This window comes from Chenopodium album, chromosome 16 (assembly GCF_948465745.1).
Source record: "Chenopodium album chromosome 16, dcCheAlbu1.1, whole genome shotgun sequence".
Lineage (NCBI taxonomy): Eukaryota > Viridiplantae > Streptophyta > Magnoliopsida > Caryophyllales > Amaranthaceae > Chenopodium > Chenopodium album.
Window position 1 is genome coordinate 7,534,925 of NC_137849.1, and position 72,089 is coordinate 7,607,013.

The 72,089-nt window shown below is 36.2% G+C and overlaps 3 protein-coding genes across 3 annotated transcripts in view; 2 read left to right on the forward strand and 1 right to left on the reverse strand.

Annotated features, from left to right (window-relative positions):
* Positions 1–2,164: 2,164 nt before the first annotated feature.
* LOC145583845 (uncharacterized) lies at positions 2,165–17,511 on the forward strand. The gene is made up of 5 exons (XM_081640808.1): positions 2,165–2,382; positions 2,556–3,405; positions 3,454–3,531; positions 16,182–16,290; positions 17,144–17,511. The coding sequence occupies exons 1-5, from the start codon at positions 2,165–2,167 to the stop codon at positions 17,509–17,511; spliced, it is 1,623 nt and encodes a 540-aa protein (XP_081496934.1).
* A 3,868-nt stretch (positions 17,512–21,379) lies between these two features.
* Positions 21,380–46,061, reverse strand: LOC145584821 (translation factor GUF1 homolog, mitochondrial-like). The gene is made up of 11 exons (XM_081641610.1): positions 45,587–46,061; positions 43,531–44,281; positions 30,366–30,522; positions 30,198–30,252; positions 29,499–29,566; positions 29,311–29,415; positions 29,118–29,189; positions 25,995–26,108; positions 23,017–23,157; positions 22,847–22,906; positions 21,380–21,975 (listed from the first exon to the last, which is right to left on the reverse strand). The coding sequence occupies exons 1-11, from the start codon at positions 45,911–45,913 to the stop codon at positions 21,810–21,812; spliced, it is 2,016 nt and encodes a 671-aa protein (XP_081497736.1). The 5' UTR covers positions 45,914–46,061; the 3' UTR covers positions 21,380–21,809.
* A 20,878-nt stretch (positions 46,062–66,939) lies between these two features.
* The window catches only part of LOC145584822 (uncharacterized), a 15,120-nt gene continuing 9,970 nt past the window's right edge, over positions 66,940–72,089 (forward strand). The window contains exons 1-7 of the mRNA XM_081641611.1: positions 66,940–67,097; positions 67,187–67,426; positions 69,031–69,194; positions 69,683–69,781; positions 69,944–70,012; positions 70,095–70,235; positions 70,313–70,402. Of these exons, the coding sequence (XP_081497737.1) occupies positions 67,028–67,097; positions 67,187–67,426; positions 69,031–69,194; positions 69,683–69,781; positions 69,944–70,012; positions 70,095–70,235; positions 70,313–70,402 (873 nt within the window). The 5' untranslated portion in view covers positions 66,940–67,027. The remainder of the gene's footprint in view (positions 67,098–67,186; positions 67,427–69,030; positions 69,195–69,682; positions 69,782–69,943; positions 70,013–70,094; positions 70,236–70,312; positions 70,403–72,089) is intronic.

Sequence of the window (72,089 nt, forward strand, 5' to 3'; positions counted from 1 at the left end):
AGGAGGGAATTCGAATGGTCAAAATGGGAATGCAAAGAACGGAAATGTTGGCAACAACAACTCCGGGAATCAAGGAAAGAATGTCACTCCAGGTCGTTTGTCTGTGATGAGCAAGAAGGAAACTGAAAGGTCTTCTGATGTTGTCACTGGTAACTTTTCTATTCATTCTATTTCTGTTAAAGCTTTATTTGATTCTGGATCCACCTATTCTTTTATTTCTAGTTCTGTTGTGAAACAATTAGGACTAGTTGAACCGAATCTGATTGACTTGCCTATTAGTTTACCTACTGGAGAAGTCATGAGGTGCACCAAGATGCATAAGGGTTTACCTTTGAGGATTGGAGAGACTGATTTTCCATCAGATCTTATAGAATTTGAGTTGGGTGACCTTGATGTTATTTTGGGAATTGATTGGTTGACCACTTATAAAGCTAAGATTGATTGTGAGATACAGAAGATTCATTTAAGGAGTCCTTTGGGAAAGACTGTGTCTTATAGACGTTTTGGGAAACCAAAAGGTATTGGAATTATTTCTGCAATGAAGTTGTCAAAACTTGTGAGAAAAGGGTATCCTTTATTCTTTTGTTGTGTGCAAGACTTGGAAAAGAGTAATAAGGTGAATGTGGAAGATGTGCCAATTGTGAATGAGTTTTTGGATGTATTTCCTAAAAAGATTTCTGGAATGCCACCAAAGAGGGAATTGGAGTTTACAATAGATTTGGTTCCTAGAACGGAACCAATTTCTAAGGCACCATATAGAATGGCACCTGCTGAGATGGGAGAGTTGAAAGTGCAACTGCAAGAATTGTTGGATAAAGGGTATATTAGGCCAAGTGCATCTCCTTGGGGAGCACCTGTTTTATTTGTGAAGAAGAAAGATGGGAGCATGAGGTTGTGCATTGATTATAGGGAGTTGAATAATGTGACGATAAAGAATAAGTACCCACTGCCCAGGATCGATGATTTGTTTAATCAATTGAAGGGAGCTAATGTGTTTTCCAAGATTGATTTACGTTCGGGGTACCATCAACTAAGAGTTGCTGATAAGGATATTCCTAAGACTGCTTTTAGGACTAGATATGGGCACTATGAGTTTACAGTTATGCCTTTTGGGTTAACCAATGCACCTGCAATCTTTATGGATTTGATGAATCTAGTATTCCATGAGTATTTAGATAAGTTTGTGGTTGTTTTTATTGATGATATTTTGGTATACTCGAAAAGTGAGGAAGAACATAAGGAGCATTTGAGGACCGTACTGAGAACTCTTAGAGACAATAAGTTGTATGTTAAGTTTTCAAAGTGCGAGTTTTGGTTAGAGAAGGTTGCATTTTTGGGACATTTTGTGTCTAAAGAAGGTGTTTCTGTGGATCCAACAAAGGTTCAAGCAGTAAGTGAATGGCCTACGCCTAAGAATATGTCTGACATAAGGAGTTTCTTGGGACTAGCTGGCTACTATAGAAGGTTTGTGAAGGATTTCTCGAAGATTGCTAGACCCTTAACTACCTTGATGAAGAAGGAAAGTAAGTTTAAATGTGATGAAAAGTGTGAACAAGCATTTCAAACTCTTAAAGAGCGTTTAACCACTGCACCTGATTTAACCTTACCTGATGGAAGTGATGTATTTGAAGTATATAGTGATGCTTCAAAGAATGGATTAGGGTGTGTGTTGCAACAAAATGGGAAGGTGATAGCTTATGCTTCTCGCCAACTCAAATCTCATGAAATCAATTACCCTACACATGATCTTGAACTTGCGGCTGTAGTGTTTGCATTGAAGATTTAGAGACATTATTTATTTGGAATAAAGTGTAAGATCTTTACGGATCACAAAAGTCTCAAGTATATCTTCACTCAGACAAATCTCAATATGAGACAGAGGCGTTGGTTGGAATTATTCAATGACTATAACGTGAACATAGAATACCATGAAGGGAAAGCAAATGTTGTTGCAGATGCCTTGAGTAGGAAATCAAGTCATGGTGTGAATGCTTTAATCGTGCCTGACGAGTTATGTGAAGATATGAAGCGTTTGAATTTAGAGGTTGTGAGCTATGGTGAAGTAGAAGCAAGGTTAAGTGCTCTTTCACTTGGGAGTTCATTGTTGGATGAAATTAAAGAGAGTTAGAAAGGTGATGAAGGAATCCAATTGATTAAGGAGAAAATGAGCCAAGGGAAGAATGTAGATTTCAAGATCCATGATGATGGAAGTTTGAGTTACAAAGAAAGATGGTGCATACCAGAAAAGTGTGAGGATTTAAAGAGAAAAATCATGGAAGAAAGCCACAATACTCCATATTCTGTACACCCGGGAGGAGACAAGTTGTACAAGGACTTGAAAGAGTTGTATTGGTGGCCAAATATGAAAAGAGAAGTAGCTGAGTTTGTGAGTAAATGCTTGACTTGTCAAAGGGTCAAGGTTTATCACAAGAGACCTATGGGCAAGGTTCAACCTTTGGAGATTCCATGTTGGAAATAGGATTCGATATCCATGGATTTTGTCACAGGATTGTCTGGAACCAAAAGTGGCAATGACACTATTTGGGTGATTGTAGATCGACTTACAAAGTCTGCGATATTATTCCAATAAAGGAAACTTGGAAGAAGAAACAATTGGCAAAGGTCTATGTGAAGAATGTAGTTCGATTACACGGAGTGCCTAAGGACATCATCTCCGATCGAGATTCAAGGTTCTTGTCCAAATTTTGGCAAAAGGTTCAAGCCAACTTGGGAACAACACTGAAAATGAGTACTGCGTCCCACCCAGCAACGGATGGACAGACTGAAAGGACCAATCAAACCATGGAGGATACGCTAAGGGCGTGTGCCTTGGATTTTCAAGGTACTTGGGAGGATCAATTGGATTTAATTGAGTTTTCTTACAATAATAGCTACCATGCTAGCATTGGCATGGCACCTTTCGAAGCATTATATAGTCGAAAGTGTAGAAGTCCTGTATGTTGGAATGACTATAGCGAGAATCTTGTTTTAGGAACAGAGTATATTGAGGAAATGGTGAACAAAGTAAAGTTGATTCGTTCAAAAATCCAGGCTGCACAAGATAGGCAGAAAAGTTATGCCGATTTGAAAAGGCGAGATGATGAGTTCAATGTGGGTGATAAGGTCTTTTTGAAAGTCTCACCTACAAAAGGAGTGATGAGATTTGGAAAGAAGGGCAAATTGAGTGCCAAGTATGTAGGTCCTTATGAAATTTTGGAACGTGTAGGCAAAGTTGCTTACAAATTAGCATTACCTATGGAATTTGAGAAAATGCATGATGTGTTTCATATCTCTCAATTGAAAAAGTATGTTCCTAATTCTAAGCACGTGCTACAACCTGAATCGATTCAGTTGGATGAGACTTTAACTTACGAGGAAAAGCCTGTAAAAATTTTGGATCATAAGGTGCGTAGTATGCGCAATAAGGATGTGAAAATTGTTAAAGTTCTTTAGTCAAACCAAGAGTATGAGGAGGCTACTTGGGAGGCCGAGGATGATATGAGAAAGAGATATCTTGAGTTATTTAATGAGGTGAGTTACGAGGGCGTAACTCTTGTTCTTTAAGGGGGGTAGAATGCGTGTAATTTCGCGCTTTTTGCCTTATTTTATGCTATTTTGTGGCGTTTTTATGCTTTTCATAGCTATTTTATTGTTTACGTATCAAGTGAAGTGCGTAAATTGGGATGGTGATAAGATATTAGTGTCAATATTATGACACAACTGGAATTCCAGCAAGATAATTTTGAAAATTTTGAAATGGCTTTATGCAAAAGTTTCACAATTTAAGGGATTTTGTGCTAAGTTTCGGGACGAAACTTCTTTTAAGAGGGGTAGATTGTAATCCCCCGTATTTTTAAATATTTTATAAATGAAAATTTATTTTATTTATAATATTTATTTGTATTTTTCCGGATTTTATTTTAAAAAGTTTCAAATTTTTAATTTGGGTCGAAAATTATTTTAGTACAAATTATTTTATGAGCTTTCATTCTACAATCTATGCCATACAAACAAAGCCTAGTCCATTGCATTTACCTAATTGGCCCATTAATTTTATGAGGCCCAATACTCCTACTTACCCTACAACTCTCTCCCCTATAAATACCCCATACATCCCCAAAATTTTCCCCTCATAAAAGGTTAGTCTTATTTTCTCCTTTGTTTTATTAATTTGTGTAATTATAATTATTGATTTATGGGTTTTGATTTTATTGTTGAAATTAATTTAATTAGTATCAAATTGTATTTTGATGATTAAACTTTATAATTTCAGATTTTATAAATGTCATAGTTTTCAGATTTTGTAAATTTTATAACCTAGGGTTTTTAATTATTGAAAATCACGATTTTAGGGTTTTTATGAACAATTGATTTAGGGCTTTTATAGCAATGATGTTTGAAATTTTGGTGATTATAACTACTGATTAGTTTAACTTAATCCCAGAATATTTTGAACACGTAAATTCGTGTTTTAATTCTTAGATTTCCATTCGTTAATATTAATCCCGTTTTAATCCCGATTAGGTTCTAAACTCATCCGATTTTGATAAAAAAAAAAAAAAAAAAAAAAAGTAGTGTTTTCCATGTGGAGCACCACCCTCTCGTGGCCAAATTCAGCCTCTAAATATGATTTTCGGGTAGTTTTTGATTTTTAACGAAGTTTTTTTTTATGCTTTAAATTTTATCCTTGAGTTTTAAAGGGTTTCTGATTAGTTTAAAATTCTGGAATTTTATTTAAAGTAGTATAATTGTGATTTTAATGAAAGGGTGTGATTACCCATTAAAAAGGAGTTTAATTAGGGGTTTTTAAATAATTTTCAGATTTTTTTAACTAGTCTAAAGTAAATTTAAGTTGCTGGAAATTTGGTTGAGTATTAATTTATTGTTATTGGTTGTTTTCTAGGAAGTGATTATTCCCTAGGAGACTTTTAAGTGATTAAAAGTGGCACAAAGGATTGTTTATACGAGGTACGTACATGTCTACTTCGTTGTAAGTAGTATCATGTTTAGGTACCAAAAAGAAAGAACTTAGTTTCATGTTTAGAGAACACTTGGATGGAAATTGTTTGGTTATACATTTTATTAATTCATGTGCTTATGTTTATGAGACATGTTTTGGTGAATTGATTATGTTGGAATGGAATTATGGATGCAAGCATGTTGAATTATATTGGATTAATTGTTTGTATGGAATATTGATACTAGCATTTTTTTTTATTGGATTGGTTTATCCACCACATTTGGATTATTGAAGGATTGGAATTGAATGATTTAAGTGGAATAAATTTATTAATTATTTCACAAGGTTATTATTATTTTATTTATTACTCAAGCATGACTTGTTAGTATGTTGAGTAAAAGTGGATCAAACCGAAATGGCTAGGTGGGTTGACTATGTTCAACAATTTTGGAAAATTTGGAAGTTTAAAGGAATTAAAGGTCAATTTGTGATGTGATCACCATTGTCCTAAATAAGATTAAAAGTGAATTGATGTATGATTGTTATGTATGGTCTACTTGAATGAGTCGGCTATTAATTAAAATTGTAATCACGTAAAGTGAAACAAGGATGAGCAATAAAACTCTGGAAAGTGTGCACTTCTAGAGTATTGACAATTATGGGTTGGGGTACACGGTGGTAGCCCGTGGCTTTCCGAGGCTTGTTTGATCAACATGTCATCTTCTCTTTTGGTATTTACATTTTTATTTTATAATGAAAGTTAGATGGGATCCTAGACTAACTTTGTGAGAATGGAGTCGCGCCCATTCTTGCATTGCGCTAAGCTTTTATTTTAAATGGTCATTTGGGACCAAAATGATTTGGTGGGTTGGACAATCTAGTCTATTGCTTACTCCAAATTAAATTAATCAAACAAAATATAAAGAGTCAAGTGTTTGGAATTGGTTACTAAGTATGATGAGTCAATTGAATTGTTTAAGTGTGGAGTCTTGATTAATGAATTCGTTTTGTATGTTTATTTACTTTAATTAATTGAGCATGTTAGGTTTTGTACGTTGTAGCTTTTATGTACTCAGCTTTTCTGATTGTGTGCTTTTGTGTGTGTTTTCTTTTGGTCATCGCCTTCGCCTTTCAATGACCCTGTGATGATCCAATTATTACACTTGTATTATTGGGGAGCAGTATTGCACAGGTTAGCTTGATGATGTGAGGTTCGGGGATTTGACATACGCATTGTCAAGGGATTGGTGTGATTGAGAGTATTCGTTCTTTGTGTTGAACTTATCTATATTTTACTATTTCAATTATGTTTTGAGATTTTAAATATTAATTTGGTTTAATAAGGACCTATATGGTTCCAATTTGTAAGCTTTGACTTATTGGTTTTCTAAATTATATTATTTTAAGATTTAAGTTGGATTTCCGCTGCAATACTTTGATAAAGCCTTAACGTTTTAACACGTGGCGGTAACATGCCAATGGTTTTCCTCTATTTTTATTTAAAGTAATTGGTTTAGAAAAAGGAGAATTATTGGGGTGTTGCAAAGTGGTATCTGGGAGCTTTAACCTAAAAAAAGGGTTATTTTGATAAAGCCTTAATGTTTTAACCTAAAAAAAACGGGTTAGGATTGAGATTTTCGACCCGAAAACTTAAATGGGTCAACACGAACCTGAACCAGAAATTAAATGTGTTAGGTTAAGGTTGAAAATCTCAACCTGAAAACGACCCACTTAACCCGAAAAAAAATTCAGGTCAATATCAGGTCAAGTCAACCCGAACCAGACCTGATAACCCGAAATAATTTAAGTAAGTAAAAAAAAATAAAAATAAAAATAAAAGAAAGTGGAAAAAACGTTCTCAATGTCTAATAGCCTAGCCCAATTCACAAAAGAGGCTTCCATATCTATACTATATTTTAAAACAGGAACTTTTACAAGTCATACAATGTGCCAAGTGGCATTTCCCCCTAATTTCTCTACTATCCATTTGTAGTTACATATTTTTTTTAACTACTTTAAAGGAAACATTTTCATTCATGCCTTTTCATCATTTGTATGGAGTGTTTAAAATTTATGACTAAATGATGTTATTGTTTTATAAAAATTGAATATTTGTTGGTCTTCGATTTTTTTTGGTGTTTTATAATATTACTTGTAATACTCCGTATTTTGAGTATTTTATAAAGTATTTAAGTATTTATAAAATATATTTTTAAGGGTTCAAGTATTTTAATTAAATATTTTAAAGGGTTAAAGTATTTTAATTATAAGGTTTTATAAAAGTAAAATATATTTTGGGCCAAATATTTACTAATTATTGGGACTTGTTTTAAATATCGTATGTAAACTAGTCCTACATGCTCTTATTGGAATAACTCATTTCATTTAAATAAGTCCAACCCTTTATTTGAACCCTTGTGGGTCAAATATTTTATAACTCAAGCCCATTTATTTATTGAGCCCAAACTTAAACCCTACTCTCTACTCTATAATTACCTCTTAAAACCCCAAAATTTTCCCACACAAAAGGAGACTTAAAAATCAGATTTTGAGATGTAAGTAACTTTTCCCTTTTTTCTTATTTCTTTGATTTCTCTTTTATTTCTTTCTTCCTTTCTTTTTCTTATTCTTCTTTTTTTTTTTTCCTTCTATTTGGTTACCTGCTTGTGCGTGGGATTTCAATGGCCACGACTTGCACCCACCTCATGCCACACGAGGCCACGTCATCTCCGGCGACCACCCACCTTACGCCTGGCCGACGCCCAGCCCCGGCCACCACCCCTCGGTGATTCTCTCTCTCTCTCTCCTCTTTTATCTTGTTTTAATTATTATTCCTATACTTTATATTTTGGGTATTGAATTTATTTGTTTAAACATGATTAATATATTTTGTAATTGTGTTTTAATGATTAAATATTGTAAATTTTAGATTATAAAGTGTTTAATTTTCAGATTTTATAAAGTATTAAAAGTTAGGGTTTTAATTATTAAAGTGTTGATTTTTAGGGCTCTAACTTAAAATTTATTTGGGGGTTTTATATACCCATTGATTGGAAGTGTTAATAAAGCTTAAAGATTGTACCTTTATGGAGTTTTATCGAGTTTTCATTAAGAATAAATTGCTGGAATTTTATTATAAAGTGCTACTTTTGTGTTTTAATAAAAAGGGGTTGATTACCCATAAATAGAGAAGGTTTTATTTGGTTTTAATATAATTTTCAGATTTATTTGAAGTGTGCTGGAATTTTCATATAAACACTACAATTATGTTTTTACTTTGTGGTTTTAATTACCCACTTAAAGAAAGAGTTTTAAAGGTTTTTAACCAAAATTTCAGCTTGTTAGAGAGGTTTTAATATGTTTAAAAGTTGCTGGAAATTTGTGTAATCAAGGGATTAATTGAGTTTATCTATTTGGTATTGTAGGAGATTTGATTCGGGAAGTGTTATAGTGTAATTGGCTATTTTAAGAGCTTATTTGAGGTACGTACGCGTACTCGAAAATTTATTAAGCGTGTAGAATCATGTTAGGATTTATTTAAGTGATTCCAAGTTAGTGTCGTGTTAGGAATTGGTTGAAATGGTTGAATTGAAATGAGATTGGTGATATGAATTGGATTGATTGAATTGAGAACGGTTTTGATGTATTTGTGAAGCATGATTGGTTGAAATAAATTAGTTATTGGATTGGTGATTGGAAATAGTTAATTTGGCATGTTGTATATAAACCACACTTTTATTATTGACATGATAATGAGCTTGTTTAATTAAACTAAATGTTTAATTTGGTTTGAAAGATTGAAAAGGATTTTCGTTATGGTTCATATAATTTTATTGATGCTATAAGCATGAGGAATGAGCTATTTAAGTGTCTTTGTACACGAGGAATAAATTATATTTTGGTGCCTTAGTGCACTTAAGGTGTTTTTAACACCAAGGGATAGAAATTTTGGCGTATTATGCGTTTAAGGTGTCTTTGACACCGAGGTAAATTTAAAAAGGGTTCAACTTTAAATATTATGTGGTTACTAATTATTTAAGAATTAAATTGGTATGTTTAATTGTTTCAATAATTATTATTATTGATTGCGTTATGGTTTGAGAGTCATCACCAAGTCTAATAATATGTAAATAACGTAAAGTGGAAGAGATTACGCACCAAAACTCTTGGAACGTATATACCTTGAGTATGAACACATGGGGGGGAGTTATGGGGTTTTATATTTAACCATAACTTCTACTGGGAGTACAGGACGCTTTATATTCCTTTTTATTATTATGCGCAGCAATTCCGCCACTTACGAGTGGTTCGTTATACTGGCACGGTTAGCTCCCGTGTTAGTACCCCTTTATTGGGGCAGGTTGGGAGAGGGGAACCCGTTCGATGCGTAATCAAGCTCAATAAATAAATTAGTTATTTATTGAGGGTTATGTTTAATGTTGTATGCTTGTAAACAGGTGCAACAAGGTAAGTTGTGTGATGATAGGGTGAAAGCATGTTAGTGTGTTTTATTTACGCTTATGTACTTAGTATTGCTGATTGTGTGTTTGTGTGTTTGTTGGCCTTATCTTTACCTTGGCCCTATGATGACCCAGTTTTAATGGAGAGTGTGGAAACAAGTAGAGAAAAGCTTTTTAGGTGATGAAGCATATTCATGATGGGCATGAGTGAAGAGCGAATCATGCTAGTTTCCATAAGTTTATGATGTGTTTATTGCTTTAATTATTTCATCATATTATGCTTGTGAGACTAACGTAAAGGTTTCTAAGTCTTATTTGGTTTTAATAAGGGCCTACAATGGTTTCAAAGTGTAGGTTGTTTTCGTTTGACTTTACTTTTGTTTGGTTGACTTTTAAGTTGACTTATTTTGAATGGTTTTAAAGATAGTCTTCCGTTGTGTGTCTTTGATAATTGCCTTAGCCGTTTTCACGATGGCGGTAATATCTTAGATTTTCCTATTTTGAGTTTTAAAAAGAGCAAAACAAGTATTTTAAAGGAAAGGAATTTCTAGGGTATTATATTAATTTTGCTAGAATTTGAAATAAATCGGCGAAATAAAATTTTATTTATTTTCAGAGTTTTTTTTTTTTTTTTTTTTTTTTTTTTTTGCTTGATGTAATTTGTACGAGTATTATTTATGTTACATATGATATAATGTATTTTTTTCCTGTTAAGAATATATTGCATTACATTTACATAAATAGTATTACATTTTAATTTACTAAAACCGAGCAATTTGTATTCACAAATGTTATTTTTTTTTTTTAAAAAAAATTTTAATTTAAAAAAAAAAGTCTAAATACATATATCTAGATAAAAAGATGATTTCTTGCATCGCACGGGTTAAATACTAGTATATTTTCAAAACCATAAAACCCTCTTCTTTTCCCTTAGTTTAGCCGTTTTACACCCTTCTCTGATTCTCTCTCTTAAATTTTCTGTCTCCTCAAAAACTCTAATTTCCATTCGCCATTGTTGAATCCAAGTACTCCACCATTGTTGAATTCGAGTTTTTCAGCTATCTTCACACTCTCATATGGTATTTTACTATTTTTTCATGCTTCCTGTTGATAATTTATGAATTTTTGTGAATAATTTTTGTTATTTTACAAGTATACGAATTATTTTTGCTAACTTATGAATTTATGCGAATTGATCTTGCTAGTTTATGTAATTTTGTTGTTTATTTTTGCTAATTTATGAATTTATGCGAATTAATCTTACTAGTTTATGAAACTGTTAATTTCCCGATTTATGAATTATTTTACAAGTATACGAATTATTCTTGCTAATTTATGAATTAATGCGAATTGATCTTACTAGTTTATGTATTTTTGTTGTTTATTTATGTTAATTTATGAATTTATGCGAATTTTTGTTGTTGTCTTAATCCCTATTTTGAATCTGTATGATTATTTTGCTGATTTGAAGTTTCAAGGATCCTTTACTATTTTTGCTAAGTGTTCATTGATGGTAACTTGTTCTTTTTTTGTGTGTGTTTTGTAGACTCTATAGATCTTCAGTTGGAAATGCTTTGTGAATCAATTATGAATAGGGCTGTTCATCGGTCCAAGACCGGACCGGACTAGACCAACCCGGATTGGACCGAAGACCGAAAATTAGAATTTTAAGAACCGAAGACTAGACCGATTAAGCTAGGACCGAACCTGGACTGCTTTGGAACGATTTTAAAAAAAAATGTAAAAAGAATACTAAAATTTTAATAAAAGTTATAGAAAACACGAAAAAAGTAAAGGAAAAACTATATTTTAACGTCATTTTTACGTCTTTTTTTGTATGTTTAGTACAAAAAACTTATAAAGTCAAAGTTTTCTAAGTTTATTAAGGATAATTTTAACCATTATTCAAGGTTTTACGCATATTTTTAATAAAAAAAATCGATCCGGTCCAAGACCGGTTTTTATAGGGTTTTAGACCGGACCAGACCGAAGACCAGAAAAATGAATTTCAAGACCCGAAGATCGGACCGATTAATTCGATTCGGTCCGGGTTCGATCCGAGGTGATCCGGTCCATTTTTTCGGTCCGGACCGATTTATGAACACCCCTAATTATGAAGCTTGAGGTGGAGAACAAGAATGATACGCCCCATACATCACCCGATCTTGATCCAATTGATGAAATCCCTATTGCATCCTCCAATTGAATAGTTGAACTTGTGTTTTAAAACTTGGTTTGTAATTTGTTAGGTACACTCTTGGTTTGTAATTGATAATTAGGTACCATAGTTAAACTATGCGTTTTATTTTGGACTATTTGTTAGGATTGAAGCACTAAATTTCTGAACCTTTGCTCTTGTTTGTTTGAAAATTTGAGGGTCTGAAAAATGTAGGTGCTTTGAAACTTTGAAAAATTAGGTTGTTCATTTGTTCAGGTCATTTCAGGTCATTTTAAGGTTAATTTCAGGTTAACATAACCTTATTTAACCCAAATAAAAATTCAGGTCAAATAAGGTCATTTTCAGGTTGACCCAAACCTGAAAAAATCAGGTTTAGATTGAGGTTTTCAACCCAAAATGTTAAATGGATCAGGATCAACCCGACCCAATCCGATTACCAGCCCTAAATGGAAAGTTACACATGAAACCCGAAATCAAAATGATAAAGCTTAAATCTTTAGCAAACTTACTCTTAAGCACTTAGTGGTTTTCACGCTTAAAACTCTCACTTTACTTTGAAGGACTTCTCCTTATTTATAGTAGATGTCTTCTCAACAAATTAAAGTAGGTTTTTAGAAAATGATAAGTCAAAGATAAATCCAGAATTTCAACCTTATCATATTAAACCGAAATTAAGAAAACTTAATTTCATTTTCAAGAAAACCTTTTCTCAGTCAAATTCGTTTTTACAAATAAAACCAAGTAAAACAAATTTTAAAAAGATAAATCAATTAAATACTTTTTCATAAACTCAAGATAATCTTTCACAAATTAATTAGCTTGCCAAGCTTTATCTGATTTCTAATAAGTCTCATGCATATCAACTAATCATATATTTACATCAACCTAAATAACAAACTTATCTTTAATACAACCTAAGTTATGAAGTTCATTCTTTTCGGTTGATATCTCGAGCTCTGCACTAGTTCTTGATTGTTGAGGCCACGTTCTAGCATTACATTGGAACCCACAGAACAAGTCATTACAACCTGTTGATCTTCTCCAACATTACACTGCAACTTGCTTCTGTTAGGAAGCCCTTGACATGTTCCTGTTAGGGAACACCTTGTAGTTCCATCTAGCTCTGTTCACAGAACTTCTTTCTAGAACTCTTCCTCTGGTCTTACTTGTCATCCTTAGTTTTCTTTAATTCCTCTGTTCTAGACGTCACTTCAGCTTCCAGAGTTTACTTATCCTGCAAACATCAAAACACTAAAAAAATCTTGTTAGATAGAAGTTTGCTCAACCTTCAACATCATCATCAAAACCTCATAAGGGTCAACATACTCCCTCCGTCCCAAAATACATGGGACATTGGACTTTTTTCACTATTCATGTATTAGTTTTGACTATAATTTTTTTTACTAACATAATAAAAACATTATTTATCATAAAATATGTTTTTAGATAGGTATTAATATAAAGTTTCATAATATAATTTTAAAATAATTTTCATTAATATTTAATCATCATATAATCATATCATATCATATATAACTAATATATAAAGCTAAACTTTTAGCTCAGCTATGAGACAGCAACACTTATCGTTTTAACTTTTCGCCAAGTGTCGCGCCATGTAGGCAACAATTAATTATTACTATGACATGTATATGTATATGTATATGTAGGATAAAATTGTTGGCTAGATTTAAATAGATTTTGTAAGAAAACAAAATAGTTTAGAGTTTTATTTTCAATAAAATTTTGATAGTGGTGTAGGATAAATGGTTGGTTTAGAATTTATTATCAATATAATTCAATATTTCACATATATATATATATATATATATATATATATATATATATATATATATATATATATATATATATATATAATAGTTATAATGAGAACCAAGGCTAAAATAAGAACTAGGAACTAATCTAGGCCCTTAGATCATGTTAATCGGACGACTCACATGATTCCCGTGTCATTAATGGCATTTTTGTAATATTTTAACTTTATAAAGTAGTTTCCAGTTTCATTTCTCAAATGTAAATGAAATTTAGTAGAAGTAAATGAAATCAGCCTTAAAGTAAATGAAATTGCCTTAAAAGTTAAAAAAACTGAAAAAGTTTGAAAACACAAAATTACAAGAATGCTATTAATAAGAGCGGGTGCAATGTGAGCCATTGGATGGAGTGCGATTAATGGCTAAGATTAGTTCCTAGTTCCTATTATTCACCTTAGTTATATATATATATATATATATATATATATATATATATATCTAGTTCTCATTATAACCTAGTCACACACACATATATAGAACTAGCTCTATAATAGGAACTAGGAACTCATCACAACCGTCAGATTAAAAGGAAATAAACGATCTAGATTATTTAATATTTAGAATTCTGAATCATGCGATTAGCTCTACACTCTCTCTCTCTCTCTCTCCTCCGATCAATATCTCTCCTCCATTGATGCTACTGCTTTGAGTTCTCCAGTAGAGCAGTTTTCGAGCTTTCTCTTCTCCATTAAAGCAACTTTCGTGCTCTTTGTACTCCATTGAAGCAATAAGATATTTTTTTCTTTTCTTTTTTTTAAATCAACGAGTTTCAATAACATTATCTATATGTGGTTTTTCGTGACTTTTGTTATTAGTAGGGTCAATTTAGGGTTCTTAATAGTGTAATTTCGGATTACCTACTAATTGTGGCTATGTTGTCCAAGGTGTTGTATGTTTTGATGATAAATTTTTAAATGCACACTAACTGTTTGACAAAATGCCTCAATGAATTCTATTATGTAATCAATATCAAATGTAGAAAGAAACCAAGTAAAAGTAAATTGAATTCTATTATTTTAATTATGATCTATATATATATATATATATATATACATATATATATATATATATATATACATATATATATATATGAGCAATCAAAATCAGAGGGAGTGTAGAATCAGAGGTGTGAATGCTAGTGTGGTCATGAATCAGGTATGCATGCAAAGCTTTAGTTGTTCGCTCTTGTTTTGTGAGTCTGATATATATCTTTTGTGAGTCTGCAACAATTTTCAGGAGTTGTTCAATAAATATTTTCAATCCTACTTTGAATTAAAAGCAAGACCGTTTTGTCCTGAAAGTTTCTAAGTTCTAACATGTGCTGAGAAATTATGGTTGAATTGGATCATTAGGCAGCTATAACTAATGGAACACAGTGTTCATTATTTTTTACCTGGATAACTAAATTTCTTTTTAAAGTAAACTAGATATCCTTAAAAGTAAACTAAATTGCTCCCAAAGTAGATAATTTATTTTTGCTGGAAGGTTAGCAATTGCCAACTAGAGTTCAGGTGGCATTTTGTGTAAGAGCCAGGTGATGGGGCTTTCAGCACAATTTATTGTGCTGTCAAAGTTGCATAGTGCACAATGGAACCTCTTTCCTTTCCCCATGCTTTTGCAAGAATTACATTGCAATTGCATATAGTCTGACTCGGTATAATATCAGGGGATGTGGGTGGATGAAGTGCTCAGTGATCTCTGTTTTAAGATTATCTGGAGATGTTTTTCTCTCTAATTCTCTTTCCCTCTCTCTCTTCTCCTTGATTTCTATGTATTTTAGTTTCATTTGACTCCTATCCTCTCCTCTTACCCCACACAATATTTTTTTCCCCTTCAGTTTTGCTCTAGATCGATTGTTGAACTGTTATGCATAAATACAGTATATAGAAAGAGGTGCTTAGTCAAACATTATATCATAAAATAATTCAAGTGAAGAGTGAGCTTTGAATTTATATATGTATCGAAGTAATAACATGATAACTCTGTATCTTGCTCTAAAAGATGATCCTACATAAAAATACAGAAGATGAGTAAGATTGAATAAGGTAATTCCTGCATCAGTTATCTCTAAATTAAAATTAAATTTAATCTAATCGAAAGTAAATAAAAAAGACTTTAAAATAAACCTATTAGCTCAAATGGTAGAGCACTATGCGGATGCATAGAGGTGTAGGTTCGATTCCTACATAGGTTATCTCTAAAAGTAAATACTAGATACTCTAAAGTAATACAAAACATCTCAAAAGTAAATCAAATTAGTTCTAAGGTATACAAACAAAAAAGGTTGTTTTTTTTTTATGATCTTTGTAACATGAGGTTAACTCGATCCTATAGTGGACACACCTGCTCTCATTACTGTCGCTCAATTTGATAGATTAATGATGAAGGAAAAATTACACTAAAGTAAAAAAAAATATCTCAAAAGTAAATAGAAAATCAGTAAAAGTAAATTAATATATCTCTAAAGAAGGTGTATACTCTGTAAAATATGGTTATTGGCTTGCAAAATTGGGTCATCAAGATCAGTTTGCTAATGGTATAAATGGTGGGGAGGAGAACCTTTGGTGTGGGATTTGGTTGCTACGAGGTTCACCAAACCTGAGACACTTCTTATGGAGGGCCTATAAAGGCAGCCTGGCAGTCAAAGAAACTTAGAAAGGCTTTAAAAGCGTCATATAGTAGGGGATGCGATCTGCCCAATTCGTGGTGCTAGCTCTGATACAATAATTCATGCCATTTTTGAGTGTAAGGTGGCAGCTCCTATATGGAAGCATCACCCTCTAGCTATTGTGATTGCTGATGCACCCTCTGCCTCTTTTACAGCAAGATGTGTTAGGCTTGCTTCGAAATTAAGCTCTGGTGAGTTAAGGACAGCAACTACTTTGATGGGGCGGCATGGACATGTAGAAATAAGGCGTATTTTGATATCACGAATCCTGATGTTGTTGCCTTGGCTGCGGGTTATGTAAATAAAAGATGGTGGAGGAGTACTTAATCTATGCGCAGAGAGTATTTAGTGATGCACCTAGTGCAACTGCATAGCCGACTATAAACATGTGGAAATGCCCTCCTGTTGGGTATGTAAAGGTGAATACAGATGCTCATTTTGTGAGTAGAATTTATGCAGGGCTGGAGTGGTTTTGAGGGACTCAAATGGTGCAGTTTTGGTTTGTGCAAAGAGGCGAGTTTGGTATGTACTTAGTCTAGGAGAAAATCTTGTTAGAAATCAAATTACAGTAAATTATGTCAAAAGTAAATAGTAATTACTCTAAAGTAAATTTTAAAATACTAAAGAGTTTCTCAAAATATCATTAAAGTAAGTACATAATTTCAATTTTAGAGTAGTTCATATTTACTCAAATGTAAATTAGAAAAACTCAAAAGTATATAGAAATAATAATTACATTACAATGGTTTGAGGCGTTAGAAGAACCTACGTGGGATTCGAACCCACATCTTTGGTGCACTTGCACAATGCTCTATCTATTGAGCTAGTAGGCTATTATAGAGTAAGAATAATTAGTTGACACAATCGATCATTTTTATTTTATATATATTGAAAAATCACAAAAGTAAATAAAAAATACTCAAAAGTAAATAAGGAAAGCTTAATTACTATCCTAATATATATGTAGAAAGGACCATGTCCACAATGAGAAGGGACATGTTGAAAAAGCAGATAAAATAAAAAATTGAAAATAGTGAAAAGCAGGGCAGCAGTTGCAGCAGCAGCCTTGGCAGGGAAAAAGTAGCAGCTGCAGTAGCAAGCCATGGCAGGGCAGCAACTGCAACAACAGGCCATGTCGGGGCAGCAACTGTAGCAGCAGCCTTGAAAGGGCAGCAGCTGTAGCAGCAACCTTGGCAGGGCCTGCAAGGCAGCAACAGCAGCCTTGCATTAGTAGAGCAGCAGCTGCAGGCTTGGCAGGGCCTCCAGGGCAGCAGCTACAGCCTTGGCAGGGCCTGCAGGGAAGTATCAGAAGCTGCAGTCTTGGCAAGGCCTGCGTGGCAGCAGCTGTAGCACTCAGCCCCAAAAATTTTCTGGCTGATCTTCACATGTTCAATTTTGAAAAATCAACCTGATCATGATGATGTAATTAACATCAAGTGATGAGGCATTGCAACATTAATGGGCGAGCCATCATCATAACTAGCAGACGCAGAAGACACACTCTCTTCTAAGGAATTTTTATAGTAATTTATTATAAATAAATCAAAGTAAATCAATATATCTCAAAGTAAATCAATATATCTTTAAAGTAAATAACATAAAATAAAATGTAAATTAAAATATCTCTAAAGTATATAAGCAATCAATGGTGTGAAACGATAAATGAGTATGGTTTCTGTGGCAATGAAATACGTAGGAAATAATATAATCTCAAGAGTAAATAATAAAACTAAAAAGTAAATATGAAGTATAAAAAAAAAACACTTAAGAAGTATATGAGGGTGAAGTAAAGGTTGTCAAATTAAAAGTAAATAGAACAATACAAAAAGTAAATAAATTTCTAGGTAGAAAATTAACTAAATACAAAAATGGTATAATATCCCTGATATCCCTATAAATTGAACAAGTTCTACCCTTGCACAAGTTGGGGCCAGGACAACTAAGCTAGGTAGAAAATTTCCCATCCATGGTTAGGGTGTCACTAGGTCGGGATAAGTAAAGAAAAACATCTCAAAAGTAAATTAAAAATCTTAAAGTAAACAAAAACATGCATCAAAGGAACTCTCATGTATAGATCAACCATTGTCCGCAAAGGCCAACAACATTGTTTAAGCCAACCAAAAATTCTGCCTACATTGCAACCACTAGCAAGGGCAGTTTCCAACTACATCAAAAAATGAGGAATTGAAAAGGGTGCCTCAGATGCAAGTTCAGCGGCAAAGTTATTATAAAAAGCATGAAACAGAATACTAGTGAAGGCACAATCAAAATCAAGACCAAGACCAAGACCAAGACCAAGACCAAGCCCAATAGATAAGCATGGAAAGCAAAATCTGATAAATCAAGCCTTTACTTCTGCCCAATTGCACATCAAGACCAATAGAAGAGAGTAAACACGATTTATAATTAGATGTGTGTAACATTCGGTCTATAGTCTTTACAAACTAGAACCATGTAAGTTGTGCCTTAAATAATGAATGCACATACACAGATAAAGATCACATCAACATCATCCTCCTATGAGGCATGAGCTATAACAGGAATTAGATAAGAAAGACTACTGCATGGGTAATATATATGACCTTCAATACAACTAACTGGTATTTGTCCAGCACATCTCCAATAGTCAATGAAGATTCTAAGAGACCAGTTCCGATTCTAAAGAACGATAAATCGTAATATAAGACTCAAAACAACACAAAATCATACAATTAGACTCAAAATTAAAAAAAAAAAAAAAAAAAAAAAAAAAAAAAAAAAAAAGAAACCCAAATCGTAATGTAAAACCCTAAAATGTAGTAAGTAATTCAAAAAAATCCCCAAATCGTAGAAAGTACTTCAAAAAACACAAAAGCATAACAAAAGAACACTAAATAAAACAAAAATAAGTTGGAAAAATCGAACGAAAACAAAAACAACAATTCAAAAATAATAAATCGAACGAAAATAAAAAATCTCAAATCGAACAAAACATATCGCAAACCAATAAAAAAATTCACTAAATCGCAAAAATTCCATTACAATACGCAATTACTAAATGCAGTACAAAATAACCTAAATGCAGAAATTAATTAATGATACGAAAATAATCAAAAGACTGAAATAGCCTTTTCCAAAATTAAAAAAAAAAAAACTTATTCGCCATTTCACCAGGCTTTCGGTTTTTACATTTTTTATTTTGTAATTCATTTCACTCGCCAATTTTTTACATTTCATTCACCATTTTAGTCACCATTTTTTTTTTTTTTTTTTTTTTGCAATTCATTTCATTTCACCATTTCCCTCAAAATTCTTCTGAGCCTTAGAGACGAAGAAGTCGTTCACCGCTCATAACCATCCGGTCTAAGGTTTTTTTTATTTAATTTTCTTTGTTGAATTGTTGTAATTTTTCATTATAAGTACCCCCATCTATGTTTTTCGAGGGGTACTGTTTACCCCCGGAAATCATAGATGGGGGGTACTGGAGACCCCCGGAAATCTTAGCCAGGGGGTAATAGAGATCCCCGAAAATCGTATACGGGGGTGCTGGAGACCTTCGAAAATCTTAGCCATACAAGATGGAAATTTTATTTTGTTTGATTATTTATCTATTACAGCACATAATTTTCACACCTCAAAAAAATCGTCATAGTGCACTTTATTATTGTCTTTGAATTTGTATAGTATTTAATATTAAATAGGATACAAGATTGAATACGTTAGAATTTGGTTGTAAATTAAACAGTAGGGAATAAGGATGATTATATAGTTAGGAGTATACAAGATTAATTTTAATCATTTAAAAAAAAAAAAAAAAAGTGTAGAGGATTAAGTTAAAACAAGGAAAAATTTGGAATATAATCTTTTTTTTAAAAAATAATTTATTCTGCATTTAGGTGAAATTGTCCTGCATTTAATACGCCCTTATAATAAATCAAAAAGAATTACCTCAAACAATGTCGAAAATCAAAGAATCACAGCAAAAAAACTGATGAGCGAAGAACAAAATCCCGATTTCGATACAAAAGAAACGAAAATAAAGAGAGATTTGAGGGTAGAGAGAGAAAGTGCAAGAGAGGAGAACAAAAGAACTGTGAAAAGAACAGGAGAAAAGTCATTCAACTGGAAAAATTACCAAAATGCCCTTAATGAAATTGAAAAAGGCGGGTGAAACACAAGACGTCGGATTGAGAGCAATCAACGGTCACAATGAGTTCCTAGTTCCTATTATAGGACTTGATTCTCACATGATCTTATATATATATATATATATTAAATTGTAAATTTCAATAAATATCTTATAAATTCATTAACTTCTCACCGTGTCACACACGACAAATAAGTATTAGTGTGACACAATAGGTATAGTGTCTACGAAATATAATATCATACGAAAGAAAATTAAAAAAAAAAAAAAAGTTAGGTTACCAAGAATAAATTAAATTGGCAACATGGTATGTTATTGATATACACATCTCAATATCATTAATAAGTCCCCATCACAGTAAGCCAATGATATTGATATAGAATATACACTTTTCAAAATCATTTGGTGTTAAGGTATGAATTTAGATTTAGAATCAATAAATCTCATATCTAATGTTTAGTTATAAAAGTCGAATGCCATACTTTTATTTTTTTGGGTTCTAAAATCATCTTTAAAATCACAAGGAGTTGGGTTTTAAAATCCAATTAGGTTCTAAAATCATCTTTAAAACTCACAAGAAATTGGCTTTAAAATTTCAATAGGGGTGGATATATGATCATATGACTCATACCAAACCTAAACATTACCAAAAAAAAAAAAAAGCCTTATGTAATGTTTTTAGGTTTAATTTCCAATTCCATATCCATATACCACTCTGTGACTCAAATGCTCCTCTAATTTATTTATTTTATTAAGGGAGTTGGGAGCCCCAATTGATCTCAGAGATTAACATTTCAATTTATCTCCTCTCACAACTTAATCGTCTTTATGCATTAAAATTTGTGCCACTTTATTATTTTACTTTTATCATTAAAAAATAAAAGAAAATGATTAGGTCGTAAGAAGAGATATATTAACAAATCACAAATTTATATAGACAGAAACTTGAATTCACCCTTATTTATTTATTTATTTATTTATTTTTAAATAGTCCAAGTAAACTTCATAAATCATGGTGACTTGGTATTATGGGCGGCAACTTAAGCTACAACTTACAAGACGTCATTCAGCTACTGAGCACATCAAAGGAAAGGCGTCCACAACATATTATCTCCAACGCAATAGACTATACACTCACACAGCATCATAGCATATCAGTTGTAAAAACTTCTAATTGCTGGATTTCCGGTGTAGAAAGATCATATTACAACAAATCATATTTCAGTAACATATGACGGAGAAACCCTTGCTATTTAGGTCACATCTTAGTATCTAAGCTGCAGACGAAACATATGTATAGCAACAAAGACGGTTCCATATTTGACAAAAGGCACACGACCGTCCTTGTACAAAAAATTGAAGGCCCAAAGTTCAAAGAATTGACAACAGCAGTTTGCCAGCTCATGTGAATCTTTGAATCAATAATTATTAGTAACTAATAAATATAATTCTACAATTATAAGACGATAACAAGAAAAAAAAATTATTAGTTAAATAAAGACAAGAAAACTAATGATACAGAAACTTCACTGATTTGAACTGAACTGCACTTCTAACTCTTTGAAAGAAACACCTTCCTTTCCTCTATGCAATCTTCAAGAGCTCATGGAATGCTTCTTGTGGTACATCGACTGAACCAACACGCTTCATTCGTTTCTTTCCTTCCTTTTGCTTATCTAATAGCTTTCTCTTTCGTGAAACGTCACCACCATAACATTTGGCTAGCACGTTTTTCCTCAAAGCAGTTAACCTAAAATGGTAAGATATATTAGATAACAATAATAATAATGAAAAGTCTACTCTTTCAGTGAGGACTCTTTAAGCCAGTGATGTACCTATAATTTATATATGCACAAATAAAACACCTAATTTGAGTTCAATCTTTTACAGCTAATTTGTAATGCTGAAACAATAAGACAGAAGTGGGAATGAGAGTAGAATTCCCACAAAAAAGCGTTTATCAAAAGCAATTTAGCAATAAAAGAGGAGGGATGATTTGAATAACAAACCATCCCACCACGTCTGAAGTGAGCTTGATCATATTTTCCTTCACTTCCAAGGCTGCCCATAACTCACCTTCTTTACCTCCAAGGCTTTCCAAGCTGGCAATGGTATTAAGGAAAGAGATGAGGGCAGTGACAAAAAACTGCTAGTATAAAAGCGTGGATGTTGTAGTAGTGGTCTGTGTCTGAGCCCTCTGAGGTGCTAATGAAGATGGCAAAATAGGTTTACCCAGAACGTGGACATAGAGTCTAGATAAACATATGTAGAAAAGTTCATAGAGCAGATGAATGAGACTGCAGCGACACATTATGATATATTGCAGGTCATAGATACCATGCAACTCTTGTTAATGACTCACAAAGAAGAAAATGAAAGAAGTTTGCCAATATATTGCAGTATATCTATTAGGATGATTAAGAATATATCAAATATGACAAGCTAGTGAATAAGATTTTCCACAATAGGATGAAATTAATTAAATTCTAAGTACTAGAACTATACTACACCGGCTTCACGATCATACCACATAGACGTGCAGGGTAATAAAAAAGAAACCAACCAACATCTTATGTCCTAAACCAACTTAAATAGCAAAGCAGTTTAAATACAGTACTTACGTCTCTCTTGCAACAACCTTCGTACCAATTGCAGCTTGAATTGTTATTTCAAACATTTGCCTATCCATCATGAAAGCATTGAGGTCCATAAGAGAGTGCCAAGAAAATCAAACAGACAAGATAATGTAATCAGTGAAGAAGATATACTGCTAAATAATAATAATAAATACCTGTCTATGGATTTCTTTAACTTTTCCACCAATAGCCGACCCACACGTTGTGCTTTCAAAGTATGGATAATAGTTGCCATTGCATCAACTGGTTGTCCATTCAAAAGAATATCAAGTTTTACCAAATCAGAGGCTTGATACCTGACAATAACACAATTAGGTAAAATAAACAAGACCCATCCTTCAAACAAATGAGAGAGACAAAAGGGTGAAATTCAGACCTTTGTAACAATATATGCCTGGTCTGATTGTAACTTTCATTAAAGTGCATCTAGGTTACATATACTCATCTTGATACGTTACACGATTATCGCAACAATAACTTGTTATTAATCTAGTTAAAAACAAACATTCCAGATCCACTAGTTTCTAACACAATGTTGTTCAAAATCTTGACCCTACACCAAAGAGGAGGCTCTTCGGGCTTCTATTTTAACTAACGTCCATTCTCAATAAGTCACTATTTCCCTATCGTTAACTTAGCTTCAGGACAGGAGGTCATGCTACGTTCAGGTTGTAGAAGAGATGAATACGCAAGAGACAACATTACACATAACCAGAGAGAGTAACTGAATAAATGGAGCCAAAGCGCAGCTGATTCAAGTCCATTGAACTGACTCACAAGGCAACGCATGCATTGGAATGATTGTAAATATGGTCCATTATTGAAGAGCAATAACTTGACCAAAAGTCCAAGAATCTGGCAACAATTAGAGGCTCAAAATGGTAGTTTTTTTCAGAGTTGAATGTCAAAAGATAAATCATACTTATTTAAGACCAATTCTGAACTACAACCAGCGTGCTTAAAGAAGTGGTCATATGTTTCTGGGTGCAGCTCAATATGCCTCTATCTGCAGTGACAGATACTTAGCTATGTGAATAAGGACTCTTGCAACTTTAAAGGAAGGATAACACTAGTGTCTTAAGACAGTTAGACTCATCACTTTGAGTTATCCCATCATAACTTTTTAAAAAAATTGGGGGTACAATAAATATGGTACCTCCATTGTGGTACCTCCGTTGTAAAGTTGTTCTATACCCAAAATTCAAAAAAATTTAACTTGATATAAATAATAGTTACCCCAATAAACATTAAAGTTATCTATGTTTTAGTGATAAACTTATCCTATTTAAATGAACAAAAATCAAATCTCAGTGAGTGAAAGTAATTATATTACCCTTATAAATCTTAAGGAAGAATGTAGAGCCAAGCCGAATGCATGACCTTAAAATGGCACTTCTTTATTATAAACAAATTAATAATAGTAATATATTAAAAATAAAAAAAAAAATAGAATTTCTTTGGAAATTTTGAGAAGATTCATCCCAAATATTGTTGATCTTTCATAAAAATTCCAACTATGATTATTCTAGAAATTCCCTAACTATGTGGGGGTACCTTACTATAATGACCCTATGACTTGTATTTACTGGTTAAAAAGGTTAAATGATGGCGCTTCAACCTTTAGCCATTTAATCTTATTTTTTATCAGCAAAAGAGAAAAAAATTACCCTAATTTCCTCTCACCCTCTTCTACTTGACTAGAACTAAATGCTTGCCTTTAAGTTTTTTCTGATAGAATACAACTCGACGATTGGCTGAATCTTAGTCCTCCACACTATGTACTTTCCTATTAGATACAAACATAAAAAGGTATGTTTTCTTACCCGATTAAAGAAATCAAGAAAAATATTATAAGGCATGTTATCTTCACCTTATTTTTACTGAATTGAAATTATTTTTACAGAAATGAAATTATTTTTACAGAAATGAAATTATTTTTACTAAACCTAAATTAATCTTACTAAACTAAAATTATTCTTACTGAGCTAAAATCATTTTTAGTACAATGAAATTATTTTTGTCGAACTTCAACTATACTTTTACTGAATTGAAATTAGGTTAACAATGTTTCGAATAATTTTTTTAGTGCTGTAATTGAAATGCTTTCCGTACTATGAATAATATGATTTTTATTTTTATTTACAAATATATAATACAAAAAATACTTATAAGAATTTGAAACAATATTTTAGTTGTATATTTATGTAGATATATGATGACTAAATGGGAAGGAAATATTAATATGTATACTTAATATATTTTTAAAGATTAACAAAGCAAACAATAAACATAACTAAAGAAAATATAAAAAAAAAAAAATAAAAATAAAAAAAATAAAAAAAAAATTAAATAAACAAATAACAAAAAGGTGGTTTTGGAGGGGGAAAAAAAAAAAAAAAAAAAAAAAAATACACACCAACAGGAAGTGACATGTGCCATTTCCAATGTCTGCTTTAGTATTAAGTATAAATTCATAATAGTTGATTCTTTTAACTCTTTCATTAGCCAAGAAGCCAACAACATATGTCTAGACCAGAACAAAACAACCAAGGTCCAAGCATGTAACAGAAAGCATCAGCCGACAGCAGTTAGTAAGCGCAGTAACGTGAAGTACAATGCTTATTAAGAGGTACCACATTTGGAAACCTATTAAAAGGCCTTGGTACACTAGTCCTTGCCAAAAACAATTGACATCAACAACAGATTATTATTGCCCAACTTGAAACCAGCACAAATCAGATGTCTATAATACATGTACTCCTTTTACCAGAGAACCCAAGTGCTTGACAAAGACAAGGGTATGAACACTTGAAACTGTAATTTGGAGTAACACCAAGAAAAGCAAACTTTCATGAATGGACTAGTCTGGAATTTACCCGAGTCCCAACAGAAGTTTTAAGTAATATAGTCTAGCACAATGACTATGTTACAATAAAACAATAACAAGCTGCTATTAAGTTTCTTAATTCAACACACATCATTATGGATGAGAGAGAAAGAGATCAAATCATGTAGTCTAGCACATTGACTATGTTACAATAAAACAAAAAACAAGCTGCTATTCAGTTCCTTATATCTCAAAATTATTAGATACACACATCAATATTAATGAGAGGGGAACAGTAAATCTTACTCTGAATCTTCATAGTCAAACGAAGCATATCCTGAGGTAATGCTTTTTAGCTGATCATAAAAATCAACCACCATTTCTCGCAATGGTAATCGGTACTTCATCAACGCCCTTTGACTGCAGAAACAACAATAAACAGTTGGTAAATGGTGATGATAGACAATACTAATTCCATTCATATAAAATACCAATTCAGACTAACTTAGATCAATAGGACTCCTCAATATGAAGAGTACTAATTAGAGTTTCAATCCATGAACATTAAGTTGACAAAAGAACAGACTCAGCATTCTGTAAGAAAAGCAAACAATCCACTTTATTGTAGTTTAGAATGTGTACAAAAATCATTAACACTAACCCGGATCTTACAATTCTATGATTCAAAAAAATGCCTCCAACCTGGATCTTATTGTTCGTAAGATCTAATGATTACGATCTTACGATCCACCAATCCGATCCAACATACAATGATAACGTAAGATGTTAAACCATTAACACATATCTTTATTACTAATTGATTCATGTCCACAAATAATCAAAAGTATTCAAAATGCTGAGAAAATGACAAAATCAAAGAAATTCATTTCATATTATCCCAAGAATGAGCTAAACAATGCCATCTAATATTAATATTACTTAAGGTACATAGTTTTTTTTTTTTTTTTATCACATTGTCACAATGTTAACATTTTTTTCCATTAGTAGGACCTTACAATCCAACGAATTGACTCTTACGATCTAATTTTACCCCTCTCATCAAACCAACGTTGCTATCAACTCAGAAAAGCATAAAAGATTTCACGTGACACCAACCCCAACCTTCTCTTTTGAATTTGTCAACGTCCACATAAAATCCCTAACCTTAAGAGAAACCTTTTGCTAATTCGTGAGTAATGTTTAGCAGAACTTGTCACGTAAATTAGGATGCACCTACATTTTATTTTAGTTCACATTGATGGAGAAACCTTTTGCTAATTCGTAGGTTGCCTGAAAAAACTTGGCACATAAATTAGGGTGCACCTACAATTTAGTTTAGTTCATGATGATAATTTAGATGGGGTTCAATTTGATGCATTTAATCGATCCTTGGAAACATACTGAAATCATTGTAGGCACAAAACTTCAAGAAAAATGAATCACAAGTGAAAGTCTTTCGAAGATTGTTTGTAAGACCCCAACCACACATGTTGATCACAGCAACATTAATGCTAAATTGCTATTTATCGAGCTAATGAAAAGCAACATGATTACATGAGGCCTTGAGGGTGGATGCCAGCTAGATAAATTAGCAAAGCTTTATGGGGTGGTAACCAAGGTAATAAATCCCATCTGTATCGCTAGCCTTTTTCATGTTGCTAATTTGCCTCCCTCATATTAAGATGACGAGAAAGAGAAAAGACTCAAAGATGAATCAATTAGACAGGTGTATACCCACCATTATTACCACTCTAGGAATACTTGATAGCTATCATTGTGCCCTTTCATCATTTTATCACCCACCAATGATAACATTTTTTTGCATCATGGTCCGCGCATATATATTGATCATTGAAAGCATTATTAGAACCTATTTGCAAAAGCTTCTAGAAGTGTTTTAAAACTTGAGAAGCATTTCTTAGGCCAAACATGGGTTTCCAAGGAGAAAAGTTTTTCAAGAAGCCCAAAATAGTTTCTAGGAAAGAAGAAAAGGTTAAAGACCAATTTGGAACATCTACCAAGTGTTTCTCAACAAGCTGTTTCTCCCCTTTAATGAAACTGTTTCTGGACCATAATACCCTTATCATTACATTTATATTGCAGCATATCCTAATTAAAAACAAACCCGCCTTTTCTCTCTTCATTAACTTGTTGGCTTGCTATCAATCATCAAGTCATCAGTATCAATACTCGTACATAATAATACTACATTGCAAAAATTTCAAGACCACAAGCACCAAATTATTCATCTAATTAAGTGAGATTTGATTTTAAGAAGGGAAAAAAAAAAAAACGCTATAGCCAATTGATCCAAAATAAATCAAAGAATTATCTTTCACCTTCAAATTGAGACTAAAGATTGGAAGTTTTTTACAGTGTCCAAGGAGATATATGTTTACAATGCGAGATGATACTTGTTTATTTTTAGATAGTCATAGATTGCAGGCCTAAATTTTGCCAACTAAGAAGACTAAAGGTGTATGTTTGGTTATAAATTGTTTGCTCTCAGTTGGTAATCTCGTATGAAGTAATTGGGTGAAATGCTACTTTACTTGCTTGATTATCATGTATTGAAGGTATGCTGGTAAATTTGACCCATTTCTTAATTCAATTAGACTTTTGCTTCAATATGTATGAAAAAGTGATAGAATCTAGGTGTTGCAGACTTTTGAGATACTACATATAAGGGATAGCTAACTCATAATTTTATTTTTTTATTTTTTTTTTGACAGGAACTCATAAATTGATATACCTACATCTCTAAAACAACTTTATTTTGATTTGCTGGGTGACTGTTATTTGATTTTAGTACTAAAGAGATGAATTATTGAGCAGTAAATTATGGGCCAAAAAAAAGCTGATTACAGAACAAAAACTGGCATATCTGCATAGGGCCAAACGGTGTAATTCAATTTCTATTTTCACAAGCAATATAAAATTTTCAAGGCCTATCAAAATTATTTTTTCATAAACTGTTTCTAGAAAACTACTTCTAGGAAACAGAGGATTCAGAAAAGCTTGGACAAACAGTTGCTTTTGTAGTTGGCTTGGTAATAGCCATAATTGTTATCAGCAGTGAGACAAGTGTTTAGTATCACTTTTCAGATTATTATAACACTTCCAGTACAATTCAGGCTGAGTTCAAGTTCAATTCTATACTCCTCGGTATCTGTAACTTGTATGACTGTAATTAAGATTTTCTTTATCTACTTAATCCTAGCAATGGGTCTGTAATTAAGAATGATAGAGCTATATCACTGAAGCAGCTAACCAGTATGATATTTTTTCTTTTTTTTTTTTTTGGCTAAAATACAGTGTCACTATTTGCAAGTGCATCCAAAAAAGTTAGCAGCCAAAAACAAGAATCAACCTACATATATGGGGGAAAAGTCAAATACCCAATTTAGTTCCAGGGAGAAAAGACATTACCTATCAATAAAGGAGTATTCAAGCTGCACTCCTCTACGATCAGAGCAAAGGGTCATGACAGGCCCGATATACCTTCAAAGAGATTACAATCCACGTATATCAAAACTTACATTTCATGTAGGAAAATAGAAGGTAAAGCATGAAAAATCCTTAAGAACTATTTATCAAACCACAAGGGTACTTGAGAGCTTACTCACTAGGAATTATAATGGTCGCTATAACGGTAGGTTCCCAACAAGCTGTCACTCGTTTTTTGGGATCGGATGGCAAAGAAGCGGGATTTTGGACTTCAATTTTGCTATTACACAGAACATTGATATCAAAAGAAAACCACCTCCTAGCGTGATTAATATATAGATTTAAGTAAGTAAATCCACTTACCTTCCATCAGAATATTCAAATATATATGGCACAGTTGGAACAGTAGATATAATGTGAGCTCCATATTCCTGCCATTCATAAATAATCGTAAGCACCAAAGAAGCAACATTATAATGAACTCTAAGGAAGTCTCGACATTACTTCTGTTCCATCATGTTAAGGACTTGCCTTTTCACAAGATATAAGAAAAGTAGATAAATTTCCTTTAATATTCTGAATATGTACTATAATTTTTCTCTCATCCCAGCTCGCGGTGATGCATTACTTGATTATGCGACACATAAATATGTATGTTATCAACAAAGGAAATTTGAATGTGAAGGCAAACAGGTCAAACACGTTTTTCAAACCCGAATGTTTCATATCAAGGGTATTGGAGATGCAACATGTAAGAATTTGAAGTGCAAGCAACTGTTGAGGCATACATTTTGGATAGGCAGAGAGCCTTTTTGGGACAGAGAAAGAACATCATTTATTCACATGGCATTAGATAGTGATAGCTAGTTACTCCTGCAATGAAATTTCGTTTCTCATCTCCCCTTTCTAATGTTTGTACGTCATTGCCAATCTGTACACCCCAAATACACCAAATAAGCCATTTGGCTTCATACACAAAAGACAGAGTCTAAGACAACTAGAGGCACATAATTATTTGCCGAAGTCAAATTAATATTAAAAATTACTCACAGAAAATCATACCTGCTCAAGGCGTTGATGGAAAACATCCATGTGAAGTAAACCTAAGAAACCACACCTGCAAGACAGTAAACATATATAAAGAAAAAGGAATTCATATCACACATGTCAGTGTATCAAATGTTGACATGAAAAGAAAGTAAAAATATACTTGCTTTTACAGATATATACCTGAAACCTAGGCCAAGTGCCATGCTAGTTTCTTTTGAGACACAAACACTGGCATCATTACATGTTAGCCTCTCAATTGCATGACTTAGTGCTTCAAAATCTGATCCATCGGCAGGATATAAACCAGAGAACACCATATGTCTTGCAGGCTTGAAACCTGGAAATTGACACAACATAAAGGGAAAAAATGGGAAATTAGTAAAGCAACCATGACAACAAACCAAACCTAGGTGCCATATATCATGATCTCAAAAGAAGGTCCTTGCAAAACAACCACAAATTAAATCTCTTCAAAAATGTTAGCATCTTTTTTATGCATAACACAAATCTTTCCTTTTATTTTTATTTTTATTAAACTGCATATCAACTCATTGGCACCAATAACTACATAGTCCGCTTTATTAGAAGAGCTATGGTATCTGCTATGATAAAAGAACTATGGCTATAAGAGTTATTATGGATTAATTTAACATTAAGAGCAAGTCGACATTAAGAGAAACATCTGCAATTACATAGTTTTTCTCCTTGAGACACCTAAGTTGGATTTAGTTCTTGCATTAGAAGAATGATGCCATATCGTAAACGGAACTTCATACACATAATTACAGTAGCAAGAATACAATAATTAGATTACTTTAAATGATAACCAATAAGAGTAAGAATTAAGGTTACATAATCTTTTAGGGGGGACGTTTGGTGTAGGGTAATTAGAGAAGGGAAAGGGAATGAACAAGCTTGATTCTCTTCGTTGTCATTTGTTGTGATCTTTTAATCATTCCCTTTACCCCCATTTAATCACAAAAACTCCTCTAATTTGATTCCCCACCCCCCCCCCCCCCCCAATGGTATTTCCACTCCCTTTGTGCCATTTATGCACCTCCACATCCACGAACACCTATGCACCTCCACCACCAACCCCACTACCACTACCACTGCCACACAAACCGTCACCACCACCACCATAACCGACACTGTCCCACCACCCTCACCGGAACTGCCCCACCACCGTCGCCTTCACTAACACCCAATCCCCCCTAAAAAAAACACCTATTTGAAACAACCAATTTGGCCAGAACAAACCCCTAGCCACACAAACCACCAACATCCACCCAAAAACAGACAACCTTCACAATGCAAAAAAATAAATAGATAAATAAAGAGAAAAAAAAAAAAGTTATACCATTTTATATCTTCATATTATGGCTTTAAAGGTCAAATTCGAGCACATAAACTTCAAAAGGAATAGAGTAGAGGCGGCGGCAGGGGTGGGGGCGGTGGTGTGGCGGCAGCCCGCAAGGTAGGAGTAGGAGGTGGGGGCAGCCCGGCAGGTGTCAGCTAGGAGGGGTGGTAGTCATGATGGCAACAACCATGAGAGTGATTGAGAGATGGAAGAGAAAAATACTAAACATACTATACTATATTAATGGGAGTTGTTGTCCATTATTCTCCTTTCGCTTTCTAAAACTCATTCCCTTGACCTATGACGAACCAAACGCCTCCTTAGTATGTTCTAATCTACAAAAGAAAGAATTTAGTTTGAGAGTACTAAGATACTATAGACCCCTGATAATTTTGATTTTGCCTTTCCTCCCTACCAAGTTTCTTCTATCTATTTCTTTTGGACTTTCCTCTCATCCTTTTTTGCTCCATTTCTATCCATGTCACTCAAATTCTTCGTTTTACAGCAAATAACCATTTTCCAATATTTGCCACTCCCACGTGGATATGGACACTCGACAAATCCATTGGACCCAAAAATAAGTCAATTTTTTCTAAAATGTAGAAAGTCTGACACTTGGAATGTTACTCTCAGATTGGTTGATGGGAGGGGCCAGAATTCTAATTTTGCAAAATATAACATAGTACAGATTGTCACTAAGAGGCCCTACAAATCTGAATGATAAAAAGCACTTTCTAGAGTAATTCAATCCCACATTTCCTACCAACATATTCAAGCCCAAAGTTAGTGTGTTCCTTGAAGAAGGATATTATTATGTTTGTTTTGGGTGTTTATAGTCCGTCGGGAGAGTTACAACTCGAAAACTGGTCCGGTGCGGCCTGTACCTGCAAAACAACGAACACTCCGGGTGGTTGGAGCTCTGCCTCCGACGATCAAGTTAGAACGGGTTCGAAGAATGTAAAGAATGCGGAAAAGTAAAGTGAGATCTTCTCGGATTCCGAGATCAGGTGTTTTCTTTGATGAGAGAGAATGTAGGGTAGTGTAATAAATGAATGTAGATGTCCCCAAAATGGGGGGAATCTCCCTATTTATAAAGTCATCGATAAATGTGCCCTGATAGGGTCACTTTGACCTAATTTTGATGGACTGCGCAAAATTACGGCTTTCACGGGATTTAGGCCCTAAAGGCAGCCTTTTCTCCTAAATTCTGGGAACGCCACGTGTCAAATGGGGATAGGTCCAGTTTGGACGAACTGACACGTGTTGCCTACTGGTTGGTCCACGTGGCTCGGGTAAAAATTACCCAAAACATTTGCCCCTCACAGATGTGACGTGGCACGCCACGTGGCATGTGTGACACGTGTCACTCTGCCACTAGTTGAATTTTAACTGTGAAATTTACCTTTTCACATTTTGGGGAAATTACGGAAATGCCCCTATATTTACCCCTCTATAAATATAGGTTTTACCCCTCTCATTTTGGACGTTTCCAAAAAGTTTTAGAGAGACAAAGTCAAAGAGTTCTAGAGAGAGAAACTCTGACCGTTTGTGTTAAACACAAAAACCTCCTTTTTCACCCGTATGCCAGCCGATTAGCAACCGCTTGTGCTATACACAAGCAAAATCACTTTCAACCCGCTTGCTGCAACCGGTCAACGCTTGACCCCTTTTAGAGTCAGATTTTAAGGTACCGTCTCTACCCCCTTCAGCTCATTCTTGATTTTTCCGTTTGTATACTATCATTCAATAAATGGATTCATCACCAACACACACGGCACAACCTAGATCAGTAGTCAGCCGATCTCCTAGTACGGCTGAGTCTAGGACTGGGGGAGCCAGCTCTAGGTATATGGAGCAATTTTGTACATCCCCCAAACCGACCGTCTCTGTGTCTATGTTGGACACAATGGCTAGAACCAAACAAACAGCCACCAGATGGCGAAGGAGAGACAGTATACCGTCTGATGAAGTGACCCCAGTTGAGGGGGAAGGCATGCAAGTTGACTCGGGGGAATACTCCCCGTCTGGGATTCCCAGGACCCCAAATGACGGGATCTTATATGAGACTGAGGGTAGAGACGGTGAAGAGGACGTCTCCCATGATGAACTTGGAGATCTTGATCCCGAATATAGAGACGGGGAGAAGGCTGCGTCTTCCTCGGGTCGATGGTGAAGAGGTCTCCCAAGAGAGAGACGGGGGAAGCACCGCCTCTGGGTCTAGCTCTGAGGATAGCATTGATGCCTCCCTTTCCCCGCTTGAGGATAGTGAGGTTGAGGAGAGAAAGAATTGGAGTGAGAAGGCAGATCCCTTTAAGATTATTCACGTCTCTGCTAGGGAGAGAGAGAGTATGGAAAAGGGAATTAAGAATTTTAAGCTCAAACGGCCCCTTGGTGAAGGGTATAGGATCCGGGTGCCGCCTAGGCACCATTGCTTGGAAGGACGACCAGCAAAATGCTAACAGTTACTTCGGCTGCTATGAGGCTGCGTTTTTTCCTGGTCTCCGGTTCCCCTTACATGATGCTATGAAGACCATCTTGCGGGGATATGACTTGGCGTCTAGCAATTCCTACGTTAACATTTTGGGGTCTGCACCCCGGCTAGGAGGCATTCGCTCACATGCACTACCTTAGCCGCAACCCAGGCGACTGAGGGCATGGTACACTTTGACCACCTATCCCCCGGATGACCTTAGACAAACCGTCTAAGTGGGACAACCGGAAGAACCGGTTTTTAACTGGTTACTGCCCCACACGGCGTGAGAACTACGAGCTCCGCCGATACAATAAAAAGCTTGACCTTCTGGGTCTGCCATCCGGATGAGGACTATGAAAAGATCATAGAGGCGGGGTTCTTCGAACTCACAACGGACACCCTCGGACACCCTCTCAGAGGAATTAATAAGTGTCCTAAAGAACTGGATCCCGAAACATGAGTGGTTGAGAGGCGAGGCGTTCTTGTCCGCCTGTGGACTAAGCACGATGTTCACAAAGCGTAGGTCTTTTATACATCCGGCAACTTTGTCGTCTATCATTGTACTGACTATCTTGTCATTCCATTGAATTGACTGTTTGTCTTTTGCAGAAGAAGCTTTGATAATGCTCCCAGACAACAAGACCCCCAAGCGGTCAACCGCGCAGATCCGCAAAGACAAGGCGAAGAAACAAAGGGCGGAGATAGTCGCTAGGTATTCACCGTTTGACTTGTTTACTTTGAATTTTGTCTTGTTCTCCCACTATAGGCGGCTCATTGCCGGCTATATACTCATTGTGCAATTGTGTTTCAGAATCCTCCTTGATCCTTCAACAAGCTCATCAAGCGAAAGCCGGATGAGGAAGCCAACGACTCCACCAAGTCCCAAAAGGTGTCGTCAACCCAGACGGCTCCTGAGCTACTGGCTTACAAGGCTTCGGCCTAGGACTAGACCTAGGCAAGAAGTTTGGCAGGGAGGCGGTGCCCAAGGCGGACGAAAAGTCCAAGGCGGCTCGCAATTCTGCCACGGCTATGGGTGATGACAGCCTACAGATTATTGAGCAAGGTATGGCTAGTCCTCTCAGATCACCGTTTGAGCCTCCCTGGCCCATGCGGGTGAAGTCTCACTCACAGCAGGGTTCATCAGGGAGTCGTCTGCAGATAGGTGCTGCCTAAACAGCTTACTCACCCAATCTTGGTTGTGATGCAAACTCCCCTAGTGGCCAGATATGCAGCAATACGCCAAGTTTATGCTTGTGTCCCTAGGCTATGCTGAGGGTGGATGGGTTGAAGAGACCATGGCACCGCAAGCAGACTGAGGTAAAACGAGCCACTAAAGCGGCGCAAGACTCCACACACGTTGCTCAATATCAAAATACAATAAATGAACTTGAGACTAAAGCATTTGAACTGAAACAAGCGGAAAATATCAGGCGCTTGATAGCTGAGGTGGAGACTGCCAAAGAAAAGGCCTCTGACATTGAAGCTGCACTAAAAAATGCTCAGGACCTTAAGGCGCTTGAGGTGGTTGACAAAGAGAACATAGTTCTTCGCGCGAATGTTAAGCGCGTGAAGAATGAGATGGCCCAGGCTCAAGCTCACTTCAAGGTGACGCTAGAGGCCGAGCAGGACAGGGTCGTTGAAAAGAACAAGTCCGACTGCACGGATCGCATGAAGCTTGCATGGGAAACTCTATGCCCAGGACAGGAGTATGGTCTCTGGGCCTTGGCTTATAAGTATGCTGATGAGGTCATTAATGCCGAGGTCGAGGGCAAACCATACCCTGGGACATTCCATGCTTGGGCCAACCAGGAGATAAAAGAGGAGCCAGCAGCTGAAGCTGCACGCGGGGGTGAGAAAGAGCAAGAACGAGAAGACGCTCAAGTGAATTTTGCTCAACCACCGCCTAAACAGACATGGGAGGAGGTCCCGGCTGCACCCCAAAATTAAGCTTTTCTGTCTTCAATTTGGCTTAAAGCCGTCTACATTTCCGGCCTGCGTGCCAAGTATTTGAGTGTTTAAATCAACAATTTTAATTCTGTTTTTATCCAGATGGTAATCCAATCAACATATCTTCCCGGCACTTGTGGCCGAGTTTTATTTATGAAAGTACCGGCTGAGTCGATTTTGATTCAAATTTTGTTTCAGTTTTTGTGTTTGCGTTTGAATTTTGCATATATATATACTTAGTTTTTGCCTAACTCTTTGAGAGCATGCGGTAGATAACAAACCAGTTGTACTTGCCCTGGCGGCTGTGTGGTTGGTTTCAATACTTTGCTGATTGATTGGCTTGGGAACTTTTGATACTTAAAAGATTATGAGAGGTCCTCAAGTCAATCAATCACAGTAGTGATTGCCCCAAACCAAGTACAAGCCGTCCAAACATACAAGAAAACAACCGTTAGCCCAGGCGGAGAAATGGTCATACTAAACTTCCTTCTCCTCCGGCTGGAGTTCTTGCAATCCAATTACGCTCAATGTCCTTTTGCCCCATTGGGAGGACTTGCATAATTTCAAAAAGTAATCTAAGTTAGAACTTTGGCCGGTAACCAGCTGATGTTCTTGGACATCCGGTTTTGGTAAACTTAGTCGTTCTTTAGATTATCCTGGTCAAACGGCTAAGAGTTGACCAATTAGGTCGTTCAATCTTTGCCGTCTGTATGAATTTGTAGAGCACTTTGTTACCCGGATGGGAGACACTCTCTGCGACGATTCCATCCGGATGGGCATCGTCGGACGCCATACTCATGTTAGAGCAGACGAATTTATAAAATAAAGAATCATCCGGCCATTAGCCTCACGTTTATTAGACGTTTGTTCAGCTTAACTTAGTTTAATATCCGGCCATTGACCTCACGTCATTTGGACATTGACTTAAATACCTAGTTTAAGTTTAGCATGTAAAGGTCGACCTTCTATACGACGTACAAGCGGTGCTGGAGACATTACGCATGTATATAAAGAAATAAACAACATTTTTGAAAGCAAAAGGCAACTTTTTCATTGATAGGCTTTTCAGGTACAAAAATTTACAAGTCTCAGAAGCAGTACTTGTTTAAATTGTCTACATTCCAAGTTTTAGGCAGCCGCCTGCCGTCTGGAGTTTCCAGGCAGTAGGTGCCGTCTCTGACGGCTTCATAGATCCGATAGGGGCCTTCCCAATTAGGAGTTAGTTTTCCATGCTCATTGGCCCTACCGGTTGCCTCCATTTTCCGTAACACAAAATCCTCAACTTTCAAGGGCCGCTTGTGTACTCTTTTGTTGTAGGCACGGGTTATTCTCAGACGGTAGACGGTAGATCTCAGACGCAAGGCGGCATTGCCCCTGCGTTTCGGGAGTGAGTCCAATGCTAGCCGCATGGCCTTCCAATTTGTCTCTTCAGCGTATAGCATGACTCGTAGAGTCGGCTCATAATGTTCGATGGGCAAGACGGCTTCAGCACCGTATATCATGAGAAATGGGGTTCCACCGATTGCCGTTTTTTCAGTTGTCCGGATGGCCCCCATAGGACATGATTTAATTCTTCAGCCCATAAACCACCGGCTCTTTCAATTTTCTTCTTAATGCCGTCTGAGATGAGTTTGTAGAAGGCTTCAACTTGACCGTTTGCTAGGGGTCGGCCGACAGATGCAAAACAATGTGAGATCCCTTCCCCAACCAGCTGAGGCGTTTCAGAGGGTCATTATCAAACACCATAGACATAGCTACCCCAAATCGAGTGATGATGTTCTTCCAAATGAAGGATATGACATCCTTTTTCTTGATGTTCTTGATCGCCTCTGCCTCCACCCACTTGGTGAAGTAATCCACAACCACCAGAATATAACGTTTTCCGCCTAGTGCAGGCGTATAAGGACCCAGAATGTCCATGCCCAATTTAGCAAACGGGACTGGGGCTGTGGATTGCCGTTAGGTCATTTGCCGGCCGAGGGATGAGCTTGCCAAATCTTTGGCACTTGTCACATTTATTTACCATCTCCACAGCGTCTGACTCAAGAGTGGGCCAGGATTGTGAAGAGCTCTCCATTTCTTATCTCGAAGTTTGTTATCAATTCTTCAGGACAGCGCTTCCTGCGGTGAATCAAGCAGCGCTTGAATATATGCTCGGATGCCATCCATCCATGTAGAGCTTCGGTCAAGTACTCCAATGGGCTCTTTTTCATTAATACTTCGTTTTTCCATAACTTTCCAAAAAACTAACCAAGGCGTATCACAGGAGGCGGAGGATGCCAATTTTGATAGTGCATCCGCCTGATTGTTTTTAGACCTGGACACTTGACTCATATGGAAGTTTTCAAGTGTCCCCGCTTCAGCTTTGACCGCTAGAAGGTATTTGATCATTGCCGGATGGGTGGCTTCATAGTCACCATGGTATTGGCTTACGACCAACTGTGAATCAGAACAGGCGTCAATTTTTGTTGCCCCTGCCACCTTACACATGCGGATGCCGGCTAGCAGGGCTTTAAATTCTGCCTCGTTGTTTGAGGCCTGAAACTTGAACCGTAGTGCATACTCAAATTTGTCCCCCTCAGGAGACTAGCCGTTCACAGTGGATTATACCAGGATTGTCCGGAGCAACCGACCTTGTCATGTCGACAATGAAGTCGGCAAACGCCTGACCCTTCACTGCCTTTCTTGGTTCGTAAGTGATTTCAAGACTTTGCATTTCAATAGCCCACTTGAGCATTCTACCAGATGACTCCAAGGTTGTCATTGGCCGCTTGAGGGGTTGGTCTGTATAGACCACAACCGGATGTGCCAAGAAGTAAGGTTTCAACTTCTTGACAGCCATGTAAAAAGCGAGGCCAAATTTTTCAACGATGGGGTACCGTAGTTCTGAGCACGTGGCTAATGAAATAGACCGGGAGCTGAGTGTCGTCTCTCTCAGCAAGGAAAACAGCACTAAGGGCATGATCTGAGACGGTTAAGTACATGTAAAGCGTCTTTTTGGACAGAGGGCTAACAAGTCTTGGCAAAGAGTGTAAATGTTCTTTCAGCTTTTGAAAGGCCACCTCTGCATCATCCCCCCATTCAAACCTTGTCTTCTTCCTGATTACCTGGAAGAAATAGAAGCACTTGTCACCTCACCGGCTGAGAAATCTTCCCAATGGAAGAAAACCGGTGAGCTTTTGAACTTCCTTGACAATGCGGGGTGATTTCATGTCAATGACCGCCTGTATCTTTTCGGGGTTAGCCTCTATCCCCTTCTAGTCAATCAGGAATCCGAGAAACTTCCCAGACTCAACACCAAAGACACACTTCTTGGGATTGAGCATGACCTTATGCCGCCTGAGTGTAGTGAAGGTTTCTTGGAGCAAGATGATCCGTGTGTTGCTTGGATATGACTATCATGTCATCAATATACGCCTCTACATTCCTCCCAATCTGATTAATGAAAACAATATTAATCATCCGTTGAAAAGTAGCAGGCGCATTCTTCGAGCCAAATGGCATCACAGTATAACAGAATAACCCCTCATCAGCAAAAGCCGTCTTCTCTTGATCTTTTTTCCACAGGGATATCTAGTGAAAGCCTAAGTAGGCATCCAAAAAACTCATCAAGGCATGCCCGGCTGTAGAGTCGACCAGACTGTCAATCTTTGAAAGCGGGTAACTGTCCTTTGGACATGCCTTGTTCAAGTCAGTGTAATCTACACACATGCGCCAGGTACCATTCGGCTTCTTTACAAGTACAACGTTTGCAACCCAATCAGGGAAGTTACATGGCCGAATGAACCCGGAGTCTAACAGCTTTTTGACCTAGGCAGCTGCCGCCTGACTTCTCTCCTCGCCGTGATCTCTTTTCTTTTGCCGGATAGGCTTCTTTTTAGGATCCACGGTGAGTTTGTGGACAACAAGATCCGGGCTGATGCTTGGCATCTCTTCTACTTCAAAGGCAAAAATGTCTTTGAATTCCCTCAGCAAAAGGTGTTGCACCCATGTTTTCAAAAGCAACCGTCCCCACCTTAACAGTTCGCTCTGGACGACTGTCATCCATAGGGATATCAATGTGTTCGCTAGCCGACTGGGGACGGAGTTCATATGACCGGTCAGTGATTGCTATTTCTTCTCTTTCTTCACCTCCACCAGCTGAGTAGGTTTTCTTTTCTTGGCGGCTGGAGGGGCTAAATCAGGGTTCTTGACATCGTCAAGATCTATTGGCTCCGACCACTGTCCGACTACTGCGGCCGTGGGTGAGAGGTAACACTCTCTAGCCGTCTTCTGAACCCGGTTCAGGAAGCCAACAGAGCCATCATCCCTTTCATACTTCAGCAACATGAGGGATGGGATGATGACGGCCTTGCACTCATTTAGAGTGGGTCGGCCCAGAATAATGTTATAGGCGGTCAGCTCTTCAACCACCAACACCGGACGATCATGTGTCGCCCTTTTCCCTTCTCCCCCAGCCAGAGGGGTAGATCAATTTGTCCGACTACGTGGACTACCCCTCCCCCGAAACCTACAAGAGGATGGGAAACGTCATGCAGGTTATCCAGCTTATACTTCAGCTTGGACAGACACTTGTAGCTGATGGGGTCAGAGGAGCTACCCGTGTCTATAAGGATCCGACCAACCAATTGGTTGGCGACCTTACATTTGATGACAACCGGGTCATCATGCGGGCGGTGAACTTTGCCCCTATCCTAAGTGATGAGGATGTCCGGGAAAGTACCACTAGCTGACGCCTGGCCATCATCGACAGAGTGTATCGTCTTCTTCAGATGATCCTTGGTGCCCCGGATGGGCGGGGCACCACGCCTGCTATGGTGTAGACCGGATCCTTATCGGTGTCCGAACTACTAACAGGCTGGACCGTCTTGGACAACTGTCCCGAATTCGTCTTAACAATCGCTTTAGACTTCAAGATATAAGATTTCAGCACCCCCTTGTCAGCCAGACAATCCAACGTCCGCTTGAGGCTATAGCAGTTGTTGGTGTCATGGCCGACTACCTCATGGAAGTGACAGTATTTATTCTTTTTCCGTGCCTCGACGGAACTCTTCATTGGATTCGACTTCTCAATGGTCAGCCGATCCTTTATGTCCATGAGGATGGAGTAGCAGTCTTTACTAAACTCGTACCTTGGGACGTACGATTTGAATTCTTTCTTTTTCTTCTTGGACAGTTGTCAGATTCATCAACCGCCCAAACTTCTTTTCTATTTTTACTCTCTCCACCTTTCTGAGCCGGCTAAGCAATCCGAGTCTCTTTTTGCTTATCAGACTTTTTGGAGTCTGACTAATGGTTGAATGAGCAGAGGTCGGTGGCTTGTATAAAGCTCTCCGCCTCTATTAACGCCTCTTGGAGGATAAAAACCCTCTTCCGAACAAGGTCAAACTTAAAGGTTGACCCATACTTCATACCCTTAAAAATGTCTGTACAAGCTACCTCGTCACTTGTATCTGGATTCTCACCAGATTGAACCGCCTGACGTAGGAGCGGAGTCCTCTCTCTTCCTGCCGTATGGTGCTCAAGTCAAGACTTGTTTTCTTGGCAGGAATGTTCATCGAGAAGTTGGAGGCAAACAGGAAAGCAAGCCTCCTGAACCTATCAATGCATCTAGCTCGCAGGTTGCCAAACCATTGTTGGGTTATGCCCTTCAAGGTAGCCGAGAAGCATCGGCACCACATAGCGTCCTCCAACCCCTGCATGTGCATAAGGTTGGTGAAGGCCATGAGGTGGTCCTCGTGGTACCATCATAGGTGTCAACCAAAACATTCTTAACCTTGGCTGGCTGTGTCGCCTCAGTTATTTCCTTGGTTAACGCAGATGTTTGTTCACCAAAGCAGACGGAGCTGCCAGTCCAGGGGCTGGACACTGTGTGTCGCCTAACCTCCGAAGAGGGTCGGCTGCATGAATGGTGGGACATACTGACCGTATGGCATCTGAGGCACGTACAGGACTGCCCCAATCATTTGAGGGCCAGTATGGACGGACTTGCCGCCTGTATGGCTCTCATGCAAGGACTGAGAATTCCTCGCAAATGTATTTTTGAAGCTGTCTAGAAAGCTTGATGTAGAGGCTGACTCAAACAGTTGTTGGCTCCGATTGTGCTCGATGATGTGTCGAGCATCGGAGAAGGTTTTCTTGCTGCCATCTGGCTGAACACCTCGGATGACCTTCCTTTTGCTCGTTTGGGACAGAAGGATCTTAGACCAATCAATGGCAGACGTGTCTTCTCCTTTGGATGTGGAGTAGGCTGCATGTGACTGACTTCCTCCTTTCAGCTTGAGAAGTCTTCTTGGCCGACTAACCCTTGCTAGAGTCATCCGTCCTCTTGTTGATTAGATCCTTGATTTCACCCTTGAAACTTGTCATGAATTTCATGAGTTCGTCTCGGGTTACTAGAGCCTGACCCCTGCCGCCTGTTCCCAGGCGGTGGTCTAGCAGTCTTGCTGGTACCAGCTTCGTTGTTGCCCTGTTCCAGTATATCTCTGGGACGAATGCGCTTGGAGAGAAGTGACCCCAGGTTTCGACTTCACAGTCGTCCGTATCTTGGTCTGAATAGACCACCCCATCGGCTTCACGGTTGGGTTCAGGTGGCGGTACAGATTCTTGAACCATCTTAGAAGTACTCTCCCCACAGGCGGCGCGAAATGTTTTGGGTGTTTTAAGTCCCTCAGGAGAGTTACAGCTCGAAGACTGGTCCGGTACGGCCTGTACCTACAAAATAACGGAGACTCCGGGTGGTTGGAGCTCCGCCTCCGACGATCAAGTTAGAATGGGTTCGAAGTATGTAAAGAGTGCGGAAAAATAAAGTGAGATCTTCTCGGATTCCGAGATCAGGTGTTTTCTCCAATGAGAGAGAATGTAGGATAGTGTAATAAATGAATGTAGAAGTCCCCAAAATGAAGGGAATCTCCCTATTTATAGGGTCATCGATAAATGTGCCCCTGACTAGGTCACTCAGACCTAATTCTGATGTGCCGCGCCGAATTACGGCTTTCACGGGATTTGGGCCCTAAAGGCCGCCTTTTCTCCTAAATTCTGGGAACGCCACGTGTCAAATGGGGATAGGTCCAGTTTGGACTAATCCTAGGCTGACACGTGTCGCCTACTGGTTGGTCCACGTGGCTTGGGTAGAAATTACCCAAAACAATGTTCACTTTGGTTGTTAGTTGATTGTCTTGTTGAATTCCACTATAGCTTCTTGTAGAAACTCAAAAGTGGACTCTATTCCCAAAAAATTATAGATTCTATACTCTTTTGGTTCTTAGAAAGATGAGTAGATAAGATATAACAATATCACCCTTATAAATCATTCGTTTGCAACTCACCAAAATCTTTACTCTATTGTTCAAACAAATTACAAAACGTTAGTTCACTCTTATCTCACATATACTAGTATTTCTTCTACATCCCCTACTAAAAGCCTAGAGAAAAAAGAAATTTGCATAGATTTAACTAGACGAATATTAGGATTAAGCAAACAATAGCAGGATGTCAATTGTTGTTCCTGTGCTTACTAGCAATGCAAGAACATGAACCAAAAGTTATAATAAAGTCGCGTTTACCTGGAAGAGGTTCAACAACAGTGCGCACATGAAACAAGGTATCACCAATACGTGCCTCTTTAGTAGAACGCATGCCACTGACCACATAACCCACTTGGCCAGTGAAAAGCATTCCAGTAGGAATTAGCTCAGGATGCATGAACCCAACATCTGAAACTTCATAAGTTTGTCCAGTTGCAACAGATGAAATCTTGTCCCCTTTGCGCAATGTACCATCAACTATAGCCACATGGCATATAACTCCTTTGTATTCATCATAATATGAATCCAACAAAAGCATACGTAACGGAGAGCCAGCCTTTCCAGGGGGAGGAGGTATCCGTTCTATCACTGCAGGAAGGATGTGCTCAAGACCCTGCCCTGTTTTAGCAGACGTGAGGAGGGTATCTTTTGGTTCCAGATCAAACATGGACTTAAGCTGGGCCATAACACGGTCAGGATCAGCTGTAGGTTGATCAATTTTGTTTATGACTGGGATTATTGACAGATTAGACTCAAAAGCTAGATAAAAGTTGGCAACAGTCTGTGCTTGAACACCTTGAGCAGCATCAACAACTAAGAGAGCCCCTTGGCAAGCAGCTAACGATCTTGATACCTCATAGCTAAAATCAACATGACCAGGTGTATCAATCAAATTTAGTAAAAAATTTGAGGGATTTTCTGTACTGGCAATTGTTGCTATCTCAGGGTCGTACTTGTAGAACATAGTAGCAGTCTGAGCTTTAACAGTAATCCCTCTTTCTCTCTCCACCTAAGAGTACTCAAATATAAAACATCATCAGCTAGGGGAACAAGGGTAAGGGGGTGAAGAAAAGCAAAGGTGAGCATGAGAACGAAGCTTTAAAAAAAAATGCTTTTAAACTAATCTGATCTGTGCCATATGAAAGGTAAAAACAAATGATGCTTACACTAACCAATGAACACCACAGCAAGAATAATATTTGACTTCCATTTGAAACAGTAAACAACAGCACAAGGCACCTTTTCTTTTTTAATTAAATTTCAGTGTATGCTTAGTAAATAATTAACTTTCAGAAGTTATACCAACAATCCTGTAACAGCTGAATCCAATCATGTACAGTAAGACCAAATTCGGAAAAAAAAAAAAAAAAAAAAAAAAAAAAAAAAAAAACAAAACAAAACATTTCCTCAAAATTTTACACTTGTTCTAAATTGGATTTTCTTTTAGGACCTTAGAGACTGTACTTAAACTGGACATATTACCAAGAACAGCATTAGCAAAAAGTGTCACTAACAAAGTTAAGTAACTCCATAAACCCTAAAAGTGAACATACAAAAACACTACTGGCAGTGCTAGAAACATCCAAGATGTATGCAGTCTTACCCCTATTCTTCAACCAAAATGCAGGAACCTTTTAATTTTAGCAATGCCAGTTCTAAAGCATACCTCACAATGCCACAATCAGCTTCCAAAATGTGTACACATCAATAAGATAATCAACAAAAGATGAAAACTTCAAAGACAATATAAAGTCTATTTGGAGGAATATGCATTTTCGTTAAAAAAAAATTGCCCAAATCCTCATAGGAAAAATTTTTAATAAGGCAAATACTAGTAACTTCACAAAAGATTTAAGTTAATTATGCAACCTGTCTCAATCCAGAATCAAAATGTACCCATGAAAAAGGCACCTTTTTTTCATAAATCCCCAAAACCTCACCCTACAGATTAATCCGCAAAATGCCAAAACACAATGCGCCGTATCAGCAGGGCAAATGTCATAGGGCATAAAACAAAACTAACCCCTTAACACACAGAGAGTATAGTCACAATAACAATAATATTAGGTTACCACACGAAATGCCAAAATTCAATTCACCATAATAATGAGGCAAAAGTCACAATGTAGAATACTAAATTGATTAGAACTTAAAAGGCAATAATTAGGTTATCACGCGAAATGCCAAAATTTGATACAAAACTAGTCTCTAACAATTATAAAGCAGTTCCAAAAACAACAATAACAATGCAATTATGACGGCGAAAACAATAACAACAAAGCAAGAAAAAGAAGGTGAAGTGAACGTCGCATACCTGAAGCTTATCAAGGTACTGAGGTTGACCATGGCCTTTCCTAATAGTCCCAGTAAGCTCCAATAATCGGTCAGCAAGGGTTGATTTACCATGATCAACATGAGCAATAATCGAAAAATTGCGAATCTTTTCAGGTGGGTATTGACTCAAATCTAGGTCATTATCTTTCTGGGAATTCCTAGATTTTGAACAATATGAACTGGTTAATTTCAACCTACTCTCTATTTCATTGTTGGGTATTCTTGTTGAAGAGATTACTGGGTTATTTAGGGTGTGAAATTGTTTGATTAATTTTCGAGTTCTTGAGAGTCTACTGATTAAACCCATTTGTAGATGATTGTTCCTGGATGAAAAGGGTTTAGGGTTTTAGCAACATGGCTAAGGCTAAGATGAAAGTAATGGATATGACATGAAATAATTTGTTTAGAAACTCAACAGCAAGGTCTGCAACAAAACACTTAAATGAAAACGGAACAAAATTTCGATTCAGGGTATTTTTCCATAATGCACTCATAAGGCCATAAGTAGAGCGGTAAAAATTGGCACGACACAATAACACGATCAAAATTAATACTCCATATAACGCGATCATAAAATTACGGAGAAAACACAAAGTCAACACGACACAACACGAAATCAATTCGAACACGTCCCGTTTTAATAAATTGGTCAACTTTTGCAATTATGCAACATTTTATATAGTTATGGATAGATTTTGTGAATAACACGAACATGACACGATATGAATTTTTAGAAGCTCTACCTATGAGATTATAAGACCTATAACCAAGATTGGACATGTCTAATATTTAGGGTTAAAATGGTATTTTACTTATTTGGCACTAATTGTATTTGCCAATGAAAATAAATTAATGTCCTTTGCCAATGAAGGTTAAACAATTTCCCTTCAATTTTTTTTTTTAATTACAACATATTCTATAATCGGTCTTTTTTTTTATTTGCAACACTTCCTTTAATGAAAATACAACACACTGTAGGCACGTAAAATTTATATAAGTGCCACAATAGGATCTATACAGGTCAAAAGTCAAAATATTGACTTAGGTTTATTTGACTGTTAATAAAATTTAATTATTTTGGGTGAAATATATTAAATTAGCCCATTTTAATTATTTTTATTCATTTGTTTATATAATAGTGAAAACCTATTAAAATGGGTTAAACTATTGTAAATGAATCATGATTATCCCTACCTTATAAAAAGTGGAAGAATACTCTTATTAATAGTGTTCTTCCAATTATATCCTTCACAATGTATATTTACATATTCACCCTCTTTAATAGTTTATACTTAAATCTAATCTTTTCCAATTTCTTTCTCTTAAACTAACACCCTTTTCTCTGTCATCCTCTACCTTCCTCCTCAATTAAAGCGGCCTATGAGTTCTCCATTGAATTGCAAACTGGGCTTTCTTTCCTCTATTGATTCAGGTTATAAGGTTAGGTGATTTTTATAAAAAATAAAAAATAAAAATAAATAAATAAATAATTATTGAATAGCAATTTCTCAATCTAGGTAGATTGTAAATTTATGAAGGATCTCAAAATTAAATTCGTCAAGGGTTGTTTGCCATTTAAGTACAAGCAATGGGTTCTGGTAAAAACAAGAAATCGGCAAAATTATCAAATAATGTTAATCCAAATTCACAAAAAACATGTCTCAAATGTTGGTTGATGGGTTGATTAATGCTTGTTGTGAACTTGTGCAGCAAAATGTTGTTGTTGGAAGCAAATTAGCTAAAATTTTGAGCATAAATAATGACTCAAGGAACTTAGAACTGCATTAAGGTGATTTCTTGTTGAGTATACAACATGTTTTTGTGAATCCTAGCTTAAACGAAAATTTGGTAACTTTATGTTTGAGGTTGGTTGTACTCCCTCCACCTTGAATTAATAGTTGTGTTGGGATAGATACCCTTCTTACTACTTGTCATATAATTGAAGAATGTATGTTAGTTACAATGAGATAAATGTTAGTTTTCATCTTTTAGACCAAACTTGCAATTGGGCTGAAGGAATATATGAGTCATAGTATGAGGAAGAATATAATCAATTTTGTTGGTTTTGGATAAAATGTGGGAAGTTATATTATCTGTGAATAGACTTCATTTGCTACCGAAGTTTCTTATAGAATGATAGTTCAAGTGAATATATGTGCTAGAACAATCTAATTGACCTGATCACATTTAAAGTAAGCTCTGCTTCTCTAAACCTATCATGATATTTCCATAAATCAATTCAATTAGCACAATGTTGCATTTACAAGAACTTTAGGTTTTTTCAAGATATCAAGTTTGTTATTTCTCTGCTTTCAAGGTGTAAAGATGAGTATACTAAAAATTGAATATTGCCTGGTTCATATTGTGTTGGCTTTATTTGGATTGTTGCTGAATGTTTTTGAAGTTAGTTTCTTGAATTGCAGAAATTAATATATATTTTTAAAATTAAACATATTTTCTAAGTTTTATAAGGCCTCTTAATTTGGTCATCAAGCGTTTGCTTATAGAATTATGGGTTGTTCTAAATATGCCCTTGGCTTGTACTTAAACCATCTCCAATGGTGAGACTCAAGTTTTAGTATTGAAATACAAAATGAGTTGTTTTTTTACCTCCAATGGTGATACCATACCCACTTCTCAATTTAGCAACTCATGTGAAGTCTAATTTCTCAATGGTGAGACTCTCTTAAAATATACAAATGTCACTTTCAATTTATGGCCCACCAAATCCATTTCTTTTTTAATATCAAATATTATAAGATTAAAAAACAAAAAAAAAAAGTTAAAACCTAAATAAATTGCAAAATGTATTAGAATATTGACAAGGGCTCCACACTTTTTGTCAAATGAGACTCAAAGTTGAGTATCTAAACTTAGCAACTTTCTTTTAGAGTTGCTAAGTTTAGATACCAACTTATTGGTAGGAATTGAGTAGGTTCCGGTGGAGGGTACCGACTTTCTCCCGAAAAAGAAAGACGCGAAAAAAGAAAGAAGCGAAGTTTTTGATGGTGCATGTTGAATGAGCTTATTCTGTTAACGTTGTCTCTCACGGTACAAGGATTTTAACATCTTAGATTATCCTGGTTGACTCGATAATGAAAGTATTTAGGTAACTTAGGCACGGAGGCTAAATACTTCATACTTTGTGATGCAATGATGAGTGATGAGTGATTTTGTTATGACAAAGTATGCTCCAACGTTGTGTTAAGATTTCATGACGAATGGTTCCTAAGGGAAAGACTATTTGGTCATGTATCTGTGTAGTGTGTGAAAGTGACACTAAAGTTAGGCCGCAAGGGCTAAGTGTGTGGAAAAATATTTTGAAAAGAGTCAAATGATGGTGACTCTTAGGCTGGGTAGGCTAATAATGTAAGGATCAAGCCCCCAAGTCTAGCTCTAAGTGGAAAAGGATGAGCATTGGAAATTCTTAAATATGATCAATTATGAACGTAAATGTGAATGCATTTTTATTACGGCCGCACCCCAATGTGAGGTTGCCTACGTATCCGTTTGGAATCAGGCCAAACGTAGCTCTAGTCGAACCTCGCACAAATGTGTATACCTCAAAAAGGTCTTTTGAAGGGTTGTAACGTGGTTAGGCTAAAGGTTTGAAGAAGAAGGGGATAAAGGCTCAACACCCTAGGTAAGCCCCCAAGGTGTGCAACCTTGCTTTTGAATCTTTGTATTTTTATGCTTGAGTGTTTTAACTCTTTTTTCTTTTTTTGCTTTTGCATTTTTTTTATTTTTATAAGTGTGGGCAATCCCGATCATGCGGTCTATCACTCACTTGGCATTCATGTTTCTCAGGCACGGTACCGAGCACTCGATAAGTGACGCAATCTGAGACGTGTTCATATCAAAGACATGTTCATATCAAAGACATTGGAACACTTGCCTTTTTGTACACTTTTATCATTTTTGCTTATTGAATTTTTTGAAATTACTCAAGCTTTTATTCTTTGAAAATTGCATAAATTGCACATCATCCCATCCCAAGGTTGGTAGATGTGGGTTGAAAAAATAAAGGTCTATCGTTAGACGAGGCTCAAAGTGGCTTGCCAAGAAAGGATTATATATTTCAAGGGTGAAAGGTGATATGATGTGGCTACAAGGGGTGCCTCAAATCATTGGTATACCTTGTGCTTAGTTTGGCGTTTTTTATTTTTATTTTTAATTTTTTATTTTTAATGCAATGCAATGTAATGATCATATACAAGAAAATAAATGCTTATTTTATTATAGGGAAAAAGAAAAAAACCTACAAAATAAATCTAAGAAAGGTGCCTATGCTAGACTTATCGGGGAAAGGAAAAAAAGAAAAAGAAATAGAAAAAGAGGTCATGAAATCTTGTCGTTGACGCTCGCCTCTTGTCTTGTGTCGTTTGCTTCAACATCACCCAGTCTTTTCGCTAGCTAGAGGCAATGGGATCTTGTTTGCTTCTATGAGATCTTGAATGAGATTTTGAAACCTGTAGCATTCATCGGTGGTATGACCATTTCCTTGATGGTACTTGCAATAGGAATTGGGATCCCATCTTGAAGATCGCTTTTCTGGCGTTGGATCCTCGGTAGGGCCAATGGGTTTGATTAATCCTTGGTCGTAGAGACGATCGAAAGCAGCATCGTAGGTCATTCCAATGGGTGTGAACTCTCTCCTGGGTTTCTTTTTATATCCTTGATTATCCATAGCTAAGACCACGTTATTATCAAAGGTGCTAACATTGTTACTAGAGTGGGTGTTTCCAGAAGAAGAAGGATTGTTGTTCTTCTTTCCTTTCCAGCCACTGTGGTTACTATCATTAGTAGCTTTTTGCTTTGCGAGGTCATCTTCGATTTCAATACCGATATCATAGACGGCCTTGAAAGTATTCAAATTATGTTGATACTTTAAATGTTTTGAATACTTCTATTGGAAGTTCTTGATAAACATCCTCACATATTCTTTTTTGGAGGGCACCTCAATCATCTTAGCGGAAGTTTCCCTCCACTTATTAAAGAAAGAAGTAAAGCCTTCATTCTCTTTTTGTCTTAGCATCTCAAGTTGTCTATAATCGGTTTCGAATTGAATATTACATTTATATCTATCAATGAAAGCGTTTACAATAGCATCCCAAGTAGAGGTTTTCTCTTTATCGGCAGAAAAGTACCATTGCTGACAAACGGTTTCTAAAGATAGAGAAAACACAGAATGAAAAACTTTCTTATCTATTCCCTTAATATTCATTACAGTTTCAAAGGCTATTAAATGAAAATAAGGGTCATCCGTTGCCTTGAATTTCGGGATGTCGTGGCATTGAACTTCTGTGGAAGAAGATCCTTGTCCAGCGAGACTCCTTGTGAGCTAATGCCCTGGAATCTATAGTTATTGGATAATCTGCTCAAACTTTCCTGGATGAGCTCCATTTGCTGTTGTCTCACAGGATCATTGATTTGAAGAGTCAGATTCTTCAACATTTTAGTCATATTAGCCACTTGTCCCTTGAGTTCGTTGACTTCTTCCTGACTTGCCATTATCTTCTTAGCTTTCCTTTTTCGACCGATTGGCTTATCAAAAACTTGAACTTGAATAAAGGTGTTGTCTTTGATTAATCGTCCTTCTCTCCTTGACCAAGTACTGTGGAAAGGGAAATTAAGGGATATTCATTGTTAATTATTTGACTCAACTCTATTCGACATGCAATAGATGGAAGAAGGTAGGAAGAATGAATATTGTGACATGGGGAAAGCATGTAGAGAATGGAAAGATGATGTAGATGGAGAGATTTAAAAAAATTAGGAATAGAATGTACCCCCAATTCAAATGACAGAAAAAACCGACTCATGCATGAACCTAAGACATGGTCATGGTGACATATACAAAGTGTGTGCTAAGACTAGTGAGTGTAGGTGACATGTTAAGACTCGTGTCATGACCATGTGGCTAGACTATATGACTAGACTCAAGCAAAGACTAAGTTAAGACCTCACATATGTGCACTAAACTGGACAGGCTGTAGTATTTTAGTCATAACTTTTGATCTGTGAATTCGAATTGGACGAAACCAACGGCAAATGAAAGATAAAACTCGGGGCTATAGATCCATAGGTAATACGACTCGTAACTCTTCCTAGAACTCTGGATATTACCAAAACAAGTTGACGTTTGTGCAGTATACGGGAATAAAAATCCAAGTTGACTCAAAGGAACTATGACTCGATTTTAGACATATTTATTAGCCAAATTAATTAACTAATTAATTAAGCAAAGTCCTTTAGCTTTGGTTAGTTTATTTAGACTTAAACACAAGTCAAACAAACGGTTAGCACATATAGGGTATGCACAAGCAAAGAATGCACAAATAGTTCAAATAGTCACAATATGATGCAATGAGTTTGCAACCTAACCATGGCTCTAGTTCTCTAAAGTTCAAGGATATGGGTTAGTAAAAGAGGGTCCATGGTTATGAGTCCGGATGCATCGCGCGGAAGCCTTACCTTTGGAAGGGTTGGCGCGTATGGATGGGACCCCGCAAGTTAAAAACTTGCTTCCACGGTTTGGTGGATTCACAAATTTGGATGTACCCGTCGTTGCCAGGAGCGTTCGATTGGGTAGATGGAGCGTGAACCCCCAGAGGGTTATGTCCATATGTACGTAGAACATATATGGGTTTCAAAAAAGAGAGAAAAACTCAATCAGGAAGTAGAATCGAGCCAACAGTGCTAGAAATGGTCAAAACAAGAAGGCAGAGTTTTGGCTCGGTATTGGAAGAACTTGGCGCCAGAGAAGGACTGTCGCCGCAAAAGTACCCCTGTCACCAGGCGATAGAAGCACTTTACAGGCGACAAGCCTTGTTTTGTAGACGCTAGTTCCTACATGCCTCAGCAGGTATCTACGTTCTTAGAATTTTCCAGATTTCGCAGTATTATTTCAATTCTAGTTGTGAAAGATATTTCTCAAGTTTCCTACGTGTAAAAATCCTATGTTTTTTTACTCATTTCGGATGGTCTATCCAATGAGGACCTTTTTTATGCATATGACAATAATGCTAATCAAAATTACGTACATGAAATACTTAGAACTTTTGGAGTCTCATCCGCTCATTCTAAATCATTGCAAAAATAAATTTTAGGAATTAAAATGAAATCCTCCCCAGTGGAGTCGCCAAAAATTGTAGGGAATATTTCAAGCATTAACCCCAAGCTTGAACCCCACTGTGATCATACACTTAAGCATGGTGGCGTCCAAAGGGAAGGAAGCTAGAGCAAAAGAGTCGCCAACAAGTTTTAGGAACTTGTAAACCGTTCACAAGGTGAAGATTACACCCCTTAACGATCCATGAGGTCGTCAACTCCAAAAGGTCTTGAACCAAATAGGGTTCGGGGATGAAGGTACAAATCCAACCTAAAAGAGATTGAACTTGCCCTAATAATAGGTCTCTACTTTATTCTTCTCGTATTCATGTGCGCTTTCTGACTAACATGCAAACAATAGGTTAACCCTAAACCTGTTTATCTACGTTGGTTGAATTTAATGCACAAGCAAAACTATTATTGGCGATCACTTGAATTATAATCATATTAACCCAAACAAGATTATTAATTATCTTATTAAGCGTGATTACAAGTACAAATTCCCTTTAAACATGCATAAAAGGTGTGATCAAGCAATAACAATAAATATAAATAAGCAACATAATAATTATCATAATAATAATCATTATAACAATCATAATAATCATAATTATCATAATCATGTTAAAGCATAATATTAATAGCAAGATCCTAGGCATGATACTAACAAGATTAATAACAAATCCTAGCGTGTCACTAAGCAATCAAGATCAAAGCTTTTAAACCTAACATGGTACTAACATGATATTAGAAAAGAGTAAAAGGCACCCTAAACATGATACTAGAAAGCAACAGAAACATCCTAACATGATACTAGAAATTAAACAAATTTAAACATGCTTTCTACAAGAATAGAGCAACAAGATTACATACTTTGATGCCTCGTATCTCTTTCTAATAACAAAATACACGTGTTAGTAATTTCAAGGAAAATAATAAAACAAACAATTAAATCAAATAATTGAAATAGAGATTTGGGACCAAACCCTCAGAAATTATAACCTTTCACGTCTAGGGCGAAGGCAACTTCGAACTTGGCTAGGTATGTCTAGTGCTATTGTATGAGGAATTTTGTTTGTAAAAGGGAAGGCTAGAAAAAGAATAGAGAGAGAGAAAGCTTCTAGTTTTTAGAGAGAGAAAGAGAGAGATGATGATTGTTGTAGATGATTGAAAAAAGGGGACATATGACCTCTATTTATAGAAAAAAAAAGAGTTGAAGAATAAGAAAAGAATCCGAATTCGAATCGAAATAAAACTCGTCGGTCAGCAGTTTTTGCAGATTTTGTTTTTATCATAACTTTTGATCCAGAAGTCCAAATAAGGCATATAATATGTCATTGGAAAGCTCTTGAAGTATACTTTCCAAACCAATTAGAATAAGATTAAAATATGTTGTATATAAAAAGATATGGGCGAAATAGTGGGACGGTGTCAGTTTTGGATAGAGTTTCGTATTCCTTTCATATCTTTTTCGTTATAGCTCGGAATTAATATTATAATATATCATTGGAAAGATAATTTCAAGATCTATCCAACCACATAAGATTTGGATAAAAATTATAAGGCACGAAAATAATATATGACTGTCTTTGAATATCTTTAAATTCGAATAGAATTAGGGCTTAAAAAAGGAAAGTTTTATTCAATTTCAAATTCTTTGATCTTATATTTTCAAAAAGGATAATTAAGATGTTTTAGAAACTCATGGAAGCTACTAATTAATCCTAATTAGTTTAGGAATAGGATTAAACCTTTGGACCCTCCACATGAACATTAGGTCGTAGGTAAAATCCGGTTTGGGCCTAGTTTAGTATTTTGGCCATAACTTCCTCATTATTCATCGGAATTGGGCTTATAATATATCGTTGGAAAGGTCTTTTCAAACCCATCCAACTACACTATTATTGGACCCATATCATGGACCAAACTAAACTGGACTGCACGTTTTTCATAAATAGGGTAAGAAAAGAAATATTTTCAAAAACAGAAAGAAGAGATATTTTAATGAAAACATCCTCATCACTAGAATTTTCACACTTTCACTTTGTTCGATAATCAAATGACGTGAAAGGTATTCATCACTGGGTTTGGTTTTTTGGGGAGACACAAATGGGTGTCTACACTAACTTACTTAAAAACCTTCAAAATCTAATTAAACAACACTTTAAAACCTTCCCTTTAGTTAAAATTAAAGGCTTATATATAGTTCTTTAAATTTTCTTCATAAAAACCTTAAAATATACTCTTATACATGAAATTACAGCAAGTTTAAAGTTTAATAAAAATCTGAAAATTATTTAAAAACCCCTAATAATCTCCCTTTTTAACGGGTAATTTAAACCCTCTTTATAAAACATCAAAAGTAGTACTTAGAAACTATTTCCAGCACTTTAGATTAATTAAAAACCCTTCAAAACTTTATCAACAAATCACTTTTATACTCAATTAAAAGTCTCCTAGGAAATAATCACTTCCTAAAAAAACAACCAACAATTAATATTACTAACCCAAGTAATTTTCAACAATATAATATGATGAAAAACCTCTTAAAACTTCAATAAAAACATATATTTATGCTTAATTAACTTTAAACATAATTAATTTTATTAATCAAACTCAAGGATAAAATTTTAAGCATAAAAAAAACTTCGTTAAAAATCAAAAACTGCCCGAAAATCATATTTAGAGGCTGAATTTGGCCACGAGAGGGTGGTGCTTATTACCATAGGTAGTGAGTCTTTCTTAAAATGTTGTTTCCACATGAAAAACACTACTTTTTTTTTATCAAAATCGGATGAGTTAAGAACCTGATCGGGATTAAAATGAGATTAAATATTAACGAACAGAAATCTAAAAATTAAAACACGAATTTACGTGTTCAAAATAATCTGGAATTAAGTTAAACTAATCATTAGTTATAATCACCAAAATTTCAAAACATCATTATTATAAAAGCCCTAAATCAATTGTTCATAAAAACCCTAAAATCATGATTTTCAATAATTAAAAACCCTAGGTTATAAAATTTACAAAATCTGAAAATTATGACATTTATAAAATCTGAAATTATAAAGTTTAATCATCAAAATACAATTTGATACCAATTAAATTAATTTCAAACAATAAAATCAAAACCCATAAATCAATAATTATAATTACACAAATTAATAAAACAAAGGAGAAAATTAGACTAACCTTTTTGTGTGGGAAATTTTTGGGGATTCATGGGGTATTTATAGGAGAGAATTGTAGGGTAGAATTAGGCCTGATGAAAATAATGGGCCAATTAAATAAACAAATGGGTTAGACTTTATTTTTATGATCATGGATTGTAGGATATAGGTTCATAAAATAATTTGTGCTAAAATAATAATTTATTTTTTTTTGACACAGATTAATAATTTGAAACTTTTAAAATTAAGTTACGGAAAAATACAAATAAATATTATAAATAAAATAAAACTTAATTTATAAAATATTTAAAAATACGAGGGATTACATTTTTTGCAGATTTAAAATTTGTGTTTACAAATTTGGCATGCTCGGTGGGACAATTTCTACCTCTTATCTCTTTCTTCACGAATTGAAATGGCAAAGCACCTTCAACACGTTGAAGAAATGATGACGAAGGACGACGTGCAAGACAACGTCATTGTAAATGTCATGGCAATCGAAGCAAACACCATCAAGGAGGAGTTAGCAAATATGAAGCTGCTTCTTGAGAAACTTATCAGAGACAGCGAGGTAAAAGATGTAAAAATCAAACTTCAAAGTGAACAAATTGCTGCACTCGAAAAAAGACTCGAGAAGCGCCCAATTGAAGAAAGTGAGGGTGATAGCAGCAGGTCAGAACTTAGCACGAAGACAAAGCTAAGTTCAAAACATGAAAGGCCCCATGGTGATTCATTCAGCATCCAAGCAATCCAAGAGATGATAGCTAATGCTATTAAACAACAACTTGGCAGAGACGTCGACAAAGATGGTCTCTACAGCAAACCTCACACCAAGAGGATTGACAAGATGAGAATGCCAAACCTCTGAAATTCCAGCGATTTGATGGGACGGGCAACCCTAAGCAACATATTACACACTTCATAGAGACATGCAATAATGATGGGACCTCGGTCGATTTGCTTGTCAAGCAGTTTGTTCGCTCTCTCAAAAGTGTTGCTTTCGATTGGTCACCAAGTTTTCATTTATTTTTTTAGACTAAGGATAAAGCTCTTAGCAACCAATTCCCATGGAAGGCTCTAACAAATTTTGAAGATAAGTGAGAGTTAGAGTGTAATTAGAAGAGATTAAATGTTAATTAAGTGAATTAGTAGTACTAGCCTACTAGGTTTCCTTGAATTTTTTTTTTAACTTCACTTTTTTTTTTACAATAAAGCTTTTAAAAGGTTTTTTTCGTAAAATGCTGCATTTAAAAGTTTTGTTTTGTTTTTTTTTTTTTTTTTTTTTTTTTTTTGAAAAATTTGCCAAATTTTTATTATTTTAGTGGGGACCATGAAAGAGAGAGAAATAACAAAATAATTAGAGTGGGGTTTAAAGTAAGAGAGAGAAATGATAAAATATAGTATAAAATTGCCAAATATAGAAGTGATGCATTAAAAAAAAAAAACTCCCATAAAAGAAAAGTTAAAAAAAACGGAGGGAGTATCAACTTTTTTTTTTTTTTTTTTACTAACATGTGATTATATATTTATATTTAAGGTCAAACTAATACAGTGATATGCGTATCAAGTTTGACTATGTTAATTATTAGATTGTTAAGAGTTTTAACATAGATCTATTCAAAAGCTCTTTCTATGCGGCTGATCACACTTTGTGAGGTGATTGCTTGCAAAAAAATAGAGTAACCCTATAACACTGACACAGTAATCCCTATTATACTAACAGAGTAACCCTTAATTATATTTATCAAGAAAACCTTAAATAACAAAGTAACCCCATCAACATTGACATATTAATCTCTATAACCTTAACCAATACCTCTATACACTATAACACTAACTGAGTAAACCCTCGGTGGCCGGCCACACGATGCCACATACTACTACGGAGTATAAAAGTTAGTAAAATACTCCCTTTGTTTTTTTATAAGCTAGAGTCAAATTTGCACATTTGCCGAGATACAACTTTGACCATCAATATTTTTAATGAGAGATTAGTAAAAATTATGAAAAAAAATAATTTATAGAATTAGACATTATGATAAATCCAACAACATATTATGGGATCATATCTATACTATATATTAAAAAGCGTTTTTAAACAAGTTTAGGTGTCACAACCTTTAGTTTAGAGTTTAATGTGTTAACAACTAATCTATTACGATATTACATATCATTCAATAAAAGTTAAATATTAATAAGGATTTTTATTATGGAAGTATTATATACGGAGTATATTTTTATTTATTTATTTATTTTAACAGTAAAGAGAAGGACTCACGGTTTTTTTGGTCTGTTATTTGTGGGTGTAGACACGGAAATTTTATAAGTGTCATACATTAAATTAAATAAATTAATTTGGGTTAAATCATGTTAATGATCCATTTTAATTATTTTTTGGCTTACCCAAATAAATATTCCGAATTAATTCGGGTTATAAAATAAATTAAACGGACCAGATTAAAAGACTTCTAAGTCATAAAATGGGCCAGGCCCAAACTTACTAAGTCCACTCAAAAGGTTTCATCTCCTATAAATACACCATTCTTCCATCAGTTGAAGGGATCCATAAATCATTATTCCAAAAGCTCATAAAACTCAAACAGAATTTTCTCTGAAGTAAGTCAATAAGCACATCAAACTCGTGCCGACTTGTTCAGATACACTCAAACACATTTGAACGGGATTAAGCTTCATAAGCCCTCGTTCAGGTGTATTCAAACAAAACCCCTGAATACAGGTTGACATCATCAAACGTCACCCTGCATTCAAACTCAAGTCGACGTCATCAAACGTCACCCTACAGGTGTCACACACGTGTCATCGTTAAGCTGCGGAACAAAATCAGAGGACTTAGTTTATTTTATTATAAACTTTCATACAGAGATTGTATCCAAAATTCATATATTAATATAAATTCATTTGTTACTTTATTTCCCGTCTTTATTTATTTAGACTCGAAATTTGTGTAAACAAATTTTGGCACGCTCGATGGGACAATCTCTGCCTCTCATCTCTGTTTCCGTACGTTCAAACTTAGGGAAAAAAAAACTTGAAATGGCCTCAAAGACCCCTGTCGACAAAAGGATCTTTGCTACAGCTCAACAAAGGGCTGCTGAGTTAGCTGAAATGCTTAACAGCTAAACTGATAAGGGCATCGTTACTAGAGGGATGAAGAAAGCTGTTGTTGACTCCGTCGCAAGAAGCTTGCGTGCCGCACCAGTCCCAACCAAAGCACGAAAAAGTCACGCTCGTCTTGCTACTTCTGTGAGATCTCTCACGTCCTCCACTCACGAATCACATGAGAGTCTTGTGTTTGGTTCGTTTGAGCCTGTCATCTACACAAACTCATCTTTTGATCACTTTGATGAGGGACATGACAATGAGTTTAGTGTGAGCTCACCTGAGCCTACTTTTGTTGCTGTTATGGTGACGCATACTAAGACGGTCGAACAACAATTGGCTGAAATGAGCAGTATCCTTGAAAAGCTAAAGAAAGATGGGGAGGAAAAATATGCTCAAATCAGACAACAAAATGAACAAATTGCTGCTTTGACAAAGAAGCTTGAGAAACAAACGATTGAGACTGAAAGTGATGACAGCTCAAATGGTAGCATTAAATCGACGGAATTAAAGCCAAATAGGCTACAAAATTCAATCACTGCTGAACAAGTTCAAGCTATGATAACCAATGTTGTCAAGAGCCAACTTGGAGGGGGAGGTTCATACAGTAGCCGACGTTATGTGAAGCCTTATACTAGGAGGATAGATGAGCTAAAAATGTCGTTTGGATACCAACCTCCAAAATTTCAACTCTTTGATGGAAAGGGTAACCCAAAACAACATGTTGCACACTTCATAGAGACGTGCAGCAATGGTGGTACCAGGGGTGACTTGCTTGTTAAACAATTCGTTCGTTCTCTTAAGGGAACCGCTTTTGACTGGTACACCAACTTAGAGGCTGAGTCCATTGACATTTGGGATCAAATGGAAATGGAGTTTTTGGGGCGGTTCTTCAGCATTGAGCGTGTCGTTAGCATGACTGAGCTAACTCAAAGTGCGCAATGGGATGAAGAGCCAGTCATTGATTACATCAACCGCTGGCGCGCTCTAAGTTTGGAATGTAAAGATCGACTGACTGAAACCTCTGCCATAGAGATGTGCATTAATGGGATGAGTTGGGAACTACATTACATCCTAAAGGGTATCAAACCAGGATCTTTTCAAGAGTTGGCGACGAGAGCTCATGACATGGAACTCTCGATCACCTACAACAAGAAGAAGAAGGGGCTTGCTTCGGAAGCCAAGAAAGAAAAGAAGGAGTATTATAAAAATGACAAGTCCTCCAAAAGTTCAACTAAGGAGACGTTGTCTGTGACTACCTCTTCTACACCCATCAAGATTTCAGGGAAAAAGAAAGAAGAAAGTAAGGGTTCATCTTCAAGATTTGTCAAGAAAGATAAACCCACTTTGAAAGAGCTTCAAGTTAAGAAGTACCCTTTCCTAGATTCTGACTTGTCTGGCATGCTAGACAAATTGCTTGAAAACAAAATCTTCGAGTTGCCGGAGTCAAAGCGCCCTGAGCAAATGAACAAGACATCCGATCCCAATTATTGTCCGTATCATAGGTTGATCAGTCATCCTATTGAAAAGTGTATAACACTTAAGGAGAAAATTATGCAATTGGCGAAGGATGGGACAATCGAGCTAGATGTCGACGAGCCAGTGACATCAAATCATGCCTCAGTAGCTAATGAACCATCATTTCAGGCTCAAACTTTGCAATTTGGAAGTTTAGAGCCAGTGATCATACTTGTGGAGAGTCAACCCATTCAACATGAAGTCTCATTCCAAGTTGAACACCAAACACATGTTAACTCCCAACATGAAGATGATGACGAAGGGTGGACATTGGTGACAAGGAGAAGGCCAAGGAAACAAGTGCATGCTCCTAAACCACAACCTTCATATCGCAGAAAAAAGCAACAAAAAAAGAGAAAACCCGAGCCTTCAAAAGGAAAAAAGAAATCAAAGTAGGCCAGCAAGCACAAGGTCCTCCCTATAGATTTGCTTGATCAAGAGCCGTTGTCTCCCATAACTTTGGAGGAATATTTCCCGCAAGACTACTTTACTGTGGTTATGACGAATACAGTTTCCTTTGTAGAGAGTAAAGAAGAACAAGTTGATGATGAAACATCAATAGAATCAACTTTACAATGATCTGAGGTGGTAGTAGACCCAAAAATATCTAATGTCTTAGATGCTCTTCCTTCACGCATGGGATGGAGGCAAACTTTTCATTTGCCTAAAGAGATGTGTCAACAGTTATCTCTTGCACTTCAACACCCAGAGTTGTATGCCGATAAGGTAAAAAATGCTGGAGAACCTGCGGAGGATACCACAAAATGTGTGTCGTGCAACGCGGCCTTAGCTTTCACAGACGATGACTTGTTGATGGGGTCAAAACCCCACAATAGACCCTTGCTTGTGTCGGGGTACGTCCGCGAACAAAAAGTGAGTCGCATTTTAGTTGATGGTGGATCCGCTGTCAACATCATGCCAAAATCCACTGTGAAAGAGTTAGGAATCAAGATGGGACGAACTATCTAATAGTCACATAGTGATCCAAGGATTTAACCTTGACAGTTAGCGTGCAATAGGCATAATACGCCTAGAACTCACAATGGGAGAGTTAACGTCATCAACTCTCTTTCATGTGATTGACACAAAGATATCATACAAAATGTTGCTAGGACGCCCTTGGTTGCATGAGAATGGTGTGGTAGCATCGACCCTCCATCAATGTCTCAAGTACTATCGTGGGGGAGAAAAGAAGATAAATGGGGATGTCAAACCATTTAGCAAAGCAGATTCTTACTTTGCTGACGCCAAGTTTTTTGAAGAAGAAGAAGCGTCAAGTGAGATACTACCTTCTCAAGTCCTTTCAACAGGAAAAAGAGAAGTTAAAGAGAGCATTTCTTTGGTTTCAAATGACAAAAAGGCATCTCCTGTTGAGGAGAAGTCTCAACAAAAGGTAGAAGTGGACGAAAAGAGTGTCTCTCAGCTCGTCATAAAAGAAAAGCCAAATTTGTCAACTCCTATTTTGCGATACATCCCAAAATCACGTCGCAAGGAGGGAGAATCACCTTTTGTGTGTCGAGAGGTTAACCTTGATGCTAAGGTAGCAAAGCCAATTGATGACACTACTCTCTAAAACTTGAAGAGTAAAACAACTGTACCACTGGGTAAAGGCGCACAAAGCCAAATTTCTAAGTTATCAACAGAGTCATATAAGGCAAAAGAGCTTAACAAAGCAAAGTTTGGCCAAAATGCATACAAGCTATTGGAAAAGGCAGGATATGACTTTGAAAACCCAACACCAATGGGTAAGGTCATAGACATTAAACCCAACGGACTCAATGATACCCAGAAGAAACTGCTTGACTATGGCTGTAGTTATCAAGAATCCAAGGCAGGCCTAGGGTTTCAGCGCCCCAAACCAATCAAAATTGGTGTATGGCGTAAAGTAGACGCTTCTTCCTCACAGTACATTACTGCCGAGGAACTCAAGGAAGGTGAAGGTGAGAACGATGTTCCCACTCCCAGAACTTCTGTGTTTGATCGACTTCAACCATCTAGTACGAGGAATCATATCTCAGTGTTCGATAGGCTTGGAGAATGTGACCATAAGGTGAAAGAAACTTCAAGTTCGCAACCCTTAAGACGAAAAGTATCTATCTTTAACCGCGTAGGCATGACAAAACGCCTCTAGCAAAGAACAAAGACAGTCAGCTTTTAGTCGCATAAAGAAAAGGGAAGACAATGTCATGAAAAATGACAAGTCGAAAAGTGTTGTTCCTTCTCGCATGAAGAGAACGCAAGACATAGACATCACTGAGGAACAACCTTTAAAGGCAAGAGTTCGCACTGTGGTTTTCACTAACCAAAATGAGTCGTCAGACCATGTTATAGAGGAACATCAGGAGATTTTTTCCACTAACCATGCGATAGCTGAAGAGGTGCCAAATCCCGATGAGGAAATGGAAACTGATGAAGTTCCCAAGACACTTGAAGACGGGGGACAAGCAACAGTAGATGAGTTAAAAGAGTTAAACCTTGGCAATCTTGAAGACCCACGACCTATATAGATCAGTGCCCTTCTCACCCAAGAGGAAGAACAAGAGTATTTTAAATTACTCTCTGAGTATAAAGATGTTTTTGCATGGAGTAACAAAGAAATGCGGTCTCAACCCGAAAGTCACCGTTCATCGATTGGCAATAAAAAAAAGGTGTGAGTCCAAAGAAGCAATCACAAAGGCGATTTAGGCCAGAGTTGATCATGGAAATTGAATCTGAGGTGAACAAACTCATTGATGTAGGGTTCATTCGTGAAGTCAAATACCCTACATGGATAGCAAACATTGTCCCTGTGAGGAAGAAAAATGGGCAACTGCGAATTTGTGTGGACTTCCGCGATTTGAATGAAGCATGTCCCAAGGATGACTTCCCAATTCCAGTCACAGAAATCATGATCGATGCCACCACTGGACATGAAGCATTGTCATTCATGGATTGCACAGCTGGATACAATCAAATTCACATGGCGCCTGAAGATCAAGAAGCCACGACGTTTCGCACCCCAAAAGGGATATTTTGCTACAAAGTTATGCCGTTCGGTTTAAAAAATGCTGGGGCTACGAATCAACGTGCAATGCAAAAGATTTTCGAAGATATGATGCACAAAATAGTGGAGTGCTATGTAGACGATTTAGTGTTTAAGTCTAAAAAGAGGGAGGATCACCTAGGTGACCTTCGCAAAATCTTTGAAAGACTACGCAAATGTCAATTGAAAATGAATCCTCTCAAATGTGCGTTCGGTGTTACCTCAGGAAAATTTTTAGGTTTCATCGTAAAACATAGGGGAATTGAAATTGACCAAATGAAAATTAAGGAAATTCAAGAAATGCCTGTACCACGAAATCTCAAAGAACTTCGCGGTCTCCAAGGGCTCCTTGCATATATTTGGAGGTTCATCTCCAATCTTGCAGGTAGATGTCAACCATTTAGTCATCTCATGAAAAAGGATGCTCCATTCAAATGGGATGAGACATGTCAAAAAGCGTTCGACAATATAAAGAAGTATTTGTCCTCTTCGCCGTTTTTGGGGGCACCAGTTAAAGGAAAACCTCTAATCCTTTACATTGCTGCTCAAGAAAGATCATTGGGGGCAATGTGTGCTCAAGAAATTGAAGATCGCAAGGAGACAGCTCTTTATTACTTGAGTCGAACATTGGTGGGCGCTGAGCTGAATTATTCACCAATTGAAAAAATTTGTCTTGCGTTAATTTTTGCCATTCAAAAGTTGAAGCATTACATGCAAGTTCACACAGTCCATGTCGTCTCAAAAGCCGACCCAATCAAGTACATCCTCTCAAGACCAGTGTTGTCAGGAAGACTAGCTAAATGGGCTGTACACATCAAACAGTACGATATAGTGATCGTACCACAAAAGTCTGTCAAAGGACAAGCCATCGCTGACTTCTTTGCCGACCACCCAGTACCACCTGAATGGGAGATGTCCGTTGATTTTCCTGGAGAAGATGTGTTTAACATCGAGATACTACCACCATGGGAAATGTATTTTGACGGGGCTACTCGTCAAGATGGCGCAGGAGCAGGGGTAGTCTTTGTATCGCCAGAAAAGCACGTTTTACCTTACTCGTTTGTGTTAACTCAATTGTGCTCAAACAACATGGCTGAGTACCAAGCTCTCATTAGGGTCTTCAAATGGCAGTTGAAATGGGAATTCAAGATCTTGATGTTTATGGAGATTCGCAACTCGTTATAAGTCAACTTTTAGGCGAAAATGAAGTCAAGAAAGAGGATTTAATTCCTTATCACAAACATGCATCAAGATTGCTTGACAAGTTTGACATTGTCAAGCTAAGCCATGTTCCAAGGAGTGCCAACAAGATGGCTGACGCGCTTGCCGGTCTTGCAGCCACTTTGGCTCTGGGGGCAGAGGAAACCATGTTTGTGCCTGTTTGCAATCGTTGGGTAATTGCACCTAAATAATATGAAATTGAAGATGACGAGGTCGAGCAGGGTGACATGATCACTGTCTGACAAATTGACAAAGAAGATTGGCGTCAACCAATCATCGACTATTTGGATCACCAAAAGCTGCCTAATGATCCACGACATCAAACAGAAATCCGCCGTCGAGCCTCTCGTTTTATTCTCTTCAAAGGGACTCTTTATAGACGATCTTTTGACAAGCTATGGTCAAGATGTCCAGAAGATGAAGAGGCAGCCAAAATAATAGAGGAATTTCATTTAGGGATTTGTGGAGCTCATCAATCTGGTCCTAAGCTGCATGATCGTATCAAAAGGGCGGGGTATTACTGGACCTCAATGGTTCAAGATTGCATGGAGTTCGTTAAAAAGTGTGAAGCATGTCAATTTTATGCAAACTTCATTCACCAACCTCCAGAACCACTACATCCAACTAAGACATCATGGCCATTCGAAGGATCGGGTCTTGACGTGGTTGGTCCGATCACACCAAAGTCATCTGGTGGTCACGCTTATATACTGGCTGCCACAGATTACTTTTCTAAGTGGGCTGAAGCTATTCCCCTTCGTGAGGTGAAAAAAGAAAATGTTGTCGATTTCATCCGCACCCATATCATTTACAGGTATGGAATACCTCAAAGAATCGTCAGTGATAATGGAAAGCCATTCGTCAACAACTTGATGGATAGCCTTTGCCAAAAGTTCAAGTTCATGCAACATAAGTCATCCATGTACAATGCTCCTGCAAATGGTCTAGCTGAAGCATTTAACAAAACGCTTTGCAGTTTGCTAAGCAAGGTTGTTGCAAAGTCTAAGCGTGACTGGCATGAAAAGATAGGGGAAGCACTTTGGGCATATAGGACGACATACAAGAATGCAACACAATCTACCCCATACTCGTTGGTGTATGGTGTTGAGGTTGTCCTACCCTTAGAAGTTCAAATTCCATCACTAAGAATTTCCATTCAAGGGGGTTTAACTAGTGATGAAAATGACAAGCTTCGATTGGCTGAGCTTGAAGCACTTGATGAGAAAAGACTACAAGCTCAAGAATTCCCATAAGCCAAACCTAGTACTTGAAAAAAAAAAGTACTAGTGACTTCCAAGTCAAATAAAAGGGTCGAGACCTTGTCACGCCAAACATTTCAAATCGTGTATGTGACACAGTCTTGAGGGGGCAATTTGTAGACATGGAAATTTTATAAGTGTCATACATTAAATTAAATAAATTAATTTGGGTTAAATCATGTTAATGATCCATTTTAATTATTTTTTGGCTTACCCAAATAAATATTCCGAATTAATTCGGGTTATAAAATAAATTAAACGGATCAGGTTAAAGACTTCTAAGTCATAAAATGGGCCAGGCCCAAACCTACTAAGTCCACTCAAAAGGTTTCATCTCCTATAAATACACCATTCTTCCATCAGTTGAAGGGATCCAGAAATCATTATTCCAAAAGCTCATAAAACTCAAACGGAATTTTCTCTGAAGTAAGTCAATAAGCACATCAAACTCGTGCCGACTTGTTCAGATACACTCAAACACATTTGAACGGGATTAAGCTTCATAAGCCCTCGTTCAGGTGTATTCAAACAAAACCCCTGAATACAGGTAACCCCTGAATATAGGTTGACATCATCAAACGTGAGATTGTATCCAAAATTCATATATTAATATAAATTCATTTATTACTTTATTTCCCGTCTTTATTTATTTAGACTTGAAATTTGTGTAAACAGTGGGTCAAACACTTTTGAGGAGTGAGAGGGGAAGGGTAAGAAATCCCCCACCCTTAAAGTGCCTCTAGTGGGGATTGAACCCCCAACCTCAAGGTTAGAAGGTACAATCCTTACCATTAGACTAAGCTTACGTTGGTAATATACGGAGTATATATGTAGTGAAAACACTCAACTCTAACTTACACTATAAAAAAACGTAGAGTCTATAATTAATTTAAAAAAAAAAAAAAAATCTACCGTGTAAAGTAGAAATCTAGGATTTGCCGTTGTGTGAATGGGTGTGACTTTTGCTTTTCCATCCTGCAAATTCAAAGTCTCAAAATATGTCTTTCCCGTTGTGCGCTTCCTCCGTTCAAATTCTAAAGTTTCTTCCACTACATTCTCCCATTTCAAGTAAGCTACTTTCCCTTTTAGTTTGAAATTCAATTTTGTTAACGCATTTTAATTGATTTTAATTCCTGCATTTGGTCAATTAATCGTAGGAAAATGGGACAATTGCAGATTAAAAACTGGGATTTTCTACTCATTGAACAATCGCTCCAGAAATTGTAAGAAAATCAGTTTGCAATTGAATTGTTGTTCAAAAATGGGTTCAAATGGAGAATCGAAATTGGTTTGGATATGGACTGAGAATAAGCAAGTAATGACTACTGCAGTGGAAAGAGGATGGAATACTTTTGTTTTTGATGTCAATTGTAAAGAGCTTGCCAAAGATTGGTCTTGTAAGTTTGCTTTAAGCTTGAACCTTTCTACATTTGCTACGGCCCATTTGGTAGGCGATAATAAATGGTTGTGAGTATTATTTTGTTTGGAGAGCCTCATGCCTAGTGGGTTGTTAATTGTATTAGTGGCTTGCAAGTTGTAATTGTGATTGTAGCTCGTTAATTTTTTGTCTGAATTTGGTTAATTTATTTAGATGTCTGTTAAAAGATTGGTTTAGGTTTTTGGGATATTGAGGACCACCATTTTTTTTCTTTTTGGTTTTTATGATAATGAAAGAATCAATTATTAATTGGTTGTTATTCAAATGGATTATAATGAAACTACGTAAATTATGAATAACATGGTCTAATGATTACTTCTTGAAAACGAGGTGAAAAACATCTTACTCTAAGGACTAGGAGAGAGTCAATATACTCCAAGAGTTGCTAATTGCACTTATATTTGTTTGTTTTGAATTGGAATATGTTAATTTCTAGTTTGGAGTATGTGGGAAACAGCATTTTGCATTTGCTAGATTATGGTGATTTTATCTAATTACCCCAAATTTAATAAAGCAAAACAAACCAACCTTTCTTTAAGACTGTAGCTCTGTGCAGTGTGCACAAGATTGATGTTTCCCCTTCTATGTCCCATTTCAATAGACAAGTTTCTAGTGTTTGAGAATTAATATGGGAATTTCATGCCATTGTTCGTACTTTCACATACTGCTAATTCTGTGAGAATGATGCTAGGTTTGTTTATGAAATCACTTGTTTAATAGGTGTTGAAATGTTGTCTCTTCTGATCGCTCATCAATAGTTGTGTATGTACCTTGAGCTCTTGAGTATTGAATAGTTTAGTGGAAATAAAGAACTATCGTATAAAATTTTACATCAAATAGAAGACACAAAAAGTGCAGATAATTTGGAGCTATTGTCTAAAATTGATTAGGAATGTAATTGAAAGATGAAAAATGAAAAAAAAAAGAGAACACTGAAACACTGCTTTACAAAAGTAGGAATCGTGCAAAAGTTAGGTATATGTTTGTAGAAGTTTACATTAATCTTAAGTGAATAGCTTTAAAAGTTAATTATATCAATTATATGTATGTGTATAATTATGGTGTGATAATTATACAAAAATAAGGGCAATCAGTAGAAAGCAACCTGAGAATATCAAGTGTCTGAAAGAAACTATTCCTCCATCATAGATTTTTATCTTAAATATCATCTGTGCAACAAAGGGCAAGAGGGCAGGTAGTTGAAGCAAAGAGAGTGTATATTATAAATTGCTTTCATGGATTGAATCTTGATTATGAGTTAACTCATCAGTATTGGGAATGGTGGCCTGAAGGGGCGATAAAGAACAAGTGTCTCGTTTTTGCATTGGGTAGATCTAGGTCTACATGTTCTCATAAGACAGCCTAGGTTTTTTTTCCATCTGTTATCTCATTTGTTTAAGTATGTAGCCAAGTTGGCGAGCCACGTTAAATTTGCGTCTGCTTGCATTTTTGCTCTATTATATCTTTTCTCACAAAGGAAACATACTGTAGCTTTCACAATTCTGTTTATCTTCTGACTGTTTTGATGATTACTGTTCTAAGTCTTGCATATATATCATGCAGCAATTGCATTGATAAATCCTGTGTACGCCAAAGACGGAGCACTGTTAGACCCAGAAAATAGAAGTGTAGCTTCATTATTGGAGATATCATCTCCTCAACAGCCAGACCAAATGCTCCTCAAAGATTTGTCAGAGAACACTGTCATTCATTTACTAGATTGGCAGGTATACTCACTACTACAATACGTTAATAGCTTTATATCTATAGAACATAGGTCATATGCAGTTCCAGAAATTAATTTACTTCCTGATTCTCTAGGACTGTTATTAGTGGGTGCGTAAGTGTGTTGTCATCAATCTTATTAGTTATCGGCATTTGTTAAAATTTAAAATTGTAATCCTTTAATAAGGGCATCTGCCTGTCTGGACTCCCACCTTTCCATTTGTTATATCAGATGATTGCAAAAGGAAATTTATTTCATCCCCTCTTTTTTAAGAATTGATAAAATGAACATGCAATATAAGATCTCTATTATGAAGGGTTTCTAACATATGAAGTATATTGGAATTGTGCACCCTATTGTTAGCACTTTGCTACAATGATTCTAGGATGCAATAGTTGATTATCTCTTAGTTTCAGTTACTTGACTGTCTTAACTGCTTATGTTACCCTGATTGATTTTATTTTTAACCTAGCTGCTTTGCTTCTTTAGGTGATACCTGCGGAAAATATCATTGCAGCTTTCCAAGGAAATGACAAGAGAGTTTTAGCTGTTGCCGAAACTTTCATAGAGGCCCAAAATTTCCTAGAGGTATTATGCCAATGTTCTACAAAGTCAATGCTTTGTCTTGCAATACTCATCCATGCCTTCAAAGTGCAATTAAATGATACTTCTGCTGTTTATAAAACCTAATTTTTATTTTTAGAAAAAAAGAAACTTAACCCTTTCGAAATTATTGAATGTGATTTTTAGGCACTAGAACATGGTCTTGGTGGCGTTGTCTTAAAAGTTCAGGATATTGACCCGGTTCTCAAATTGAAGGTAAGTTTGCCAGATGTAGCTGCAAATCTGCAATGCTATTAATTGTGTATTTTGTACGCAATATCATAATAATAGTTGTCAGGATTATCTTGACAGGAAAAATGAGGCCAGAAATTGCTTGACTCTGATAAAAGCAACGATAAATCAAGTACACATGGCTGGAATGGGGGATCGTGTTTGTGTGGATCTCTGTAGCCTTATGAAACCTGGAGAAGGACTTCTGGTCTGTTCTTTTTCTTGTTCTCTTGTTTGTTAATAGTTTTGCTTGACATTTATATTATGTTCTGAATTTTGTCTTAGGTGGGTTCTTTTGCTCGAGGACTTTTTCTTGTGCACTCTGAATGTCTGGAGACTGATTACATTGCTAGTCGGCCTTTTAGAGTTAATGCGGTGAGTCTTGCAGTTTCTTTCTTATTTTTTTCAGTCATCAAACTTCATGGTTATTAGTAACGGTAGGATGCTTGCAATTATGTTTAAAAATACAATCTAAGATATGCACGCTATGCATGTACAGTATAAGAAATATACTAACAAATTATTATATGTTCTTATGAAAGTTGAAAAACCATATGTCTAAAACTAAAAACACACTACTTGTACATACTTGGAGATAATGAAATGACGCTATGAAATTAACTTTGCAAATATTATCCTTTTGGAACGACAAACATATTTGTTGCTTGCATTGTTTTGGTCTTAAAAAGATTTCATTAGTTATTTAAGACATTTCTAACCATAGCTATGAAATTAAATTGATAATAAATCTAATTACTGTGTATGTAGAATGTTACGGAAAATAAGGCAAGAGAACTTCTCTATAAACAACATATGTAGTGAACTTCTCAAGCATGTTTTCATAGGTAGGCAAGTAAGGTCTAAAGTCCATCGACTAAAGAAAATACTAACAAATCATCAAAATCAAGAAACAAGCTGTAAGAAAAGTACATGAAAACCGTTGCTCATTCTCATAAATGGATTTTCAAATTTGAATTCCTTGTTCATTTATTTGAAATTTCCTTTACAAATTTGGTAAGCATTTTAAATTAACCTAAGGCTAATAACCAATTTGTGATCCCCCCCACCCCCCCCCCCCAAAAAAAAAAAAATTCCAACTATTTCAAAAACATTAGCGAAAGCATAAAATAGTAGATTAGGGCCTTAGGGGTAGTAACACCTCACTTAGACCCCATTCTTAAGTGATAAGGCTAACTATATATAACCACTAAACCAATATATTCAAGAGCCATATATTTATCATAATTAAGCCGTAACTAAATTAAACTAAGTATTACAAAATGTCTAGCTTTGATCTTGTACGATTGAAGTTGAACTAATGCCATTGCATCTTGGTATCTTTGATTTATTTCTCTTAGACTTTCAACAAATGAATTTAATTTTTTTCTTTCTAGCATTTATTGTTAGTGATTTTGGTTTAGCATATTTCATGAAACATATATAAATTATAACTAACAATAAAATTAGATAATTATTTGTAAAGATCTACTTGGATTGAGTTTTTCCGCATCCAAACAATCTTTTTACGGTATCTAGATGGTCTCGAATCCATCTAAGTTATTGTCAACTTTAAATTGTTGGAATAATTGCCCTGCTTATAAGATGATGGAAATGACTTGTCATATGCAATAAAAGGCATCTCTATAAATGTGTTATTAAATAATAGAAATAACTATGACCGCTAGAGATAGATATGTGCACATGACATATTGGGTTTTAATTTTGCTAGATGATCTTGTCGACACTTGGTTGATGCCATTGTTGTATGAAAGTCGGCCATTATTCAATTACTTAAATGCCTTAACTACAAAAAATGTCCATATAGAAACGGAATTCTACTAACGGAATTTAATCCGTTTCTAATTTAGAGACGGAGTTAAAAATTCCGTCTCTAAATTAATTTAGAGATGGAATAAAAAAATCCGTCTCTAAATTAGAGACAGAATTAAAAAATCCATCTCTAAATTAGATACGAAATTGAAAATTTGTCTCTAGAAACGGATTTTTTTTTCGTCACTAAATTTAGAGATGGATTTTTTTTTTTTTTTTTTTTTTTTTTTTT

What these genes read in the sequence shown, in the direction of transcription:
- LOC145584821 (XM_081641610.1), bottom strand. Translation starts at nt 45,913, where the DNA reads ATGGGTTTAATCAGTAGACTCTCAAGAACTCGAAAATTAATCAAACAA. An exon ending in GAATACTCCTTTATTGATAG is followed by an intron (nt 26,109 to 29,117) that starts GTAATGTCTTTT and finishes TTGTTTCTGCAG; the next exon opens with TCAAAGGGCGTTGATGAAGT. An exon ending in AAGGTTGTTGCAAGAGAGAC is followed by an intron (nt 21,976 to 22,846) that starts GTAAGTACTGTA and finishes TTACCATTTTAG; the next exon opens with GTTAACTGCTTTGAGGAAAA.
- LOC145583845 (XM_081640808.1), top strand. Translation starts at nt 2,165, where the DNA reads ATGAGCCAAGGGAAGAATGTAGATTTCAAGATCCATGATGATGGAAGT. An exon ending in TAAAAATTTTGGATCATAAG is followed by an intron (nt 3,406 to 3,453) that starts GTGCGTAGTATG and finishes AAAGTTCTTTAG; the next exon opens with TCAAACCAAGAGTATGAGGA. An exon ending in ATCTTGAGTTATTTAATGAG is followed by an intron (nt 3,532 to 16,181) that starts GTGAGTTACGAG and finishes TTTGAGTGTAAG; the next exon opens with GTGGCAGCTCCTATATGGAA.